Below are 72089 nucleotides of genomic sequence, written 5' to 3' on the forward strand. Positions count from 1 at the left end.
TGACATCACAGCACCAGTATACTACTCCCTACACTATGACATCACAGCACCAGTATACTACTCCCTACACTATTATATCACAGCACCAGTATACTACTCCCTACACTATGACACCACAGCACCAGTATACTACTCCCTACACTATGACATCACAACACCAGTATACTATTCCCTACACTATTATATCACAGCACCAGTATACTACTCCCTACACTATGACATCACAGCACCAGTATACTACTCCCTACACTATGACATCACAGCACCAGTATACTACTCCCTACACTATGACATCACAGCACCAGTATACTACTCCCTACACTATTATATCACAGCACCAGTATACTACTCCCTACACTATGACATCACAGCACCAGTATACTACTCCCAACACTATTATATCACAGCACCAGTATACTACTCCCTACACTATTATATCACAGCACCAGTATACTACTCCCTACACTATGACATCACAGCACCAGTATACTACTCCCTACACTATGACATCACAGCACCAGTATACTACTCCCTACACTATGACATCACAGCACCAGTATACTACTCCCAACACTATTATATCACAGCACCAGTATACTACTCCCTACACTATTATATCACAGCACCAGTATACTACTCCCTACACTATGACATCACAGCACCAGTATACTACTCCCTACACTATGACATCACAGCACCAGTATACTACTCCCTACACTATGACATCACAACACCAGTATACTATTCCCTACACTATTATATCACAGCACCAGTATACTACTCCCTACACTATGACATCACAGCACCAGTATACTACTCCCTACACTATGACATCACAGCACCAGTATACTACTCCCTACACTATTATATCACAGCACCAGTATACTACTCCCTACACTATTATATCACAGCACCAGTATACTACTCCCTACACTATGACACCACAGCACCAGTATACTACTCCCTACACTATGACATCACAGCACCAGTATACTACTCCCTGCACTATGACATCACAGCACCAGTATACTACTCCCTACACTATGACATCACAGCACCAGTATACTACTCCCTACACTATGACATCACAGCACCAGTATACTACTCCCTGCACTATGACATCACAGCACCAGTATACTACTCCCTACACTATGACATCACAGCACCAGTATACTACTTCCTACACTATGACATCACATCACCAGTATACTACTCCCTGCACTATGACATCACAGCACCAGTATACTACTCCCTGCACTATGACATCACAGCACCAGTATACTACTCCCTACACTATGACATCACAGCACCAGTATACTACTCCCTGCACTATGATATCACAGCACCAGTATACTACTCCCTACACTATGATATCACAGCACCAGTATACTACTCCCTACACTATGACATCACAGCACCAGTATACTACTCCCTACACTATGACATCACAGCACCAGTATACTACTCCCTGCACTATGATATCACAGCACCAGTATACTACTCCCTACACTATGACATCACAGCACCAGTATACTACTCCCTACACTATGACATCACAGCACCAGTATACTACTCCCTACACTATGACATCACAGCACCAGTATACTACTCCCTACACTATGACATCACAGCACCAGTTTACTATTTGCGCACATAAATGACAAGAGAAATGTTTTTAAGATGTGGAAGATATGGGAGGATTCCTGGCAGGGATATTTCTCTATCAGCATGCACCTATAAGGATTGTGATGAGATCAGGGAGTATGGAGGTGGCACCCGCATACAGCGCATACAGTGCGGGGGGTGGGTGGGTTATGTCAATATTGTCTCAGCACCTTTTCTAATCCGGAACATGAATAAGACATAAAGGCAGCACTCAGCAAGACACGGTATCAGGAGGAACAGTACAAACACGCAGCACTGCACATTCCATACACTAGGACTAGACAGGTAACCCTTACACCACAGCCATGCACCCTGTATCTGCTTATCTGGTTATCTGCACCCTATGAGATTCTTTGTCTGTGTTCACACATGCATGTTCTTTGCTATACTGCATCGCTCAATTGTCGTCTTTTATTGCATTACTGCAATGAAACTCCTGTGTGTGTGAACATACCCTTAATCCCAGCGGAAAGATTTAGCAAGTTCATTGATCCTTCCCGAAGCCTTGTTCACACTAAGCATTTATGTATCGTTAAAGGAGTTGTTTTTAAATCAGCTGGTGCCAGAAAGTGCCAGAGATTTGTAATTTACTTCTATTAAAAAATCTCAAGTATTCCAGTACTTATCAGCTGCCGTATGTCCTGCAGGAAGTGGTGTATTTGCTATGGGGATTTGCTGCTACTCCGGACAGTTCCTGACATGGACAGAGGTGGCAGCAGAGAGCGCTGTGTCAGACTGGAGAGAATACACCACTTCCTGAAGGACATACAGCAGCTGATAAGTACTGGAAGACTGGAGATTTTTTAAAAGAAGTAAATTACAAAACTCATTTTGGGACCAGTTGATTTGAATGAAAAGTTGGGGGGTGAACAACCCCTTTAATGATGCAGCAATTGTGATGGAATCGCCTAAAAATTGCTCTATTTTGGCAGTAATGGCGGCCTGCACAGCGGTTCAGGATAGCGAAACGCGGTTATTATGTGTTTCCACACAAGTGACCTATTTTTACACTGTGATGATTCTTTCCTCTCCCCACTGGATAGTCATCGTCCTCATCATCACATGTTTTTTAGTTCAGGCTGTTGGCAACTGGAACAAAAAAACATAAAAATATCGTTATTAGTATTCACAACTGACAGATATGGGAAAAAGTGATTTTCCTCACAGAGGTTCCTAGGTGGCTGTAAGAGCCAGTGATGGGGGCGCCCACGGACATCCCCTCTGCTACTTGCCTTATACTTGTATCTAGACAGCATTGAATATCAGCAAATAAAAAGTATACTGGGAGAAAGAGGCAGTCATCATTATGGTTATATGGATGATTCCTAAATGGTCGCCACTCTTTGAATATATCAATAGTACAAGCAAATATATCAGGCTTTGTACTATATCTTATCAGAGAAAAATGCCTCTTTCTCCACTCAAGCTCTTTTCCTCCCTTTTTCTTTTCTTAAAGGGGAAAAAAACAAACATTTATTTCAAATCAACTGGTATTAGAAAGTTAAACAGATTTGTAATTTACTTCTATTAAAAAAAAAATCTCTAGTCTTCCAGTACTTATCTGCTGCTGTATGTCCTGCAGGAAGTGGTGTACTCTCTCCAGTCTGACACAGAGCTCTCTGCTGCCACCTCTGTCCATGTCAGGAACTGTGCAGATCAGCAGCCTAAAAATCCTCCTAAAAAAACTCTCCTGCTCTGGACAGTTCCTGACATGGACAGAGGAGGCAGCAGATAGAACTGTGTCAGACTGGAGAAAATACACCACTTCCTGCAGGACATACAGCAGCTGTATGGAAGGCTAGAGATTTTTTAACAGAAGTAAATTTCAATTCTCTATAACTTTCTGACACCAGTAGATTTGAAAGAGAAAAAAAAAAATGTTGGAGTTTCCCTTTAAGGCCCTTTTACATAAATCGTGTTCCTAAAAATGCTTATTCACCTGATAGTCGGCCCATGTAAAAGTGACAGAGATTAGCCAACAAGCTACAATTTTTTGGGTGATGATAAAAATTTTTGTTATCAGCCGCACATCTCTTTGTGTAAGCAGTCGTGTCCGTTCACTGTGCAGTGGCCGCACCTGGTTACTGCAGATCAAGCTGCCATTCACTTGAACAGGAGCTGAGCTACAGTTATGTGTCACCACTGCTATACAGAGGACGGAGGCAACTGCTTCTACCCTCATTCATTGTGTGCTGTCCCACCACGAGTGTTGCTATTGGTTACACCCTTCATTAAAGCCTTAACTCTTAACATTAAGTGGTGATGAAGTAGTACCAGAGTTTTGCCACAAGATGTCATTACTACAATTATGTATACCTAGATATTGCACGGCTGTAGTACACAAAGGGCTATTGTTTGTTTGTGTACCACATGGATCTGTACACCAATGAGAGTTCTTTCTTCTCTTCCTTCACCTATCCTATCTCGCTTTACTTCTTCTTATGCACTCCTCACCCACTCACAGCACACCTTACAGGGGCTGTAGGAAGAAAGTCACATGGGTAGAGGAAGTGTAGGGTCTTTAGCCTTTGGATTCTGTGGAGGAAGGACGCAAGCTAGAACGCTCTCCACAGAAGTCCAGTTGGGCCCTCGCTCCTGCCAGGTCCCCAGTCTAAGTTGTGCAGTATAGACGTAGACCAGGGCCCATGCAGCTAGACACAGTTTCTTCTCAAGCAACCTTACTCAACACAATGCCGTGTTAAGCCTTCACTAGAGAAGACAAGTCAGGGATCATCTCAACCCACGCTGTGGGCAAGGAGAGACACAGTACAGAACAGTATCCATAAAGAAGTAAGGAACTGATCCGGGTAGAGCAAAGTTGCTAAAAGCCTATGAACTCGCAGCGTGGGCGTTAGTAGGGAACCCTCAGAATTCCACTCATCCCAGGTAACAAAGTCTGGGGCTTGTGTCACCCTCTAGGATGGGTCACTCGACACTGGTGGGCAATAGGTGGTACAAAGACCAAAGAGTCAAAACACAGGCACAAGTATTCTCTCTACTCTCAAGTATTCTTCTATTTCTACCTCCGAAGTTCCGGCAGAGCACCGTATTACTTTGGTTGGGACTCTCTCGACCGCCTCCTCTCTACTCTTCTGATCCTCCCTTCTATTTCTCATCACGTAACCCAGTCAGCACGACTGTACCCCTCTTTCTATTCTCAGTGCAGATCTGAACTCTAAAGTATCTTATCAAGTGTAAAGTATTATATCAAGGCAAAGCTGTATGATCTACCTAGCTCAAGTATCTTCAGAGTAAACAAGATTATATTTATGCTAAAGAGACTCTGTGATTCTTTGTCAAGCACCGACACAGCGCACACACCTTCCTTGGGTCATCTCCTTTTTATGTGGGTGGCAGTACCAATAGTCAGGGTGGGTCACTACTCGACTCCGGACCACCGTGATAACTACCCAAGGGACCCTGGAACAACCTGGCAGGTCACTGTTCACAGGGGAACAAGGTATAGCCTGCCCATTAAAATAAAAGCAGGTGTGCCAGCAACTGGTGTCACCACACAATACCCCTGGGTAAGGCTATATCTCGACCAACCACCACAGAGCTGGCGTCACACTTAACCATCTGGCAAGAGACTGGCCGTACCTCTACACCGGGGGTCACCACAATTGTGTAATGGGGGAGCTGAACAACTGATCATGCAGGTGGTGGGTATCGGTATTTAGGGGACAGCTCCTATGTTTTGCTTGTGAAACCCCTTAACTAAAGATAAGCGAACCTCAAGCACACTCAGGTTCATCCGAAGCTAAGGGAGCGGTATTTGATATCCGGCAGCTGAAGAAAGTGGATGCATGCCTAGGGAGTCCTGGAAAGCATGGTGTTATTTCCCAGGGTCACTTTATAGACCCTAGAAGTCAAGGCTTTTAGCAGTCAGCTGGAGTGACCAATGGAGACCCACAGAAAGGGGATATAAGGAAGAAGCCTATCCAGGGGCCCAGGGCAGGAGTATACAGTATACAGCGCCCTTTCATGTGCTCCATATCCCAAAATAGCAACATCTGCAAGTCCTGTCTGATGATCAAAAGGAAGAAAACGAAACCTTTCTTCTACACAGAGCTTTACGGGTCAATTAAAAGTTAGTGAAATGGGAGTAGGGACATCAGTATCACTCAGAATCACCGCTCACTCATCTCAGTACAGACCAATAAACACCCAGCATTAATCATGTGAGCAGAGCTGGAGCCGTCAGACCTGGAACTAGCGGAATCCATCTGCGCTATTATGACATCACAGCCCCAGGGTAAAATATACTGCATATACCGCACCATGACATTACAGGACTAGTATATAATAGCTAGAGATGAGTGAACCTCAAACATGATTGGATTCACGTGAGCAAGTGGGAGGTTAAATGTGTTATTTATTTATTGCTTTCATGGGGGTCATTTAATTAAGGGGGGGTGATCTGGGGAGCATACAATGATCTACAAAGGGGGCCATCTATTATACCATATAATATAATAAGGGGGCCATATACTATAGAGAGACTACACAAGGGGCCGTCTACTAAACAGGGACTACAGAGGGGGCCATCTACTAAAGGTGGACTACAGAAGGGGCCATCTACTGAATGGGAACTACAAAGGGGGCAATCTACTAAAGGAGGATTACAAAAGGGACCATCTACTAAAGGGTAACTACACCGTGGCCCATGTACTAAAGGAAGACTACACCAAGGGACATCTACTATAGGGGGACTACACAAGGGGCCAACTACTAAAGGGAGACTACATGGAGGGACATCTACTATAGGGGAGCTGCACACGGGGTGAGGACCAGAGCTGCCACCTCTGTCCATGTCAGCAACTGTGCAGAGCAGCAGCAAATTCCCAGCTGAGAGCACTGTGTCAGACTGGAGAGAATACACCACTTCCTGCAGAACATACAGCAGCTGATCAGTATGAAACAAAGAGATTTTTAAATAGAAGTAAATTACAAATCTATATAACTTTCTGAAACCGGTTGATTTGAAAGAAAAAGATTTTTGCTGGACAATCCCCTTTAATCCAAGATGCTAGATTGCGCCCTACACCCTTTCCTTGTCCCACATATCATTATAGACAGGGCCCCATATATCATCACTGCTTTCACTGCCATATCACCCTCACAGAATGCGGACCTCTAGGGGAAGGACTCCCCAGTCTGGGAATGCTGTGTACATGGGTCCCGGGGCCACATTAGCGAGATATTAGTGCGGGGTGAGTGAATTAATGAGGCCGCAAATTAAATAGAAAAACCGCACGCAGACCACCGAATCCCCGTCTAATCGCTGAATTACAGGAAAATTATCCAAAAATAAACAACACAACCATTTGTTCATTAGGTTCTGGCGCTCGGCCATGTTTGCTTATGTTCAGAGTAAATCAAACACCATTTGGAGGCAATTTAGAAAGTTTACGTGCAGCCTGGAAAAACATTAAAGGGGCCGTAATCCTAACGCCGCCCCACCCCCCCATCCCCCCCAACCCCTGCCCCTGGAACCCAAGGTGGTGCAGCCTGTATAAAGGACAGCCTTGTGCTTAATGATAGCTTTATTGATATATTTGTGTCTATTAGTCACCCATACGTCGCTGTATAAGTGCAAAGCTGATGGGACCAAACAGTTAGAAGAGTTAGAAGAGAGAAGAACCCAATGCTAAAGCTTAGGCTGTCCAGGCATGATGGGAGTTGTAGTATTGCAACAGCTGGAGAGCCAAGGTTCCCTACCCCTGTTCTATAAAATCAGCACGATACTCTCCTGAAATACTCTGTGCTGCTAAAGACCCTGTTCCTTCCACTATGTAAAGCTATGAACAGTGACTCACATTCGTCTAAACCAGATCATTCAGCATTTGATAACTTATCTGTAAGTAAAGCAAGTACTGGCATACCATATACTGGAGACATGCCCTGTTCTCTATTACCATATAGTCTAGTGTATGGACCCTAGTGATGTCTCACTTATGGGGTCAGGTCTCATAACAATCCATTGGTTACAATGCTGTTACATGTGTGCAGGCCCACCTGCAGGGCTACACCATATGTCTACATATATACACATCATTGCCTCATTATCTAAATAAAGAACAATTGTAAGTTTCCTATTTTTAAATTATTTATACACCAAAATATAAACACAGAAAAAAAAAAATGAACTCAAAAGTGAAAAGTGAGGAGACACCGCCACCTGCTGGGTATGCGATGTTATAACCACACATATCGTCACACGAACTATTGAATGAATTATTTGGGTACATTAACCATTTACATGAGGGACTGGCGTTCACCATGGTAGCTTCACGAACTGAGCTTCAGTTCTTGGACACCTTGGTGTACGTCAAGGATGGGAAATTACAGACTGACCTGTTTGTTAAGGATACGGACAGAAACAATCTGACTAGGTATGAGAGTAATCATCCTAGACCTATGTTGAGATCACTCCCATGGAGTCAATTACTGAGAGTGCGTCGCATTACAAGTGAACCTGAGAAATTGCAGAAAAATGTTGACATCATGTGTGACAAATTTTGTAAACGGGGATATCCTGAGGAACTGTTAATACAACACAAGGAGAGACTGGCCACTGTCGCAAGGGAGGATACCCTGGTCCCAAAGGTGAGAGGTGGGGGTCCAGGACGTATCCCCTTTGTTTCAGTGTACAGCCCCTATAGTGGAAGAATAGCGAACATTTTGAGAAGTGAATGGTCTGTGTTGAGAAAGGGTCTGGGTGAAAAAATACCTGAATTCCTGCAACCCCCCATGATGGCCTATAAGAAAGGTAAAAATATTAAGGACACACTTGTACATTCCGATGTGGGGAGTAATAAGAGGGGAGATACCCAGAAGGTCCTTAGACAGGTAAAAACAGGTAACTTCCCTTGCCTACACTGTAGTAACTGCAATTGTCTGGTGAGGGGGGATTCCTTTCAGCATCCACATACAGGAAAGAAATATAAGATCAAAGAAAGGTATACCTGTGAGTCAAAATTTGTAGTATACATGATACAATGCCCCTGTGGGCTAATATACATAGGGGAGACTACCACAGAAGTAAAGATGAGGATGAATAATCATAAAAGCACAATAAGATTGAAAAAGGTGGAACATCCAGTGGCTAAACACTTCGTGGAGTGTGGGCACGCTGTGAGTCAGTTTAAATTTAGGGTGATTGACGGTGTGCCACCTCTACGTAGGGGAGGAGATAGAGAAAAATTGTTAAAACAGAAGGAGATGCGATGGATACACACCCTTAATTGTGTTTGGCCGAGGGGCATGAACTTGGAATACAATTTGGGTGTATTTACGGAATAAATATTCTACTCACATTTTTAGTGCTCATATTGTTTTTAAATAAGTGTCACCATTTTTATATTTATGTGTCTATGTTTATGTTCTAGGGTCCCACCGGTAACCTGAGCGACAGGGCCGGAGTTCTTTTGAAGGGAGGATCGGTCGTTTGGATGAGTCTCTGTAGAATCCTGTGTATGGCTTTGTGACATTAGGGTAGATGAGCTGCGCACTGTTCAGATTGGAGGATGCGGTTCCTTTCGGGAGAAGACTGGAGGTATGAGCTACTTTTTGCTGACCGTGCCGTAACATCTCGCCAAGTGGAACGTTGAAAAGTTGCTGAGGAGTCAGCCCATTACATGTGACTCTGTGAGGCGATTGATATATGTGATCGGCTTGGATGGGATTTGTCCAGTATGACTCCTGAGACTGGTATGAGTGACATCTCTAGACTAAGTATCAGTGAAGCAATACTCTATGGATTTGGAGATGCTGAAATGATGTGATTATATAGATTTATTCTAGCTGGATGGACTAATTCTGGAATATCTCTGCGTTAGCGGTTGAGTCCGCGTTGAATATCAAGCAGAGAGAAAGACAAGCCGCTGAGGCGGTAATCCCTGCTGTTCTTATTGGACTATGTGGAAGCCTAAAGATTCGGCTGAAATGATGGACGGTGAATATACGAAGCAGTCAACTCTGGATACAAGCATCACAACCATGGTAACATCTACGTCTATGGTCGCTTTAAGCGTGTCGATCCTGAACCAATGGGAACATAAGCATCACAGCCATGGTAACGCTTACACCAATTGCCGTTCTGAGTGTGCGCAGCCGCTCTCTCTTTGTTTACAAGCCAGAGCAGGACGAGTGGAGTCGCTCATCGGATGACCGCTCACCCGGAGAGGATCCGTGATCGTGTGAGCTCATGTACGGAGGGTGTATCGGGTTAGTTCCCGGACGGGACATTGTATACTTTATATTTACTGTTATGGATATAACTGTGAAGATTTGGTTAACCGGTGAATGCCCCCGCCCCTAGTCTCCTATGATTGGCACTTTCTTAATTGTATGTTGGTGGTGATTGGTCACTTGATATATAAAACTTCTGTTTGCACTTTGTTGTAATATACTTGAGAAAGGCTCAGTATGTATTTTTGAAGGGCCGAAACGTTGTCTGATATTTTTGTACGCATATGGCTAAAATAAAATAAAAGAAGAAACTTTTTTGATATTCTAAAAGACGCTGTCTTCAATTGCGATTTTGTTGTCGTCACACGTTACAATATCATTTACATTTCAGCAGATATTAAATAAAACTTAGAACAAAATGATTGCTAAAAAGATTGAAGCGATTATTATGATCAATGAGATCACATATGTGGATGTTTACTATCAGAGCGTTATATTGTCTTTTCTATTGTGGTGACCCAGGGGTGCAAGGTGTTATATGCAGAGATAGTTGTTACGGTATTGTGCTACTGTTGCTTGTTATGGGGCTCAGAATGACAAAGAAACTCCTCAATTATGCAAAAAATCCCAACGCATAATTAACCATACTAAAAAAAAAAACAAAGAAAAAAACGTTAACTCCATTTCGCTACTTGAGCTTCTTCCAGCGTTAACCCCCGGAAGAAGCTTTAGCGGCAAAATGTATGTCGGGTTGTGGACCCAGGACCCTCCTGTACAGTGTACAGTTCTGTGGCAGGTGGAGTGTAATAGGTGTAGCGGGCCTTATGGTTAGCTCTCCTGCCCTTAGTTGTGTTCCATGTTCCTTTTCTTTCCCCTTTCCAGTATTGTTTATTGGTTTGTCATCTGCGTAATCTGTTGCAGCATAATTGTTATGTATTAAAAATAGATGTTTTCTTATTTTCCCTATAAACGCTTTTCTTTGTTTTGTTGAGTATGGGGCTCAGAATGGTAAGAGCTCTTCCTAGGTACCGGCACACACCTGGTAAAGGAGTTCCCAATATCCCCTCTGTAGTATGGTAGTGCAATGTATAAACACATAGGCTCCAGGGCAAGGGCGGTATTACACAGCCTTGATATTACACGGCAAGCGGGAGTTGATAAGCTAGATCGGCGCTCACTTACTGAGCTCATATATGACTCAATTATTGTGCAGCCCTTGCTTTAGTGTAAAATAATTAAGAGATGTACTTACCTGTCCAGGCTCCCCCATTGTCTTCCAGCCTTGTTACTGGGTTCCCTGCTCACTGCAGCCACCTTGAGGACTTCTGAACCCATATCTGAAGTGACAGAACACACAGCCAATCACTGAACAGGACAACACAGCAGCCAGTGATTGGCTGAGTGGCCTTTCACTTCCGAGACGGATTAACAAGCATCAGAGGCGGCTGCGGTGAGTGGGGAACACAGGAACAAGGCAGCAGGACACCGGAGGAGCCTGGACAGGTAGGTATAATCTTTATTTTTTCATTTCCTTTACCCTAGCATCAGCCATCATCCGCACAATGCTATTACATGTAGCGGTGCACGATCGCGATCAGCGGCCGATGATATTTAAACATGTTAAAAGACAACGATCGGCGGATGACGGTTTCTTTAGTTGATCATTGTCTTTATTACACGGAGTCAAAATCCACCAAATACGCCTGATCTGGCAGATTATCATGTAATAGTGCCCTAACTGTAAAACAAGGTCTTTTACTTTGCAGTCTCTTAAAGGCACAGTACAACAGTTTCCAATGTCTGTGTTCACAAGGTGCACTTCATGCTTAAAGAAGTCTGGACATTTTTACAAAATGGCAGCTGGCTGGGGGGGATGGAATAAGGAGTCCCAACTTACCTCTTCCCTTGCCTGCGGTGCGCGGCGGGACTGGCCCCGGGACCCCTGCCGGAAGTCATTTTCCAATCCACTTGAAATTCCACCAGAATTACTTAGTATGAATGGCCCCCTATAGTAGAAAACAATTGGAGACATCTAATGACCAAAATGCAGCAAAGTAACTTCATCCACAGATTACCCTGTAATACATATAACATCAGTGCCGACCTACATACATATACAGCAGTGGCACACGTGTTTTGGGGACACTGCACTATGATGTAACTGCTCCCCTTGCCAATGGGCGTTGTGCCTACATACTGACAGTCTCCAGTCCTTGCTGACAGTATCACACTGTGTACAGATACAGCCTAATGACAAAGGGCACAATAACAGTTGTATATTAGGTTAGTATGCCATGTAATTTTGTAAACTTTTTGTGACATACACAGATTTTCTATAAATTACGGGTCAGGAGAGATGACAGCTCCGATATAAATCCAATGAGTGACATGTGCCGTCTTCTCAGGTTGGAGATATTCTTTCCTTTTTCTTCTTCATTCATTACGACAAGACATCTTTGACCCCTCAGTTCTGATGCCTCCCTAGCTGCTAAGGCAACATGAATAAATTCAGACCCCAATTAATTCAGCCGGAGTTAAGTACATGAGCGTTACGACTTGATTATAATTCACTGTGCACCATAAATAGGATTGCTACATGCAGTACGTTCACTGCTTGAGAAAGGTTCTATACCGAAACGCTGTACATGGTGCGAATAAAGGTTATTTTTGGAGGATTTTTGAGTGAGTGATGCTGTGAATTTTTTAAAAGTTGAAGGAGAAATCAGGCGAAAATTTTTATTAAAGCATTGTATTGCCCCCCAAAAGTTATACACATCACCAATATACACTTATTACGGGAAATACACATAAATGCTTTTTTTCCTGCAGTTACTACTGCATCAAGGCTTCTCTTCCTGGATAACATGGTGATGTCACTTCCTGGATAACATGGTGATGTCACTTCCTGGATAACATGGTGATGTCACTTCCTGGATTAAATGGTGATGTAACAACCCAACTCCCCGAGCTGTGCGGGCTGTGGCTGCTGGAGAGGATGATGGCAGAGGGATGCTCAGTGTCCCTCCAGTGCCCTGTGTCCCTCAGTGTCCCCCTGCCATCATCCTCTCCAGCAGCCACAGCCCGCACAGCTCTGGGAGTCGGGTCGTGACATCACCATTTTATCCAGGAAGTGACGTCACTATTTTATCCAGGATGTGACATCACCATTTTATCCAGGAAGTGACATCACCATGTTATCCAGGAAGTGAAGCCTTGATGCAGTAGTAAGTGCAGGGAAAAAAGCACTTTATAAGCGTTTCCTAAAATAAGTGTATATTGGTGATTTATATAAATTTTGGGGGGCAATACAACACTTTAATAGACATTTTCGCCGGACTTCTCTTTTAAGTTCATGATCTTTAACATAAGACCCTAGGTATGACAGAAAAAATGTACTGACCTACCACACTCCCTCAGGGGCCCGCGCTGTGCTGACTTTTGGTTCTTTGCTGAATTCTCTGGCCACTACTTCTGAAATGGACTCTGAGATGTATTAACAGTGAGAGCCCACTTAGCCAATCGCCCGGGCCAGACCTCCTACAGCCAGCGACTGAGCGTGCCGTCACTGCTAAGATGAAGTAGTGGCCAGGACATTAAGCAGGGGACCAGACAAGTACACAGGGGAGAGTGGTAGGAATGACTTTTTTATTTTCTTTATCGCCCCAGCAAGATATAAATTTTTCTTGTGCCCTGCAAATGATCAGGCACTTCATTTAAACCTGTGGCATGTGCTAAAAAGTGCTAAAAAGACCAGATCGAAAGCAAATTTTTCTGCCACATGAAACCTAAAAAATTGGATCAAGTCAGTAGAGTGTGACAGCGTGATGCCTCTTGTTCGTCAACCTGCCAGCTGTCACAAACTGGAGGGACAGAATTCTTGAACTGAGGCACCTAGGTTTATCACTATGCACGAACATTGCATGTTCCAGTGGTTTGGTGACCAACTATGAGCTAGAATGACAGCTACAGGTGCACAGACGTGAACATCTGCATGGATGGACTGTCAGATCAGAAGAATGGCGCACTCCATTGTATACTCCAAGAGAAATTGGATGTCACATACCAGGCCTAGGGTGTTGAATGGTGTCTGCACAAACCATCAGGAGGCGCTTGCATGACAATGGGCTACAAGCCAGATGTCCAGCCACAGGTGTTCCATTAACCTTACGCCACTAACATCATGGTATGGAGCAAGAGAACAGGGAAGTTGGAATGGTGATCTATCCTCTTGATTATGTTTTGAATGTACTTATAGCCGGTGATTATTCTGGAGACCACGTGGACAGCGCCATAAAGAGGCCTTCAAGAGGGAATATCACAACAGTCCTACTCCAAGGATTATGGTGTAGTGGTGGCATAGTCTACAGTAGTGGGACAGTAGTCTAGTCTTAACTCGAGGTACGTTAACAGCTCAGTTTGCCACCATACTCAGTGGTATAATAATTTGCCCAAAGTGTCCAAGGAGTCATTTTTCAGCACCAAGTTACATGTTGCTCATTCTACTGTGAGCAGCCTTCATGGCCTAAACTTGCTACCATGGCTTACAGTGTCTCTGGACTTGTCTTCCATCAAGTACATCTGGCACGTCATTGGTCGGCAATCGCAAAGAGAGCTGCCTGTGGAAGATCTTGATGATTTGCCTGCCCAATTGCATTCTGCGCCCTCCACAGCCATTAATTTGCTCATTGATAGGCATGCAAGCTGTCTAAGTGAGTATATTTCTACCCGTGGTATTCCTATTCGATTGATCCTGCGATCTCTGTGATTTCACAACTTTTTCGCCTTAGTGTTGCGATTTCAATGTTGAAGAGGTATGTAAAACGTTGCCCAGTTTCCCACAAAGATTCAGTAACTATAGCCGAAGACACAGAGATCAGAGATCTTTACACTATGAAGACAGAATCCTTCTCAACATCCTTCAACATCCAACAACGATGACAGAGCAAAGACACAGGAATAAAACCCAGGAGACAGGAATAAAACATCTAACCTGGCGGAAATAGGATAAGAGTCTCCTCTGGAGTGTACTGTCCCAGCAGCGGCTCCAGGCTTATTTTATCACTCTATAAACTTATCTGAACTGCAGGAGCAGCCAATGGCAGAAAGGTCCAGAGGATCTACAGACTGGACATGGAGTGAATGCAGGGACACTCATTTTTCTCAAGTCCTATAAGTTCTTGCAGGTGTAAATCATAATTCTAAGCAGGTTTGGGCACCCGGCCAGCAGGATTCACTAAGAGGTGTGTGCCTCTTAGTGAATTCAGGGGGGGAGAGATGGGGGAGAAATGGGGCCTAATTTAAGACCGGCATATGAGTATGCCGTTTTTGATAAATCCCTCCCTGTGTCCAGGTCCTATATGTGATGACCATCAGGGCTGTATTAACAGCAGCTGCTGCCCTAGGCACTAAACCTGATGACGCCCCATCTTGGGCAGCATGAGGTACAGTGGTTTCATCCATTCAGCCATGTAGAAACATTGTCTGAATTGCATTTTTCATGGTTTTTAACAACGTAAAACATATTTCCACATTGAATCAATGTGTAGAGCGTTCTGCATATTGTCTGAGGGAATTCTCACCACAGGATTGGTAGATTGGTAGGTAATAGCTTCAGGCGTCAAATTTAACAATTTAACACCGCCACACCAGACCTGATCAATACCACCATACTGTGACTGTATAACACCGCCATACCAGACCTGACCAATACCACCATATTGTGACTGGATAACACCGCCATACCAGACCTGACCAATACCACCATACTGTGACTGGATAATACGGCCATACTAGACATGATACCACCATACTGTGACTGGATAATACCACCATACCAGACCTGATACCACCATACTGTGACTGTATAACAGCGCCATACCAGACCTGATACCATCATACTGTGACTGGATAACACCGCCACACCAGATCTGATCAATACTGCCATAATCATCCCCCCCCCCTTGATAAGACACCAGATTTACTGGCAAGTCTGAACTGGAGGTTGGAGACTAAAAAATTTTTTTAAAAAGTTGTTTCTTTCCCCTTTTTTCTGGTGCTGTCCCCATGCAAGGTGCTGCTTTAGGCACCGGACCATGGGTGCCTAATGGTAAATACGACCCTGATGTCGATGTACAGGGCGTGTGGGGGAGCTGTGGAGGTTACATAAATCTATTTACATAAATCTTTGCTGCCAGAGGTTAGCTATAGCAAGGAGCACCCCTAAAGGTAGGAAGTGTACCCCTTGTGGGTAGTTGCCCCCCTATGTGGGTATTATCCCCTATTTAGGCATACCCTTCTATGGTATACAAAGATAGCCACACTCACCTGGCACCGACACAGTTGCAGTGTCCCAATACTGGGATCACTAAGTTCTAACCACCTGTAAGAACGTAACTCTCTCAGGAGTCACACCAAGTGCTGGCAGCTGTTTTCCACTCCAGCCACTAGGTGTCTCACTCTCCCCAGTGCACAGCTGCAGTGTGTATAAAGGTTTTAGCTTTGTGTTATGTTGTCCAATCACAGATGCCTCCACTCTACCCTTCTTACACTCCCTCTACTCCTCTCTTTCAGTCACACAACCTTATATAGGGTAGGGGTTTCCTGTTTAGTACCAGTCAACAGTCTAGAGAGTCAAGAGTCGGAAGTAAGTTAGTCAGTTCAATGAGAGTCTACTAGCCAGTATGCAGTGCTGAACCTTACACGTGGGGTAACCAGGCACTAGGATTTGTCAGTCAAGACAGTCATCCCCAAAGGAAAGAAAAGACTGATCCCTAGTAAAGCAAAGGTGCACTAAGCCGAAGTACTATACTGACACTATGCTCATCTAGTTGGGGTAATCTTCACCAGTCAGCTCCACCAAGACGCAGAAACCTGGGGCTTGTTCTACCTCACTTGATGGTCCTAGAGCAGGGAGAAGGCAGTCAGATACAAAGATATCTAAATGTGAGTACAAGGATTCTTCTTTCAAGTATATTATTTCTTAGACATCCTGGCAGAGTACTGTTGCTAAGGAGACAAGGGCTTCTACAAGGCCCCTACAATACCCTCACATACAAGTCTTCACTTTTGCTACTTTCTCAAGCCTACCTCAAGTATCTAAAATATTATTGTATTATACGTATCCTTTCTCGCAGTGCAGGTAACTGGGACACCACTGGAAACTTAGCTTCACCCAGATAACCACGACTGATGCTTGTATCACCCTATGAGGACAGTTCATTGGACACTGTATTGCACAAGGTTGTCAGACATAGTCTAAATATGGGTACAAGTAAACGTCTCACTACAAAGTCTTCTCAAAAGTTCCGGCAGAGTACATTGCAACACTGGGCTAGGGCTCCTTTGACCAACTCTTCTCCTCTACTCTACTCAACTCTCCAAGCACTGCTACAACTAGCTCTCTGCTATTCTACCTCTATAAGCACCTCCTCAAGCACAAACAAGTTCCAGCACTAGAGTCTATGTGAAGTTTTTTTAAAAGTAAAGTAAATCTGTTCTATTTCACTGTGACTCCGTCATACTTTATACGCACCAGCACCCATACACACAAACCGCCCTTTCTGTGGGTGTCGGTATCGATAGTCCGGCTGGGTCAGTCTTCCGTGACAAGAGCCCAAGGGACCCACTACAACCCGGCAGGTCACCGACCATTTGGAGATTACAGCCAGCCACAACACCAAGCAGGTACCACTGTCACACCTGTATGCTGGACAAGCACTGGCGTCACGACAATACCATCTCTGGCTGAGCTGTCAGGCAAATACCATCTAGTGCCACAAGTGAAAAAGACCAACCTACCACCACAGGCACAAAGCTGCTTGTGGCCACAATAGGGGCGGTAATCAGCAGGGAGGGGGGCCAATGGGTCTTCCCCAAACCACCTCACATTTACCTGTAAGCAATTAGGAGCACTGACGATCAAAGGACTAGGCACGCCACCTGGCCTCGGTGCTGGCGCAATGGAAGCCAGCCCAAGATTTGGGCTGGCTAACAGGTGGCACAACTTCAACTGGCCTCATGACAGAAGTGCCCCTGGTCTCTAGTATGTTACAGGGCCTCCTCCCCTCATACACTAAGTTATGTAGTCTTCACCTCATATTTCTCACCTGATTGGCTGAACAGCACGCCATGCTCCCCGCCCATGTCTGACATGTACCAACCCGCCATGTCCAGATGGGCTCTTCCATATTGGTTGGGGGAAGAAAGTGAAACTGCACAATGCAAATGACATGATACCAATAATCTACCTCCCCAGTGGTAGTGTTGACCATCTCAGCCCCGTCCATATGATTATACAGTAGCCCCACCTCCCTAGGGGTTCAGCATTGCCTGTCTCAGCCCCGAGCACACGCATTATCCCCTGAATCGTTCACACGATTATAAATGTCCAGGACACGCTCAGAGATCTCAAGCTTAAGATGCCTAAGGCTACGCCTGGCACCACCACTGACCAGGCAGCTCCAGCATAACCAAGGACCTGGTCCTGATCACGTACCACACCACCTGGTATCCTGCTCATGTAGTTATAAGAAATTAATATAAAGCCTACACATATCAGAATAATATAAAGCTCCTTACCGACACAGGATTGTTGCACTCGCACAGTGGTAAGCTGCCTTGGGAAACTTATCTTGGTGTCAATCATCATGGCTTTAGTGCATATGTCATTTCTGGATACACAATTATGTTGAATGTGCAGTGTTCTGATGTCAGTTTTTCGAGTGCTGAATGTATAACGTTTTTCCGCTTTGCATTCTAGGATGTATGTTAGTATGGTGTTTTGTGTATTCGCTACTGATTCATTTCTACTGATTCATTTCTCACATACTACACTACTTATCCAGCGCTACAAAAACATGGCCACTTTCCCCCTACTGTTGTCTTCAGTTTGGATGGGGTTTTGAAACTTAGTTCCATTGAAGTAAATGCAGCTTAATTGCAAACCGCACCTGAACTGGAGACAAGAGTAGGGGGAAAAGTGGCCATGTTTTTGTAGCGCTGGATAACCCCTTTAATAATAAAGGTTTTGTCAGTGCTCTCCGCTCAAAGAAGTGACACTCTATTAAGTGGACAGCGGCGGCAGCGGAGGAGCGCGCTCCCTCTCATTCACTCACAGCGGGACACCTAGCATGACGGGATTCCACGGGAGAGAGGTCCGCCACGGAGTTCAGTGTGAACATACCCTTAGGCCTCCAGTAAGAAACAGTGCTTATTAACTTCCACATTGGTGGTGATTGTGCTCCTGCATACGTCCACCTGTTGCAGCCCCTCGTGCTCACCACAAATGCACATGTGTCATCTCTGGAGTCACAGATGTGTTTATTGTGTGTCTCATCTTTATTGTCATGGACAATGTGTGGTGTCTTGGGAGCGGCAAATGTTTTTGTGCATATATCATTTCTGGAGTCACAGACAATTTTGGCAAGTGTTTCTTCTCACGAGTCAAAAATGGGTTTAGTGTGTATCATTTCCACAGTCGTGAATGTGTTCAGTGTGTGGGAGTCTACAAAATACGTCTCTGTGGTCTGCAGTAATACTGGGGGTCTGTAATGTTCTTGTCTATGGCCCTCAGTAATACTAGGGATCTGTGTAGGGTTCATTTTGTCCTTCTCTGTGGTCTGCAATAATACTGGGGGTCTCCGTGGGGACCACAGTGTACTTGTCCTGTATTAATACTGGGGTCTGTTTCCGAATGTAGTTGTCTATGGGTTGCAGAAATAATAGGGGTCTATGTGGGGGTCATTATTTTGGTTCTCTATGGCCCGCAGTGATACAGGGGTTCTGTGTGGGCTCTATAATGTGTTTCTCTATGACAGTAATACAAGGGGTCTGTGTAGGCTTCACAGTGTACATCTCTTTGGCCTGCAGTAATACTGGGGATTTGAGTATGGTCCACAATGTACTTTTGTGTGGCCTGCAGTAGGGGTATACATCATGGGTGGTTCCTATATAATGTGTTCTGATGTGAGGAAATATGGCAGCATATACTGTCTATATGGGGGTTTTGGTCCTCTTGACATAAAGCTCAGTTATTGGGCATCAATCTAGACCACTGCTTCTTGTCAGTAAATGGGAACCAACATGATTTGTCTCATATTTTCGTTTTGGTGGGGAATGGTAATGCTATATGACCCTGTTATTTATTGTACTATCGTTCTCCAAGCCATAAGGCTTTATATATCACAATGCAAAGACTCCTCAGGAGTTGGGGGGGGGGGGGGTTCCAGATACTGTGCAGCATTTAGTTTCTTTCTCCAGATTCTTCTGCTGTACCCACTGTACAGAATGTACACAGGGTTAGGGTCGATTTTTAGAGCGAATAATGACTAACGATAAAAGATCCCAAATGAGATTGTTTATCGTTAACCTGAAATCGTTCACCATATTACACAGAACAATGGTCGTTAGATACGATCGTTACTAGGGTCATTATTGAGATCATTACTATGATTGTTTATTCCTTCTGATCCCAGCAAAACAATGAACTATGCTATTACGTAGAAGGATTAGTGAACAAATGCGGAACTTGAGCGAACGAATGTGGATGTACAGCGAACGATTAGCGAACGATTAACAAGCGATTAACGATAATTTTAGGTTCAGATCTAAATCAACGATCAACGACATACAAAAGATTTTTCGGTTGTTGCCTGCAATTACACAGAAAGATTATCGTTTAAATTCCAACAATATAACGATTTTTTTCGCATGATCGTACCGTGTAATAGCGCCCTTATACAATGCAACCAATGTTTGCTCTTGTAATAGAGGAAGAGGGCAATATGGTAGCATAGCACTTCATTCATCGATATGTGATGTTATATGTGGTTCCATTGTTCAGCCAGTTGGGGGCACTGTTGTTGTTTCCTCCAGTAGTCTCTGGTATCAGATGTAGAGCACTGTGGATGGGACGTGTCCTGTAATGACTTCAGAAACATGATTTATTCACATACAATAGTGGCGGGCATTCACCGAATGAGGCTCATTGTGTATTTCCTATCAGAGACAGTCATCAAGGTGTGGGGGTCGAATAACAGGTGAGGACTGACAGACCCCCTCCCCACCTGTCCAGCTCTGTACAACTACCCCCGTCATGGTCCAGCCCCCTCTCACCAGCTCCAGTTGCCATCATGTTCTCACTCCTTACAAGTGACCTTTGTGATTTCCCAGGGATAACATTTTCCATGTTTTTTTTGTTTTTTTTTTAGTTCAGCAAAAGTGAAAAGAAAACAAAATGTTGGTGGTCTGGACCCCCTGGTATAGTCCCATCCCCCGACTAAGGAACAAGGCATCATGTAAGGTGAGCCGCCACACCGACCTACAGATATACATGTATACAGCACTTCACACCACACATAATCTGTAAGGTCCGCCATGTGTGTCAGCTCTATCATCCTGTTAGATCATCAAATGTCAAAACAGGAGCCCCTGGCGTCTCTGTGGAAGACCCTCGGGGCCATACGATACACAGACAGCCATTGATGTGAACGGGCTCCATGTAAACAAATCATTTCCCTATAAATATCACCTACACGGCGGTGGCGCTGTTTGTTGTGTTTACGTATCACGTCATTACTGATAGGGAAACAGGTTCTCAGCCCCAAAACAGTCGTCACACAATCCGGATCTACACTGACGACGGGGATTAACACTTCACACGCCAAGTAAATGAACTATGTGTGATGCTACAAGAAGTCAGTTTCAGAGTCAGTCCATATTAGAGCTACGCAGACAACAGATTTTTTTTCTGTGAACATCTAAGTGACAGATTCTAACCCTGAATGCCATTGATTTTGCACAGTAAGGCTGATCCACATCCTGTACTCCTCTCCTGCATATGCTGGAACTCCACTTATCTCCGCTCTATCACCTGCCCTTGGTCACCCATCCACCTTTGCCAATGTATTTCTCACGCAACTCCCTCTTAGATTGTTTTGTTTCACTCACAATCACCTGAAATGATTACAATCACTTTTACTAGTACCTGGATTTCATATAATACATATTACATTCGTTTTTCTGCTTCTCTTGGTTACGACCCAGAACTGCTCTTCTTTGTACATTGGAATCTGTATCCGAATCTGTATCCAAACCAATAAACTACAGTACATAAATATTCACAGCCATGATAATAAACCTGGTAACACCAGACCACCTTCTATACAAACCCGTTCAATCCTTGTATATATAAATATTGGGGGAGATTTATCAAGACTGGAATACTCATACCAACACCGGTCTTAAATCAACAATTGACACTTGACAATACAGCAACTAGATCTGTTATAGGAATACAGTGAGGAGTACAGTCTCGCCGACTGAGTAGTGTGTTGAGAGATACAGAGAAGCAGAGTAGCAGAGAGGAGGATGTCGTGAGTCTCAACCCAAGTAGTACTGTGCTTTGCTGGGATGTTGGAGGATGAGGTAGAAAAATACTTAGAAGAAGAAGAGAATACTTGTGCCCGCGTATTGACCTTTGGGTCTTCACACCACCTAATGCCCACCAATGTCGGTGACCCGTCCTATGAGGTTGACACAAAGCCCCAGACCCTGTTACCTGGGATGAGTGGAATGCTGAGGGTTCCCTGCTGACAACCGCACTGCGAGATAGAGCAAAGTTGGTAAGAGCCTAGGAACTCTATCTGGATCAGTTCCTAGCTTACTGCTGTCTGTGGATACTGTCCTGCTCTGTGACTCTCCTAGTCCACGGCGTGGGTTGAGGTTGTCTCTGACTTGTCCTCGCTTGTTAAGGGTTTAACACTGCATAGTGTTGTGTATAGTAGAAGGAGGAGAAATTGTGAGCTGTGTCTTGTCTTGCTTCCTACCCATACGGGGACCTGACTAAGACTGAACGTCTTAAAAGTAGGGGGACCTGGCAGAGGGCCAGGGCCCAGAAAAGACCACTGTAGAGAGCTGTCTAGCTTGCGTCCTTCCTCTACAATGTCCAACAGAAAAGACTCATGCACCTGGTCTACCCATGTGACTTCCTTCCTCAGCGTATCTAACGTGCGCTGTGAGTGGGTGAAGAGTGCAAAAGAAGAAGTAAAGAGAGAAATGATAGGACAGAAGAAGAAAAGATTCCCATAGGTTCACAGATCCATGTGACACACAAATAAACAATAACCCTTTAAATACTTCAGCCCTGCAGCATCTAAGTACATATATCTATAACAGTGACATCTAGTGGTGATACTTTATCACTACCTACATCATCACTTAAGTGCAATAAGTACAGGCTTTTACTAAGGGTGTAACCAATAACAACAACCGTGGTGGGACACAACAAATGCAAAGCATGAAGAGCTCTTGAAAAATTCGATGCGCCACATTGACATGGTCAAAATGTTGATTGGTTGGGTCCCCATTGATCTAGACAGCGTTGCCCTTCACTCTATGGCTCGCCGCTCCATCCATCGCAGAACTGTAAGTGAATGGATGATACCCTGCAACTCTGTATGATGAAAGGGCGAGAGCCTGCAAGGTTTCCTTTCACAATGTCATCCTGACCTGGGGTTTGGTTCCTGGTTTGTTCTGTAGATTATTTCATGAGCGCTTTACAAACTATCCCAAATGTAAAAACTTTAGAAAATTGTGTTTTCATGAATAAGCAGCTCTCACGAGGCCAAGGATGATATGGGAAATAGAGGGGATCAGACACATTCTCTGGAGCTCTTTAGTTCATGGAGATGAGTTTACCTGAGTGTTTACTCACCTCTGAGCAGGCGTGACGTCCATCACCCACTGCCACACATGAAGAGTTCAGGCTGCCAGGAAATGTGATTACATAATGCAGGTACGTCACTCTCTTTATGGCTCTGACACGTGTATACAGTGTGACTGGCATGGGATCTGGTGGTCAGGACTGGTTATAAGAGGTTGGCTCCAGACACCGTAGGTCCAGGGTCAGAATAACACGGCGGGGCCCCGGCTGGGATTGTTGTGCACATTTACGAGCATGCTCATCTCTAATGGATAAATATCCATTTTTTAATTTCGGGCATGCTCAGTAATAGGATTTAAATGGAATTATTTAACTTTATTTACAAGAAAGACTTTACAGGAAAAACATATTTTACAAAAAAAAGTATGTAAATGTTTAGCTATACTATACATTTAAAGTATGCGTAATAATAAAGTTGCATATGTTTTTCATGCTGCCTGGCATAGTTACTGTATGTAAAAGAAAAAATGTTTTACCAGACAATCCCTTTAATAAAAAGGAATTGCACCATCATATCACAAGAATCACAAGAATCACAAGATAATTTCCATGCAGAAATTGTGTGTTTTTTTTCCATGGCATGTAGATGAGGCTTCTTCAAATCTCAGTCAACACCACTTGTACTGTAAATGTACACCACACCTCTATCTCTCCCTCTATCCCTATCTTCCATAAAGCCTTAAAGCGACTCTATACCCACATTCTGCCCTCCTAAAAAATCAACTTTTAAACTGACAGCCCTGTGCCCAATGGCCGGGGCTTAGATTGTGTATGCATTAGGCTGGCACAACCTCTCTGTCCCTCCTCCCTACCCTCCTCATCATTAGGAATGCTGCAGGCACATTGTCTCCTATTCCTCACCTGTGTCGGCACGGCACATGGGCTGGATCATTAAGGCACCTGTGCAATGTTCAGACAAGAAAAAATGCTCCAGTGACATTCCTAATGATGAAGAGGGTGGGGAGGAGGGACAGAGGGGTGGTGCAAAGTTAGGGTACAGATATTCTAAGCCGTTGTGCACGGGGCTGCAAGTCTAAAAGTTGTTTTTCAGGACAATAACTGCATCACCTGCCGAACAGACCCCAGGACAGATCTTGGATTAAAAGCAGCTATCCGAAGGTACAAATGGTTTAGGGGGGGTCAGATTGTAGGTACAGAGTCGCTTTAAGCCCCTATTACATGGGGCGATGCAGAGGAGCAAACGAGCGGCAACCTGTCACATCAGCGCTTGCTTGCTCCTTGTTCCCCGCTCACTGCCGCCACGAGGGCCTTTAGGTTTTATTCCCAGGTTTCATGCACAGTCCATATATATAGGGAAGGTGTGCAATGGAACAGATTATCGGAACTCATTGTATCATTATGATGTCAAGAGCTCCGAAACGAAAAAAATTTTGACGTGTCATAGAAACATCATAGAGACATGTCAAAAGTTTTGATCGGTCTGGGTCTGAGTGTACACTCCCGTACTGATCTGGAGAACAAGTGGGGAGAAGACCGCATTGCAGCACGTCCTTTCCCCACTGAGAGTTGGGCTCCATAGAGCTCCATTATAAGTCTGACTCTTTTTTCTAGCTCAGAGCGTAGAGTTGACGCACTGCAGCTCGGTCCTCTCCCTGCTCGTTCTCCCGATCGGTACGGGTCCGACCCGGAACAATCAAAACTTTTGACACGTCTTTATGACATGTCAAAAGTTTTTTGTAACAACAGTGACACTTTAGAACTTCCGGCTACTGTACCGACACAGCCGCATAGTGTCGGGAGTTCCGATAATCTATTTCGTTGCACATCTTCCAAATACACGGACTGTGCAAGGAAGGTGGGAATAAGGCCGAGCTGGTCGCCTGTGAGACCTGAGCTGGAAATGCGGGGGTTAAACAGGGAGTTGTAGTTGCCTCCTGCATATTGAGCTATCCAGGCCTAGCAGTTGATGGGTTAATGGTTCATATCAGTTAGGCGGAGTTAGAAATGTCTTAGCTTATCCTCGTATGGATGCAAGACCCCCAGCACAGCCGCTGATATGGACTGCAGAGCATTGAGCCCGAACCCTTGCTTGTGTTTGTGGTGTACACTTCTTACTATAGTCTAATACGCTATGACGTCCAGTGGCAGAAAATACATGCTCGATAAACCCAGTATAATGGAACTGCCATTTCTGGAGTCACCCAGAAGTAAGGGACCCCTACTTCCTCCTCAGCAGTCAATCTTCCCCCATTAGGCTGGAGACCAGTGATAAGAGTTGGAGTATAAGGAGTTAATGATTCCTCGTCATTCTTTCTTACGGAGGCGACTTTGGCCGACGCTACAGAGTTACATAAGTTATTATAGACAAATGTGCAACTCATTGATTCCTTGTTAATGAACTGCGGCTGTCATCCAGACATTAACCCTTCACACGTCACCTCCTCTTTGCAGGGAGCAGATGTGACAATCATCGGAGGATGAGTACTTTGGGTATACACCTAGTCTGAGCTCCATTAACCCTCTGCCTCTGGGAGGTACAGAACCTGAAAGGTAGGATCCCACACTGGCACCTGACCCACAGATAAACTCCGCTCATGCTGAGCTCATTGGGACCTGGCGGGGCAGAGAAGGAGTTAAGTGGCTGAGTGATCCTCTCTTTTTTGCCTTCATGTCTCCCCTCCTTCTTCTGTGTGACAAGGAGGAGAGGAGGGAGGGACAGAGGAGCTAAAGATCAAAAATAAACCTCTGGGGGGGTGGAGGGAGCTCAGCGGGTGTATATATACCGGGATTGCTCCCAAGCAGCTCTGGTGCTTCAACTATTTCTGGGAATAGAAGGAAAGGAGAGAAGGGGTGGGAATCCAGATACAGGACCAGGAGCTTTTCTCCGATCACACACCTCTACTCCTTGCTGCTGTCTGGGGGTGCTGGACACATGAGAGTCCCTCATATGGTCTGCCGTCCAGCTGGGGATGGAGGTCTCTGGATGATGACAATTGGAGCCACATGTCGCCTATTGTTATGTCACCTTCAGTTCTGATCTGAACGCTGCAGAAGGTCTTACATGTAAATGATTCACATATGCAGAAGTTTTAGGGCGACATTGGCAGATCCTCACCCCTCGGGCACAGCTTAGCTTACTAGCTCTGTCAATTCTTACACAATTTGTGAAGTTTCATGAACTTTTCTCCGCTGTGCCCACAGAGTCATTGACACCTGTCACAATGGCCATCTTCTGCCTACTGAGATCTGGGCTGATCTTAGTCCTTTGGTTTCTTGGCAGCCATTCATTGCCCCATGGGGAAGTTACAACCCCGGAGCTTCTTCCTGCTTCTGATGGGACGGTCACTTTACGGTTCTTTACTCTGGGTGATGAGATGTCCTTCCATCTTTCCCCTGATGATGGGTTCCTTATCCCAGGGCTTCATATCAGACACTTGGGAAGGGGCAGCGTTGAGGATGAAGGGACAACCAGACTGAGGAGCTGTTTCTACTCCAGCCAGGAGCCATTGGCCGCATTCAGTGTCTGTAAAGGGGTTCAGGGGGCTTTCCTAAAAGGCGGACAAAGGTTTATCATCCAGCCCATGGAGGAATGGACAAGCAAAGGAACACTTGGTCAACACCTTGTGATAAAAGTTCATGGACAGGGCAAGAAACATGATGACCACAAAGATCATATTACCTTCAAAAAGAGACATCAGGATGAGAGAAGAAACAAGGATGGGAGAGATGACAATGGGCAGCCTGGCATCCCACAGGGATCTGGCAACAGCTGGGCAGAGGACCTTTCCTTACAAGATGTCACAGCTCAGCACGGCCGGCACAGAAGGTTTGTGTCTGAAGAACGATTTGTGGAAATCTTGTTGGTGGCTGATGTCTCCATGTTCCGCTTCTACGGGGAGGATTTAAAGGTAGGGACACATTTTCTCTTCCGCTTTGCTGTTAAGCAACATTTAAAAAAGTTAAAACTTCTTAGAAAGTTTAGGAGTTTGACACTTTTTTTTTCCCCTCTCAAATCACTTCATATCATACTCCAGTCACATCCAGAACTGCAGAATGAGATGTAACATCAGATCAGTATGGGAAAAGTAAAATGTAGATAAATGTTGGAGCTGGCACTGCCTTCTGTTCTCCTCAAAAACAGATGAAGGTGCCGGCTCTGCTTCCCTCACGGTGCTCTCTGTTTTGGGGAAAATTTCCCTTCTGCAGAGATTACCACTAGATTGCGTAAGGTTACGTATGAACGTACCCTGAGGCTATGTTAACACACAGTATTTCGTTCAGTCTTTTGGTCAGTCTTTATTCAACCAAAACCAGGAATGGGTTAAAAAAAAAAAAAAAAAAGAAGCCGTGCAAATGTTTCCATGATAATTTTGCCCTGTCAGTTTCACTCCTGTTTTGGTAGGAAAAAGACTGACAGAAATACTATGTGTGAACATAGCCTAAAACTGCTCTGTCAGTAAAGGAATGGCAAACTATATGTTTACAGGAAGAGGAGAGGAGGAGATCCACTGATTCACTAGATTACATATTGCGATAAGGGTGGGTTCACACTGTGTTTTTGCAATCCGTTTAACGGATCCGTTACTTTATTGTGCTTTAAAAAAAAAAACGCATCCGTTTTGATCCCTTTTTTTTTTCATAATGGAAGTCAAGGGAAAAACGGATCAAAAACGGATGCACACAAATGCATCCGTTTTTTGCAAAAAACGGATCAGTTAAACGGATGCTAAAAACGCAGTGTGAGCCTAGCCTAAGCAGAATTTGCTCCTCTCTGTACTGTGAGGGTGGCAGGTGTAGTGTGAGGGAAGGGATAAGTGTTCACCATCCGGGGCCCTAATGATAAGGAGATAAGCGACCCCGGATAAGGGGCAGATATCTCATTATATAAGTAAGCGCATGGTATGGATCCCAGCGTTAACATTGTATATGACTGTCCTCACTGGAGCTATGAGACTCATAGTAACACCCTACAGCCCAAGAGCTTCAGGCAGCCCCACAGATGTGTGTAGAATTGTGTACACTATGGCGGAGATTTATCAAACATGGGGTAAAGTGAAACTGGCTCAGTCGCCCCTAGCAACCAGATCAGATTCCACCTTTCATTCCTCACAGACTCTTTGGAAAATGAAAGGTGGAATCTGATTGGTTGCTAGGGGCAACTAAGCCAGCTCTACTTTACACCATGTTTGATAAATCTCCCCCTATGTGAATATTATTTTCTTTTGCCATATTTAACAGCTTTTTTTAAATTAAAAATAAATGTATAAAAAGCTTTTTTTTCCATTAATGATAAAATGTGTAAATGTTATTTCTTTCACATGGGAAATATCTTGGGCCATTCACAGCTCAAAATACAAATGAAATGATGCGCCAAAATATGGCCATAAAGGCATGATTAAAAGGGACCGGCATTCATTTTATGGCTGTAATGGGACACTATGAAAATACAGCCACTTTAGGGGCCATAAAATGGTAATTTAAGGGATGAAAAAACAAACAGACAAAAATACTGTATGTGAACATGGTCTGAGTGTTCGGTTTTTATGAGCTGTATATTGTTTCATCATTCTCTACATACAACATCTGGTCACATAGAGTGCCTTGTGCGCACGGCTGTGCAGGTATATATGTAGCCCTCTGCTGTGCAGGTGTATATGTAGCCCTCCGCTGTGCAGGTGTATATGTAGCCCTCTGTTGTGCAGGTATATATAGCCCTCTGCTGTGCAGGTATATATGTAGCCCTCCGCTGTGCAGATGCATATGTAGCCCTCTGCTGTGCAGGTATATATGTAGCCCTCCGCTGTGCAGGTATATATAGCCCTCTGCTGTGCAGGTATATATGTAGCCCTCCGCTGTGCAGGTGCATATGTAGCCCTCCGCTGTGCAGGTATATATGTAACCCTCTGCTGTGCAGGTATATATGTAGCCCTCCACTGTGCAGGTATATATGTAGCCCTCCACTGTGCAGGTATATATGTAGCCCTCTGCTGTGCAGGTATATATGTAGCCCTCCACTGTGCAGGTATATATGTAGCCCTCCACTGTGCAGGTATATATGTAACCCTCTGCTGTGCAGGTATATATGTAGCCCTCCACTGTGCAGGTATATATGTAGCCCTCCACTGTGCAGGTATATATGTAGCCCTCTGCTGTGCAGGTATATATGTAGCCCTCCACTGTGCAGGTATATATGTAGCCCTCCGCTGTGCAGGTATATATGTAGCCCTCCACTGTGCAGGTATATATGTAGCCCTCCACTGTGCAGGTATATATGTAGCCCTCCACTGTGCAGGTATATATGTAGCCCTCCACTGTGCAGGTATATATGTAGCCCTCTGCTGTGCAGGTGTAAATGTCCACATGGAACCAAGAAGTATGAACAGGTGGAAAAGTATGTGAACATGTGAGCAAGTGATCCCCTTCATTGTGGATTGCAAAATCCAAAGAACAAAAAGGAGATATTGTCCTCGCGCAGACCATATGTGAAATATCTAGTTTATTGATACATAAATGTATTATGGTATAAATGTATTATGTATCAATAAACTAGATATTTCACATATGGTCTACGCAAGGACAATATCTCCTTTTTGTTCTTTTGGATTTTGCAATTGACCACGCACACCTTAGAGTCTGCGGTTGAGAGTCCCCAGCAGCGAGCATTTTACCATTATCACAACTACATCAGGTGAGCCTAAACCTATGTGTTCTCGTCCTGCATGATTGCTACCTATCTACACAGTGTCATGCTATGAGGCGCTCTGCCTTGCGTTTTTTCTGTTTCTTTATCTCCTTCATTGTGGAGTCATTGTAACAAACCCACAGCTGTGAAAAGCACTAGGTCTGTAGGCCCCCCCCCCCCATTAAGAACAAACTGATAATCCTGTAGGGACAGGCACCGTGGGAGATGAGCGGATTCCTGTAGCACCTGCAGCATCTCTGACATCGCTGCCTGTAATTCCCTGTGGGCGGACGAAGCTCGTGCTGCTTCCTTCATGTGGTCAGAGCTCATACTCTGCGGTCACTGATGCATCTCCTGGCAGTTAGGAAGGAAAGAACACTTCCCTCTGAGCCGGAGCTTCACTCCATCCATGAGGGCTTGGGCTGAGGGTGTAATAGTGCATACTCTGGATATATGAGGGCTTGGACTGAGGGTGTAATAGTGCATAATCTGGATCCACGAGGGCTTGGACTGAGGTTGTTAGGGTGGGTTCATACTACAGAATCCGCGCACATAAGTTCCAGCTGATTCCGCCGATAGTACCCACTCACAGCCGCGTGCCTCTCTGCCGGCTCCATAGACACCATTCTATGATCGGGCCGATTCCACATTCCGCCAAAAGAAGTGACATGTCAATTCCGTCGGTAGTACACGCGCCTTTCAGCCAGCTCCATAGACACCATTCTATTACTGGGCCGATTCTGCTATCCGCCGAAAATTCCGTCGGTAGTTCACGCTCCAGCGGCGCACCTTTCCGTCGGCTCCATACACACCATTCTATGGGCGGGCTGATTCCGCTATCCGACGAAAGAAGTGACATGTCAATTCCATCGGTAGTATGCACAAAACAAAGAAAGATAGGCGGCACTACTGGTGCGCAAAACTGTGTGTGTAACCACTAGTGGGGGCTGCCAATGTCCATTTGCTGAAATAAACTAAAGGTTTTTAGAAGACTTTGTGGGTGAGTGCAACTACTTTACTCATTGTTCTTTGGCTGTCGGTAGTATGCCCTTACGACTGCGCCTTTCCGACGGCTCCATAGACACCATTCTATGAGCGGGCCGATTCCACTATCCGACGAAAGAATTGACATGTCAATTCTTTCGGCAGAATGCGGAATCCGCCTGTGCATAGAATAGTGTCTATGTCATGGACTTAAAGGCGCACGGCCGCGAACATTTACAAGCTATGGAATTCGCCAGAATTTATTCCTGCGGATTCCGTAGTCTGAGCTTGAACTGAGTGTGTAATAGTGCATAGTCTGGATCCATGAGGGCTTGGACTGAGGGTGTAATAGTGCATAGTCTGGATTCACACACTCAGAACTGTGCTGCTCCATCCACATGAGCTCAGACTGAGTGGACTGGTAGATTTGCTTACGGGGGTCCCCCTAGGCCTGTCTGATGTCACCGGTTGGCTGTATTAACATTACAGCGCTGTGTAGCCATTTAATGAAAGAAAAAAAAGATTTGTCATTGCCAATCACTCTAGAAAATTGGCTTCCATGAGTGTCCTTTAATCCCATAACAAAGCCTCCTGTGAAGAGCTTGGCCTCCCTTTATGGCGGCACACCCCCTACCTGTGCGGCTATAGTTTCAGAGTCAGGCAGTTCCCAGACACAGCGCTCCGACCGCCCCAGAAGGCTTCTTTATTCCTAAGTCGTCCTCCCTCCCTCTTTCTATTGCAGCTCTGTGGGAAATGGTATAGCGAGGCCGGTGGGTGGCAAGGTGGGTCAAAGCTCCATTCTGGCTTCTGCCCTGGCATTTAACTCTGTCACTGCCAGAAATCAGAGCTCAGCAGCACAGAGGACACAGCACAGGGAGTGGGGTGCAGACTGGGACTCTGGCAAGTGACGTAACACCACGCTGTCCTGCAGATAAGTTGCTTGCTGCTATATAGCTACAGGAATCCCGTACTCCTATGTATATGAAAACTCATATATTAGTGTACAGTTATACTAATATATAAGAGATTCCATAATTATTTCATCCTCATCGTCCTAGGGCCTGTGCCTCTGTGTGCCAGAGTGTATAGGTGAATGCAGGCATCACATATTGCACTAATAGTCCATGGTCTGTAGGACAAACTGAGCTGTGGGACCATCCAGTGACATTACTCATAGTATAAAGCTTGGTTCACACTATGTATGTTTTTACATATGTTAAACCGATTTTGCTGTATGCCGTACAAGAGAATCTATATCCCTTTGATTTGCATTATTTAAAAAAAAAAAGTATTACGGGGGAGATTTATCCAACATGGTGTAAAGTGAAACTGGCTCAGTTGCCCCTAGCAACCAATCAGATTTCACCTTTCATTCTCCATAGTCCGTTACGGGCATTCTACGTCGGAACACGGAACGCTTGAATGTGGCCTTAGGGCCCTATTATGTTCCCAATCAGGGCGATTCGGGCAGATATCGACCCACGTAATAAAGACAATAGAGCTGAGAAAAAGATTATGAGCCAATCATTGTCTTTCAGCAAAGAAAATCAGTGGCCACCGACCACGCATCGCTCCGCGTGATCAGCAGCCGATAAAACTGCAGAGAAAGAAATAGAGCTATATACTTTACCTCACCGCACTCCCGTGTCCTACCGGCTTTTACCGTTTCACCGCAGCCACTGCGGAAGCATCATATTGATACATGATATCGGGAGATGCCGAGTCCACTGCACAGCATCACCGCCTGCATGTTCTGTGATTCACTGGGCACAAGGCCTATCGAGGAGAAAGCAAAAAATCAGAAATTTTTTTTACATTCTTCTCTGTAACATGTCAAAAGTTTTTTTTTTTAGTTTTTTTTTTAAGGGGTTATCCAAGCTCTGCTGCCCTCAGTTTGGGTGTGGTTTTGATGCTCAGTTCACTGCATACATTATCAGGCCATGTTCACACAACCTAAATTTCGTACTAATCACGGCCGTTGTTGCAACGGCCCTGATTGGTACGGAACTTATGTTGTGCCGCAGGCCGAGAGAATCCTGGTCAGAGTGTATACACATGGTATACACTCCAGCCTGGATCCCTAGCGGCGCCGGAGAAAACTGACATGTCAGAAAACCCTGTCAGTGCACATTATGGAATGTGCGGCTCCGGCCGCTCACTCCATAGAGTACAGTGGGGACTTCTGATTCAGGCGCGCACGAATGCGCCCGCATCAGAACTCTGCGGCGCTAAAGATCTGCGGTGCTCAAGATAATCTTTTCTGAGAATGGCCGTTCCATGACCCAGCCGGTCTATTACAGCGTATAAACTTAGCCTCACAGTGCATACTGATCCTGTACTATAGCATCACTGGGTAAAAATAATCAATAAACCTTCTATATTCTATACCTACAGCTTAAAGGGGTGGTTCAGCAAAAAAAATAAATAAATAAAATCTTTCAAATCAACTGATGCCAGAAAGTGCCAGAGATTTTTTATTTACTTCTATTAAAAAAAAAAAAATCTGAAGTCTTTCTGTACTTATTAGCTGATGTATGTCCTACAAGAAGCGGTATTCTTTCCAGTCTGGAGAACAGGAGAGGTTTTCTATGGGGATTTGAAACTTCTCTGGACAGTTCCTGGCATGGACAGAAGTGGCAGCAGAGAGCACTTTGTCAGACTGGAAAGAATACATCACTTACTGCAGGACATACAGCAGCTGATAAGTACTGGAAGACATGAGATTTTTTTTTTATAGAAGTTAACTGTGGCACAAGTTGATGATTTTTTTTTTTTTTTTTTTGCTGAACTACCTTTTTAAGGGGGTCATATTGGATCCCTATTCCAAGATTCACTGTGGTGCCCTATGTTTCCTTGTTACACCTGTGATATATACAAAATGTGTAGTACCCGAGCCTGCACCTTCCTCCTACCCGCATGCATATACTGCTGTGTCCTTGTGATGGATTATTTCATTTTACTAACTAGCAATGTCCTGTTTTGTCCCAGCTTCACCTCCTGACATTGATGTCCGTGGCCTCACGGATCTACAGACATCCGAGCCTGAAGAACTCTGTGAAGCTGGTGGTAGTGAAGGTGCTGATGATTGAAGATGAAGACTCCGGTCCGGAGGTGTCAGACAATGGAGGTCTCATCCTACGCAACTTCTGCAAGTGGCAGCAAAGTTACAACCCAGCAAGTGACCGTCACCCGGAGCACTATGACACAGCGATCCTCCTTACCCGACAGGTCTGTGACCCCTTAAATGACACTTCCTAATGTCTGAGCTTCGGATGTGTGACACCTCGGCCCATAAATATCTTTCCCAGCTATTCCTGGCTTGGCTGCTGCTGTAGTCTGGTCACAACCTCCATACAGACCCAAGTACTGATCCTTAAAAGAGAAAGTCTTTGCACCTTCTATTAAAGTTGGGCCTATCCCATCCAGATGAAATGTCTTTACCCCCAGGAAATGGATCACGTGTCCCTGAGGTTCTTCAGCTGTGGCACAAGGAGGGTGCGCGCTATGGCCCACATGTGTTAAGCAGTTTACTCCAGGTCTTGGTGTAAACTAACCGGCTAAAATAGGAAGTGATGACATTTTAGCAGTAAATATGTGACTGATGTTATCGCTTGTCTTTGTGTGGTCTGCCAGGGAGATACTGGGCACATTGACTATTGCAAATAATTTCATATATAATTTGTGGCCCAAAAAAGTTGCGTATGAGAAGGAGCATGGCTTAGCAGAAACAGAGGCGCAGCAGGAAAGTTTGCCAAAAATTGCAAAAATGTTGGCATTGTGCGAGGCAACCAATAATTGCTCTAAACTTAGACGGCCGTATCTAAACAAGCGACAAATATATCGAACAGGCTGAGTGACTGGGATAAATGTGGCGCATTCTTAGACTGTCTGGTGTGAGATTAAGCTGTCTAAATGGTCACAAAATTTTCAGGATAAGCAGTTGTGTCTGGGTGTACGTGAGGATTAGCTCTATATCTTCCCATTATATCACTTGTAGATGGCATTTTCCCCTTTTTAATTTCCAGTTGTCCCTTGGCTAGTAGGTGTAGACTAGACGCTATGATGTCTCCAACACTGCACATACGCAAAAAAGGAGATCCTTCTTATCTATATTACAACATCAGAAGCAGCAGCAGCATGGAGGGCATTATAGAGCAGCACTGAGCAGTGAAAGCTGCGAGTCCAGCACTGAGGAGAGATATAATATGTACCAGAGCTTTCAGCAGTGTATCTATGTGTCTCTTTTCCTCTGTCTCTCTGCTTCCTCTTCTGCCCCATCCCCTCTCCATAGACTTCAATAGAGAGCTGTAACTTGACCCCTTAGTCATTTTAACTGTCTAGAGATGGATTTTAGTTTTTCATAGTTAATAATACTTTTAGAAGGGGAAGGAGTCTGATACATAGAGAAAAATACATTTTCTCTGTTAAGATATATTATATTACAAAGTTTCTTATACTTGATTTAAATTTATTTGATTTGTGTATGTAGAAAAGTTAGAGACCCGTTAAATATACGAGAGCATTAGTAAATCTTCTCCATAATACACCCCCAATTTATGATGGAATAGTAGACAATATTAATACAAATCAGTGACTGCTCATTGCAGAGCATTTATAACTTATGGCAGGTGTAGATTTCATTTTCTTACAGTCACATGAGAAAATGCTTCCTGTTTGTCCACTGTCCGTCCTTAGAGAGCAAAGATGTAGGTGTGTACACAAGGCCTGGTGTAGAAACACACCACATCTTCCACAGTGCCTAATAGTGTCTCATGGAACTTGTTTCTGTTTGTATAGTGATGATGTAGCAGCATTGTGAATGCAGCTCTAGATGTGACTTCGGTATAAAATATGATGTTAGTAGAGCAGAGGGTTTATGATCTTTTTAAAGTTTTTTTTTCAGATTCATGTTTGTTTGTTTGTTTTTTTCAATATTGCTGGAGTCAATATGGGAAAAAAAGAGTCACCCACTTTGGTCCCCCAGGTTTCCCCATGTGTCATCTTCCTGCTCCTGCTGGTCCCTCTGCCAGAACCTGGTCCCTCTGTCGCTGCCCATGATGAGACTAATAATTCCTTCCACACTTGTTATTATCTATTCAATCTCCTTCCCCCAGTCCTGAGCTGCTTCTTTCTGCTGAAGACACAAAAAAAAACTCTGTGTGAGCTTTTCTCTTCGTCTCCCCCTGCAGCGACCCAGGTGTTATGTGGCTGGACTGGTTGCTGTAGTACCAAAAGAGGCACCTGTCACAGTGACCAGGAGTGGTATGTTCAGCCACTTCTAGTACACTGACACACGGCTTTGATTAGTTAGGACAAGTGTGTATAGCAAGGTTCCGTACGCTACTGAGCAGGCACTTAAACAGTTAAAGTCTCTACTGAAGAAAACTTTGTCGTGCAGTACAAGTTTTGCAACTCCTATGCAACAATACAGGTGTAAACAATACAGTAAATAACACACTTGCTGTCTGAGATCCCTTAAACGGGGGTTGACCTTAGGTATACTTGAATAGGTTTGTAGGATAAGTCGCAGCTAGACACGGTTAAGTATATATAGGACTTGGCTTTAGCTTGGTGCAGTGTAGTGACTCGAGGGCAGGAGGCTTATCCAGACCCGAAGGTTCTCAACTAGAGAGAGGCTCTGACCACCTTGGGATAAGCAATTAGAAAAACATCTGCTTCCACGCCTTGGCTATCCTGTGGGCACTGAGTGACACACGATCAGGGATGCAGGTATCAAACCCGGGTGAGCTAGCCTCAGGGTGACAAAGTAGCTACAATGTTGTAGATAGGGAGCCGTCTCAGAAAAGAGGGGGGAAGAGGGGGAGACGGAGAGAAAAGCTCACATACAGTTTTTTGTGTCTTCAGCAAAAAGCAGCAGCTCAGAACTGGGGGAAGGAGACTGACTAGATAATACGTATGGAAGGGATTGTTAGTCTCACCTTGGGCAGCAACATGTGAAAAGGTATGTTTGAGTGGAATACCCCTTTAAGGCTCATTCACATAGGCTGATTATCAGCAAGGTATGTTGCTTGAAATGCTCCTTTGGCTGATATTCGCCCCATGTAAAAGTGTCAGTGATCAGATGAGAAGCAGGAAAAAGCCCACTCTTTGGCTGACTGCATCTTTAGTACGGGTGGTAAAATTTAAACAGGGATAGCAATTCGTTTAAATGGCCAAGCGATTTATTGTGCCTTTTGAAGGCACTGCAGACAAGCGCCTATCTTGCTGTTTGCCGCTCCCTTGCGTCCATGCGTGGCCCCATATTGGGCTGTGTAAAAGGACCCTTAGAGTGCGTTCACATGTTCAGGTCTTTTGATCCATTCCTGGGTTTGTATTAAATAATTGCAATAAAAATTCAACCAAAAATTGTTTTAGTCCTCTGATGACGGTAATAGTCCCTGCAGAAAACGCTATGTTTAAAACTTTTCGGCAATGGTTCCCTGGAAGATGGTTATTTCCCCCTCCCAGGATCATTGATTGGCCAGGATGAAAAACTGTTATGGACAATATGGAGGACAGTGTTAATCCAACAACCTACTCTTGTCTTTGTTTATGGCCATCTTTATTCTGTCATGGGAAGACAGCTGTCATCTTCAAGGCAGGAAGACAAAGTGTCTCAAAAGTAAGGAGAATCCCATACAGCAGGCAAATCTAAGATGGTGGCATTGTTTTCCTCCACAGCTTGTATTTAAAGGGGTTGTTAACCCCCGAAAATTTTGCTTCCAGATAATCTTATTCCAGAAAGTGGAAAGAGATTTGTAATTTACTGCTATTAAAAAAATCTCGTCTTCCAGACGTATGTCTTGCAGGAAGTAGTGTAATCTCTCAGGTCTGACACAGTGCTCTCTGCTGCCACCTCTGTCAATGTCAGGAACTGTGACTCCACTCAGGTGGTGGCTGGCCGAGATACAGCCAGGCCTTAAGAAGTTATGTTGTGACGCCAGTGCCGGTTGGGCACACAGGTGTGATGGCACGCCTGCTTTTAGATGAAGTAAAGAGAGAGATGATAGGAAACAATAACCCTTTACACACTTCAGCCGTGCTGCATCTGAATACACTACCTAATACCTAATACAGTGACATCTAGTGGTGAAACTTTATCACTACTCATCACCACTTGTGTACAATAAGTACAGGCTTTTACGAAGGGTGTAACCAATAGCAACACTCGTGGTGGGACACCACAAAAATACAAAAGGTCTTACAGCAGCTGAGATTTTTTTAATAGAAGTAAATGACAAATCTTTGGCACTGACACCAGTTGATTTGAATATTTTTTCCCTTACATCTCAGACACCTTTTATTATGGATGTTATGTAACCTTGTGCCTTGATAGTGATGTTCCCATTGGGTCTCCTGTAATGGTCTCACTAGGGAGTTGGCACTGACTGTTGTATTCTTACGTGGCAGGATTTTTGTGGACATGATAGCTGCGATACACTGGGGGTGGCTGATATCGGGACGGTGTGTGAGCCGAGCAAGAGCTGCTCCGTGATAGAAGATGATGGACTGCAGGCCGCGTACACCCTGGCCCATGAACTTGGTATGTCCAATAAATATGACCGTACTGGGCGGATTTAGAAAGTGTCTTATTCCGTTAACTCAGTGTCTCTTGTATTTCGTCAGCTCACGTCCTCAGCATCCCTCACGACAACTCCAATAACTGCAGGAAGGTGTTCGGGGTGCTGGATAAGCACCACCTGATGGCCCCCCTGTTCCTGCAGCTGAATAAGTCCGTGCCATGGTCCCCCTGCAGTGCCATGCACCTTACGGAATTCTTTGAGAGTGGTCACGGTAAGAAGCCCCTGCAGACCATCTCAGTGCGACGTATTATATGTATGGCCACCAGAGGAAATCCCATAGACCAAGATTGCCAGGCAAATCTCCATGGTTTACAATCAATCCTAATCTATTACACAATTTATATCATTCAGGTCATGTGACAAGAAAGATGGCTGACAACTTCTGTTGGCGGTCAAGACTTTAGGGCCAGCTTTTGTCAAACACGATCAGACAATGGTTTCGATGTCATATAGGATGCCAGTCAATTCCTTGGGTCACAGGGATTTGGCCATAGTCTAGTATTTTAAGCAATAGCCTACAGGGAATGTGTCATCAAAAAATGTTTTTATGTTTTTTTTTTTTGTAGTTTTTTTCATTTTAGTAAGTGATCTGTACAGAATTACAGTGAAAGGTGACATCAGCAGGTAGAGGGGACAATAGGTGGTCCACCTCAGCCTCCCTAAGAAATGACCTCTACAAAGGTGCCAAAGCATGCCTAGACACCTTTACCATTCATGTCAATGGGACAGCTCCTGTCCATTGTTGCCTATGTCCTTGCTAGTGTTGAGTGAACTGTTCGGGTTCAGAATCTTTCTCTGATTCCAGGCGCTCAGCATTTGACTCCTGGAGCCCAGAGACGTTGGATGCCGCCCTACTAAGCCCTAGAAAACATGGATATAGCCATAGACAGGGAGTCAAATGCTAAGAGTCTCAGGCAAGATGGCAGCCCCATAATAATATGCACAAAAAAGGAAATAAAAAAATATATATTCAGAAAATAAAAACGAATAAAAAAGAGCAGTATTGGTAACTTGATCTAATCTGTAAAAAATTCCAGATGATACATTCCCTTTAATAGTAAGAAGTCCTGAGTCTATTTCTTGGCAAGGGGAAGGCTCTTGTCTGGACTTGTACTTATGGCAACTACTGAATACTCCTCCATTTGTCAGGAATAAGATTCTCGTGTAATTTATGAGGCCATGTTGGTGACAGAGCGGCTTCTTTTATGGATTCTAAGTCAAATGTGTCCCTCTAAGTGACATAGAAAAAGCTTCAGGATAAGAACTCTGTGTTCCATCCAGCTCCCCCCAGGTGAATGGCTTCGAGCCTGAGCCTGATCCATCTACAGTGCAGACAACTGGCACTTGTGAAAATGATTTGCATGGAGCTGAGCTGCAGGGAAGCCATGATGTTGCACTACAGATCACCCAACGTTACAGACCACCAGCCGCGCAGTCATAGGAAGGATGCAGGTGATGGCTGCAGGCGATGGCCGCTGTTTGGGATGATCGCTGGTGGCTGTTTTTTTTTTTACTGTGTACACTGAATTCCAGTAACAATTACGTCTGTGTTCTCACCTGTTCTCATCCATAACCCTTATTTACATAGTGCATAGTTTATTACAATATATACATTATACTAATACAGGTGGCATATATCAGTCTGGAGTCCCAGCTCACAAAAGGACTGTTTAAACACAACTGTAGCAAACCATCAGCTTTAAGATCAGGACTGATTTTCCGTTCATCTGGGAGAGTGATCATCTCACTGAGTGATCAGTTTACAGGTGTCCATAGAAGTCTATGGAAAGGGGAGATGGGTGGGGACAAAGGCAGAGAGACATGGAGAAGCTGTGGACAGCTCTAGCAAGTGTTATATCCCCCTAGTGCTGGGTTCACAGCTTCCACTGCTCAATACTGCTTTATAATGTCCACCACAGTGCCGCTTCTGAGAGTGTGTTATAGAGATATAGTGGAGCAGGATCCCTAGTGTGCATGCAGTGTGTGTAAAGACATCATATCAGCAAGTCTAAACGCAATAGCTCAGTGACAACTTAAAAAAAACAGATGGAGCCTGCAGAAAATGGTGAAAATACCAAGTTATATAATGGCCAGCTTATCCCAAAAAGTCACCTGGAAGGTTAGTGACCACCCCGTAAAGTCATGTATGCCTAGTCAGTGACTAAAATCTACTCCAGTGTGTGAGTGTAGCCTTGCCCTGACCATCGCCCACATTGGTAAGGGTCACAATGGTCTTGCTATAAAGCAAGATTTACATGTTTCACCTTTTCTGGATCTAATAACAATTTTGGCTTGTAAAACATGGAAATCCCTCTAAATTTGGGCCCCTAATATTGACAATATAGTGGAATAATGGATCGGGGTTATTAATAAGGCTTTGTGTCTGTATTGAGTCTTGTGTTGAGATGTTTGTCACTAGAGATGAGCGAACCGGGTTCGGGTATTTGATTAGCTAGGGCTGCTAAACTTGGATAAAGCTCTAAGGTTGTCTGGAAAACATGGATACAGCCAATGACTATATCCATGTTTTCCACATAGCCTTAGTGCTTTATCCAACTTCAGCAGACACCGCTAATCAAATGCTGAACGTTCGGGTTCGGATGGACTCCAGCATGCTCCAGGTTCGCTCATCTCTATTTGCCACCATTTGTCTCGTCCTAAGCTGCTATATGTGTATGCTAGTATGGGGAGGGAGCAGATGGAGAAGAGAGAGAGAGCAGAGTCTGGAGGGCATAGAGCTGTTCATGTCTCGCAGCACCACATAAGTCTGTCAGGGCTGCAGATATGTGACCGCGGAGCAGGTGGTTTCTCTTTTTTTCAACATTTGATATAAATTGTGAAACCTGATAAAGCTGCAGGAAAGTGGAATAAAACCTGCCCCATGAGGTTGTGTGTATGTCAGCCATATCCCCAGATTTAAAGCTGCCCTCTCGCCAACACCAGGCGGTGTTCCCCACATACATTGCTGCATTAGAAAGCTGTACTCGCAGCTTTACCGTTTATATACATTTGGTTAGAGGATTCTAGAGGGGTTTTTAGAGGGGCTTCTCTCTTTCTAGGGATTCCTAAACAACCCAACATAACACCGACAGCACATTGATTTAAATGGTTCGTCTGCAGTTAAAAAAAAACATGGCTGCGTTATTCCTAAAAACAATACCATACCTGTATCGGCCTGATTCGCTCCGTGTAATAGAGTAGTGTAGTTGCAGGACACCCAATGATAGGTTACCCAAAAGCAAACTTAAAGCTGTTGCTGTCATGTTGTCAGTATTTTTTTATGTATATGAGGTGATGCTGACCACATTCCCTCAGGAACCTTAAGACAAGCAGACACCTGTAGTATCCAGTCCAAATCTCTTTCTTTGCTCCTTTAGGGAACTGCCTGTTGGACGCTCCAGGACCCTCCCTGGACCTCCCCGCAGAGCCCCCTGGGACATCAGCTCGCTATAGCCTGGACAACCAGTGCCGTCAGGTGTTCGGGGAAGAGTATTCCCACTGTCCCAGACAGGAGGACATCTGCGCTCAGCTGTGGTGTAAAGAGCAGGATGAATCACTGTGTCACACCAGCAATGGAAGCTTGCCTTGGGCCGATGGGACCACATGTGGGGAGCAGCATGTGTGCTGGGACGGGATCTGCCAGGCACAAGATGACGTCCTTAAACCTCAGGTAATGTCCAAACTACAGCTAATGCCTGATAATACAGTGTAAAAGAATAGTCAGGTCTATTTATTGTATTCTCACTTATTGACTGGGGCATCTCCCGGGTCAAGGTTTCATAGACCCATAGAGGGAATAGGTTTAAGTCTATAAAGCATGCTAATGCACCAAGCAGAGCTTATCCTATGGTAGTCACCAACCATTCAGAATTGGTACAGTAAGATGGCTGGCATTATGGCTCCGGCCTAGCTTTCATGGTTTCAGAACAGGTGTGTAGTAGTATGAGAGTGTGAAGGTATCTTATGCTATTGGAAATATCATTAAAGATGGTTGAAAGCACATAATAATCTATTACCACATTGCACAGTGCAATGTCTGGATCCTGTAGATGTCTATAAATCAGAGACGTGTAACTTGTCACTCCATGTCTTGTATGAAATAGGTAACTGTGGATGGGAACTGGGGAAGCTGGAGCCCATGGGGGTCATGTTCCCGGAGCTGTGGGGGAGGTGTCCGGTTCTCATATAGAGAGTGCAATGACCCCCAGCCCCATAATGGAGGGAAATACTGTCAAGGCCTGAGAGCCAAGTACGAGTCATGCAGCACACAGGAGTGTCCCCCGGAAGGTAAGAGCCACAAAACCACAGAAGTCTCCTCGAGCTTTGTACCTACATAGACAAAAGTCTTCACAGATTCTCTCCCATGCAGCTCTATTTTCTTAAAAAAAAATCTTTGTCTTCTTATCTCTAGAGAAGAGTTTCCGGGATCTTCAGTGTGAAAAGTACAACTCCAAGGATAGGCATGGCAACCTCATAGAGTGGATTCCTAAATACTCGGGCGTATCCCCGCGGGATCGATGCAAGCTCATGTGCCAAGCACGTGGAGCAAGTGAATTTAAAGTTTTTCAGTCTAAGGTCAGATTGCACTTTTTCTTACAAGGACAAAAGTTTTACATTATGTCAGGGATTGAATATGGCCAAAATGTTGAATTAACGTATTGATGCCTAGAGGGTGAATGTGACCTCTATCATCAATACATGCAGCCTAGCTATAGTAGTAATGTTGGGGACAAGTAGACATCAAGGATGAAGCGATATAGAAGAGCAGGCCATTGTGTACAAGATGCGGGGGAGGTATAGGGGAGCAGAGTATTATGGACAGGATGAAGGTGTATAGAGGAGTAGAGTATTGTGTAAAGGATAGAAGGGGATAAAGGAGAGATGGAGGAGAGATATAGTACAGAAGTCTCACATTGGGCTCCATTGTATGATGAGTGTAGATACCTTGACGCTCTGATATCCTGGTCTTTTCACTTCCAGGTGGTGGATGGCACCCTGTGTGGGCCGGACAGCCTCTCCGTGTGTGTACAAGGTCAATGTTTTAAAGCCGGATGTGATCATATACTAAACTCCACCAAAAAACTAGACAAATGTGGAGTCTGCGGAGGGGATGGATCAAGCTGCAGGAAAATAACCGGATCTCTCAGCAAGTTTAGGTACGAAGCTCAGTAACTTCTGTGTGTGAACTGTCTAAACTAAGGGCCCTATTCCACGGGCCGAGAAACGATGTAAACAAGCGCCGATCTGCTAGATCGGCGCTCGTTTACTGGGCCTATTTCACGGCCCCGATGATCGTTAAGCGAGGGCTGCAGGGACATCGTTACCGATGTCCTTGCAGCAATACATTACCTGTCCGGGCTTCTCCTGCACTCAGTCTTCCTCCCTGGAAGGAAGACTGAGCGCAGGAGAAGCCCGGACAGGTAAAGTACGGTGCTATTCCACCGTAACGATGCGTGGTGGGGGACCGATGATTTTAGGTCTGGCCCTAAATGAACGGTCAGCCGATGACACAATCATCGGCAGATCATTTTCTCTATTCCACCGAGCGATTATCGCTCCTGTGGAATAGGGCCCTAAGTTACATCCGTACATGTGACTGTTCCTTATTCCTGTTCAATTTTATTACTTAAAGAATACCCACCTAATATTTTGTATATCAGATATTTTATACTGTATTGCTCCTTTATATGTAGCATTTATAAATCAAGATGTCACAGTGTGTTAGAATATAGTTGAAGGAGCTTGTGATGGAGTCACTTATCGTATCGTGGTTTTTACGTACGCAGGTATGGATACACTGATATTGTCACCATCCCAGCTGGAGCCACCAGTATAGATGTGAAGCAGCGCAGCCATCGCAGTGTCATCTACGATGGCATCTACTTGGCGATCAGGAGAGCCGATGGAAGCTATCTTCTCAATGGGGATTTCGTGGTGTCTTCCATTGAACAAGATGTGCATTTAAAGGGTACTGTGTTATTATACAGTGGTTCTAATACTACACTGGAAAGAATACAAAGCTTCCACCCTCTCCCTGAACCTCTGACTATACAACTTCTACGAGTACAGGGAGAGTCCGCCCCACCGAAAATCAAGTACACATTCTATATCCCTAAGAGTATCCCATACGGCCAAAAGAAAACTAAGGATAAGTTATCCCATCATTTCCTCCGACCACTCTTAACATCTCAGTGGGTCCTAGGAGACTGGTCTCAGTGCTCCAAAAGTTGTGGCTCTGGGTGGAAAAGAAGAACAGTGGAGTGTCGAGATATGGACGGGGGCTCTTCAGACCAGTGTCCGCAAGAACTGAAACCAGAGGACATTCGGGCTTGTGGGGATCTGCCGTGTCCAATGTGGAGAGTGGGCAGCTGGTCCCATTGTTCTCAGACCTGTGGGGAAGGAATAAGGACACAGCGAGTATACTGTGTGGACTACATGGGGAAAGAGACTGAGGAGGGCACATGTGACTCCCGAAAACGTCCATCAGGGGCCGTGGTGTCTTGTAAGCTGGAAGAATGCTGAAGTCAATGAGAGATTCATGGCATACAGGCAGCTACAAATATGGGCCCCATCACTGCTGAGGACATGGCACCTGACCCTTAGATCTATGAATTTATGTTCACTTTGCCTTTGTTCATAAATCTAAGATATTGGGATAACCTGAGGATGACTCTAGAAGGAGGACTGGACTGAACTTGTCAGGATCTTGTAGAGCCGGTCCTCCTGGTAGCGGTGGTGGGAGCCGGTGTGCACTGGAGCGGGATATCACCCTGCTCCATAGATCCTTACCTGCAAGACGGAGACACACATTGTGTCCCACATACAGACTCATACCTACCTCAGCAGACAGATGCGCAGCCTTCTCTGTTAACTCATTGTCCAGGTCTTCATGTACGTTATAAGCCATGAGGAGGGTTGGGCTCGGTGTTACAGTATGTTGAAAGCGCATTGCATAATGATTTCAATGTTCCCTTCTTCAGGCCAGCACAGATCTGACAGGAATGTGTTTGTAAACTGCGTTTCATCACTCTCTCAACTTTTACATAATCACTTGTTTATCTCCGACTCGATAGGACACATCTGAAATATGGAATTTTCCCATTCCAGGCCAGAGATGAACATTTTTGAGGACTGACAACAAGAGGAGAAAATGATATCCAGCATATTTATTACTTAAGTGTAGATAGGGCTCCTCCTGATGATTGAGGATCTGGCACCAGTAAGTGGCCTGGAAAAGGGTGTGGTTAGTGCCCCCCCCCCCCCAGGGGTGAGAAAGACATTTAAATTTTTTCTTCCTTTGCACTATACATATCTGTGTCCACCATGTGTAATATATAATCAACAGGTCAGGAATGGAAATCCCCTCTAATATTATAAGGACAGTAGGAGGGGATGTCAAGGACAAATGTCAGAAACTGAAGGAACCTGCAGCCATTTGTGTAGGCTCAGGAAGTGATCTTTTTTGGCTTTATAGGATTTTCTTCTAGAATTAAATGTTTCCCCCACAAAACTATTCTATCACTAAATGTGGTTGTCACCCAGTTTTCCCAGGCTCCAGGATGGGCACTCTGCCTGGTTATGTATAATCTTGGGATAACATGGGACCAATGTCAATGATCACAATGAAGAGGCCACAGTGTTCCTGTTTATTTATCAGGTGAACTTTAACAACAACCGATTGTTTTAGCTGATCGATGAAAGACTGCCATTGTCTGAAATAATGTCAGTCATGAGAAAAGATCTTTCATCCACAAATAATCTTTCGCGAAAGAATCCTTCTAAAAAGTTACCGAGGACATAGTTCGTCCCCACGACAGGGGTAATGGTCAATGTGGGGTAAAAGTGTATGGTTGCATGTCCAATTGGTCATCAGATGATTATACGTTTATCATCTTTCCAAACATCAACCTACTTCAGTGTAAAATGTATGGCATTGCCTTGCACAGAGGACTGCAGTAAACCAGTAAACCATCCCTGATTTGCGGCAGCTGGCCATTGTCTCTTCCCCCCGTGGTACCTCACTTCCAGGCGCTGCTGTTGCAGATTTACTGGGAACACTAAAATAGATTTGTTGTGCAAGAATCTTGATTTCTGGCTGCCAAGTATGTGTTACAGTAACAGTGACTCTTGCAGCGCTGTGCTCCACAACCACAACCCACCATGTACGTTGAGCTGTATTTAGTAACAGTGGATGCTCGGTCCAGGCCTCCGTCACAAAGGACAGATTTGGTGCAGAAGCAAAGAGGTGTGAGACCCCACCCAAGTTTGTTTGAAAAAAAAAAACTAATAATGCAAATAAAATGTGTTCAGATCACAATAACCTAGGTTATGCTCAGTACCAAGGGGGCAGTTCCAGGAGCACAGGCTTTGTGGATCATAATAGGTTAATTTGGAAAAACTCATTCTCTGATTGAAAGGAAGTGGGGAGGTTCTGATTCTGAGCAGCTGCTAAACATGTGGGGATCTGTGTGCAAATTTCCACAAGAAGCTGCCAAGCATGGAAATAATGGCAAGGAGATGTTATCACTTATCCAGGTCAAGGTGAAGCAGGTGGCCCCCAAGGTCATTTACACTAGTCTGGACCCCTTTGTTGTTTTCCTGGGCAGCCTTCCACTCTTACCTCGGGACCCCTCTATGGATCATCTTCTTTTCCTGGTTGTTGTCAGTGATTGTTCTACAGGCTGTGTTACAACATACATGCCTATGGTTCGCTGTCATAGAGCTGGGATTCTGGGCCCTCCTGCACAGAGTGGTAACCATCCACAGACTCCCTGAAGTTCAGTAGTTTAGTTTCAGCTCTCTGTTCAATGGACCTTACAGGGCATTGGATGATCTGAACCTACTAATAGGTACCTATCCTGGCAGCGCTGGTGGTTCCGGCAACAGTCTTCTTTTTTCCTGAATGGCACAGTTTTCTGGTAGTTTTATCCAAAGCTAATATGTAAATTACTGTGGTGCCCTGGGGGCTTTTCTCGGCCGCTCTGTCCCACCAGCCCTTACATCCCCCTCCTACTCTCTCTAAGGAGACCGTAGGTGCACTGAGGGGTTGAGGAACACCAGTGCACAAAAGAGTAATTTACATATTAGCTTAGGATAAAACTACTGGAAAATAGTGCCAGGGAAAAAAACTGGCACCGGAATTACCAGCTCTGCCACTACGATAGTTTCCCTTTTAAAATGTGCCGGTAAACGATGTGACAGATTTCCTAGAAGGCAGATGCCTCTTAATAGATGTGAACCATCTTTTACATCCCGTGAGCCAGGCCGCATTAGACCTTGTTTTCACATAATGGTTCTCCATAAACCATAGAACACCCAAAGTAATCTATCCACCTCTTTTAATATGAAATCTACTGTCACGCATCATACAGGCATTGAAACAACAGGAATGACACAAAGCTCTTGTCCAACTATTTGTGTATTTTTCCGTAATTTTTTTGCCCGCCAGAAGTAGTACTAAAAAAGATTTTAGAATTCAAGTGGTGGTAAGTGCCATACTGTATCTTTTATATTTTGACTGGTCGTGGCCACTTGTGGGTGTTAACACGACTCCATTTTACTTTGCGTAGCCATGATGCAGCATGATCTATGCAGAGCAACACTACAATCTTTAGTCATGTGACCCCAAACTGCAATGTAGCCATAACCTAAATTGTCCAGGCCGTGGTTCACAACACCCCCTTTCCTAAGGCCGATCAATAAAAACATTGAAACGTTGTACAAACCACAGCTTGCACAAAATATTGCCTCTTTTTAATGGGGAGATTACATCAGTTTCTTGGGAGTCGCATCACTTTTGCTCCAAAGGTAGCCAACTATCATAGGTTTCTTGTAAACTAAACTTGTTCCAAACGACATAGTACTTCTTCATGGAACTCGGTTTCTGCATTACATGTCTGGTTGCCATCTTTCCATATCAGTTTGCAGAGCATAATACAGTCAATGCTGTCACTTATTGTCTGGGCCCCTGGTGATTAGGAGATGCCCTATAATCTGTTATCTGTACAGTCCCTGCTGTTTTCCAGAAGGCCTGTGCCCAGTTCACGGCCCCGATTTCCTCTCCAGACTATGAATGTATATGTGATAATGACGCCATTTTTTAAAGTCAAGTTCTGTAAATAATAAAAATCCACAAAAGGTAAAATATAAATAAAACTTTCTAATTTTGTAGAATGATGCATTTGTTGTGGATTACTCTGAAGTCACTTGTTGATTTAAAGTGTTGCTGTCGTTAAATTTTTTTGCAGAAATCAATAGTACAGGCAATTTTAAGAAACTTTGTAATTGGGTTTATTAGCTGAAAAATGCATTTTTATCATGAAAAAACAGTTTGAAGCTCTCCCCCCTGTCTTCATGGTTTTCTATAGAGAGGGGAGGGGTGAAGGAAGATGAGGCACCAAAACAGGATAACAAAGAGTTAATTTACAGCTACATCACTGGGCTATCTCCTCTAAAGTCAGCACTGACCTCCCTGACCTCTGAATACCGGCTTTCACAGAGGTCCCGCTGTGTAATCCTTTGTTCTATGCTCTCTGCTGGCAACTAATCTCCGCCCTCCCCTCTCCATAAGTTAGACAGGGCTCAACTGATGTAAAAGAGTTGAGATTTCCTGATAATGAGCAGTGGATGACAGAAAGGAGAGGAGGGGAGGACCTGGGGAAAGGCTTTTTACATGCAGATAATGGCATATTTGCCTAATAAACCCAATTACAAAGTTTCTTAAATTCACCTGTACTATTGATTTCTGCAAAAAAAAAAAAAAAATGACAGTGACACTAAGAATATGAGAATAATGCCAGTAGCAGAGCTGGATCATGTCTCATAGTCGTGTTGGGGATTGTAGTGCTGGCAGGTGACATAATACAGTCACTTTACATGTCGTAGTGTGTGTGATGCTGCACAGCCATACATCAGTGATGCAGTTTTATAACCTACAGATGACAATAAAATTTACCTTTCTGACTCCTGTTATACAGTATATGAGTATATGGGACTGCTGCTTCAACAATCCCTTGTAAGGAAGGACAGAGAAAGTAAGTGACGTCCAATTCTGACCAGGACCACATAAACCTGCTCCTCCACCACTTGCTTCATGTTGATTATCCAAAGCCAAGGAGGCCACAAGTATATGCTGTATGTTTAGAAGCGTTCCTGGAGAGGTGTGTTGGTTTACATTGACCGCTGATGACGTTTATCAGGATACTGATGTGCGTCAGGGCCCATCATAACAGCTGGTTTGAGAAGAACCTGAAGCCTAAAAAGGAACTGAGATCATTTGTGAAATTCTCCAGGGATTTCGGCTTGATTCATGACTATCATGAACATAAAGTCATGTATGAATCCTGACTGATGAAAAGGTTGTGTCTGGTTTTACCCACAGACAGCGCCTTGGGTTGATCAGTAGAAATCACAGCATTGAAAAAAAAAAAAAAAACGTCATATAGCATCACAAAGGGCCTGTATATTCCTATATGGTGGATGCTAAAGTCTAGACAGAGTGGAATGGTGCCTTTACACACACAGATTATCTGACAGATTATTAAAGCTAAAGCCAGGAATGGATTTGAAAAGAGGAAAAATGTCAGTATTTCATTTATGACCTGTTGTCTGATTATAGTCTGTTCCTGGCTTTGGCTTCAATAATCTGTCTGTGTAAAAACACACCCTAAGGCAACCTCAAAAAAGGCAATTCTCAAAAAGCAAGGGGGACAGTCCACCTATCTCCTCTGGGTGTTTCAAATAGAGATTAGTTGGGTCCTACATACCCAGTTTGTAGGCTTTGTATTAGCTCAAGAGAGGCGACTAGTCTAAGACTATCTCTCTGAGGTCACCTTAACATGGTGAGATGGTACACTCAATTTGATCAAATGGTTTTCTAAGAACCAACAAGAATTTTTTTTTTCAGTTTTTAATAACTGTACTGTGTATATGACGGGAGGAGTGTATGCGGTAAGTCCTAGCACTTGTAGGTTGCCGTTGCATCTTTCTATTTTTATTTCTAACATTGTGTGTGTGAGCTCAGCATAGTGCGAGAGCTCACCATGGTGCGTATGAGCTAACTGTTTGTGTGAGATAATATTCATGTGACTGTGCACTCATATGTGTGTATGTGAGACAGCTTATCATGTGGCTAAGCACAGTGTCTTATAGATAGTTCATCACCTTGTGGATGACCTAAATCCCCTATTATACGGGGCTCCTCGTTCCCCGCTCGCTGCCGCCACTATTACACATGGCTGCAGCGAGCGGGTAAGTGCAGGGGGGCCGCGGAGAGGTGTGGGGGGGACTGCTCGGGTGATCGCTAGATCGTCCGAGCAGTCCATGGCCCATAGCAATGTGAGAAGACAAATGACTGCAAAGATCAGCCAACATGAACAATCGTTGCCTTCTGTTATATGGAATGATTATTGGCTTAATACGGCTGATAATTGTTCCGTGTAATAGGGCCTTAAGTGTGTGTGAGCTCGGGATCGTGTGTGCGTGAGTTTAGAATGGTGGATCATCATTGTGGCAGTGAATTCATCATCCTGTGTGATGTCATGATCGTGTAAATACTCATCAAGAGTGTGAGCTTGTCATGGCATGTGTAAGCTCATCACTGTGTCAGTAAGTGCATCATGATATGTGAGCTCACTCTGATCATTGTGTATGTGAACTCCTGATAGTGTGTGAGCTCATCATACGTATAGGTTCATTGTGTGTGCATGAATCTATCATAGTATATGCCCATCATATGTGAGCTCATTATTTCTGTGTGTGTCAACGCATAAGCATGTGTGTGAGCTCATCATCACGTGAGTTTGTGTGAATGTGAACTTTAATAGGCAAGTTCATTTTGTGTGAACTTTTTGTGTTTGTGATCCCGATCATCATGTGTGAGCTTTATCCAGTTTCAAAATGGAAAATAAAGTTTGAGGGAAGAAGAAACAAAAAAAAAAAAAATCGTTTTCTGAGATGTTTGTTGCTGGAATATGGGGAGGCAGAGGTCAATCAAAAACAGTCTGAAGATCGCACTCACCTGTGTTTTATCAGCTTATTGTACACAGCAGAGCCCGGCCACTGGAGAGAATTAGAGCCGCGTTTCTCAATCCATCCCTCAGGGAGCTCCTGCGGAAAGGGTTAATGATGGGTCACATATACAGCTTTCACACAAAGTGTGCCATAATTCACATATACTGTGTAAATCCTGCATTACCATCATTATTCCTTTAGTTATTTGATTATCTACACTTAATGAAAAACTGACAAGTGATTAAAGCACAGTAAATGTTGAGAAATAATAACATTGGGAAATGTGGATGAGCGGGGGGTGGGGTGGTGAGCTGGTTTGTCCTTCAAAACGGCAGCAAAACTGCACTATTACAATCAATTATTATCAGCCAACAAAATATGAAGTGAATAAAAATTTTATTTGGGTTCGCAAAATCCTAAACGCTGAACATTTGGCTCCCGGTGACTGGAGAAGATGGGGTTTCGTGAACCTGAACTTACTGTAAATTAGCTCCATCTCTGCTAACTTCATTTTGCCTTCAAAACAGCAAAATGTTCCAAAAAACCATTGGATATGCAAAAGAGGAGCCTGTGGAGCCTTATCAAAGAGTCTCGGAACACAGGACTAGCCAGATATCCCTCCGGGAAGGACCCGGCCAAGGGGTGGCTCCTGTAAGGAAACGACCAAAAACACCATATTAGGTGGCCCTATATGTCAATGTAATGACAAGAGAAAAACCAAGGCCAGGTAACCATCCACATACAGCTGTTTCGGGGTGTTGCCCCTCATCAGTGTGGAGCAGGATTCTGGCTAGGCGGGACCACAAAACCATTGGAGGTACACTTTCAGATCAATTGGTCCTTATCCCTTATCATGCCCCTTTATTCCCTTCCCCAGACAACTGACAAAGCAGAGATGCCACTGCAGTGGTGCAGTTTCTTCAAATCTGACGCTATTGAAGTCAGCAGGCCTATCCCACATTACTTCTCACGCACTATATTACCTCCACCACAGTATATCCGTGACAAAACGTGGTCCTGTGCCCTGCTGCCAATGTCAGTTGTCAACCTCATTAAGGCTAAGTTCACACAGTAAATTTTTCATTAAACAGCGGCCGATTACATTACAGCCTATGGAACCACGGCTGTAGTGTATACACTCTGTATACACTACGGTCGGGATTCCATGTGACCGCACAGAAAACTGACAGGTCTATTTTCAGTGAACAGCAGCCACACAAAATAGACTGTGCAGGCAATGTAAAGTACAGCTCTCGGTCGTACTTTACATTGTGTGCTATGGCTAATTGGAGTGTGGGCACATAAGGGTCCAATTCAAATTGAGTGATGTTCACCAGGCCAGGGTGAACATCACAGGCAGTGGCCATTCTGCTTGAACGTGGCTTAAAAGTGTATCACTCACTGCTCAGTGATAGAATTCAGCTCCTGGAGTTGGTCATTTGCAGTTATATCCCATCTATGCTGAAAAGAGGCAAATTGTGGGTTCAGAGACATTAGTCAGACTCAAGCCTTGTATTCGGCAGCAGTGTCCTGACTGTGCCCCACATGTTTATCAGAATGATCCCTGACATCATCCTCGCCAGCTGACCAGCTGTTTCCATCCAGAGGAGCCTCTTTCAGTAGATGCTTTTCCTCAATCGCATCATTCATCGTATAGATTCTACACTGTTACACAAGAAAACTCCGCCAGGTTGGCAGTGAAATCCTGTCCTGTATAGCCCTGATGACCAGCGCTCACTCCATCCCTGGGGAGGTCTGTCAGCTCGGCACTGTGTTTTCGAGCCAATAGTGAAGAATGCATTTAAAGCAAATGTACCAGCGGTATATAGCACCAGCGGTGCTTGTCGGCCTGTCCACAGTGGGAGGAAACCCCTCCCCTCTATGATTCTATGGAGGGAAGAGACCTATTACATGGAACGATTATCAGCCGTATTAGGCCGATATCAGCCGTTACCGCTGATAATCGTCCAGTGTAATAGAAGGCAATGATCAGCCGACATGAACGATGTTGGCTCATCATTGTGTGGTGAGCCCCCGGATGATGTTATAGGGGTGGGACGGCCGGTCACTTGCTAGATGGAAGTGTGACGCCACTCCTGTGGTGGATGGCCAAGATACATCCGGATCTTAAGGGTTTGCCACGTGATGCCAGAGCCAGGTGGGCACATAGGTGTGATGGCACACCTGCTTTTAAGTTGTAAGGCCGGTTGTACCATTTTCCCCTGTGGTCGTTGCCCTGTTGGGCTGCTACTGGGCCCTTGGGATAGTGTCACAGGTGATGTAGTCATAGATGGCCAGAGCGGTGTAATGACCCTCCCGAATAGTAGGACCCGCCACCCACATAAAGGGGAGATGTCCCAAGGTTGCTGTGTATAGACTGTGTAGGTGGTAGTGAATAATCACAGACTCTGTGGATAACGTTGACTTGCTTTACTATTGGCAAATGTGCAACAGGTGCCAAGAGGGTGCCGTGAGAGTCTCAACCCAAGTAGTAATGTGCTCTGCCGGGATGTTGGAGTAAAGAGAATACTTTTAGAAGAAGACGAAAAATGAGAAACCTGTGCTTGTGTATTGAGCTTTCTAGAGTCTTCACACCACCTTATGCCCACTAGCATTGGCTGAACCGTACTAATAGGTGACACAGGCCCCAGACCTTGTTACCTGGGATGAGCAGAGTGCTGAGGGTTCCATGGCTGACACTCACGCTGTGAGATGGAGTTCAAAGACTTTTACGGTAACTTTGCTCCACCTGGATCAGTTTCTAGCTCTTTAGTGGATACTGTCCTGCACTGTTGTTTCTCCTAGTCCCTGGCATGGGTTAAGGTGATCTAGCTAGTCCTCTCCTGAGGGGTTTAACACTGCATCATGCAGGGTATAGGCACTGTAAATGAAGTTTGTAACAGAGCGCTGTCCTGCGTCATACCCATGCGGGATACTGACTAAGACTACTACTCTTCTTTACGGGGGGACCTGGCAGAGGGCCAGGGCCCAGGTAGGACTACTGTGGAGAGCTATCTCGTCTGTGTTCTTCCTCCACAGAATCTCAACTAAGACTCCTCCTTCACCCAAGGGACTAACTTCCTATCCAGCGTGTTAGGCACGCTGTGGTTGGGTGGAAAGAGTGTAACAGAAGAGCAGAGAGAGAAGAGGTGATAGGACAGAAGAAAGTAAAGATCCTACTGGTTCACAGATTCTGGTACACACAAACACAATAACCCTTTGAGATACTTCAGCTCTGCAGCTTCCACACTTCAACACACAATACAGCGACATCTAGTGGTCATCTCTTAATACTACCTTGGCTACAATGAGACCACAAAAAGTACAGACTTTTGCAAAGGGTGTAAACAACAGCAACACCCCTAGTGGGATACCACAATTGCTGTTATTTGTCTTTCAACATGTTGAAAGACAAATGACTGATAGCAGCAATCTGCTGCTGTCCCCCCGCGGAATATGGGCTGCAAGGATGATCTAGCGATCACCGAGACAGCCCCCCTGCCGCTCCCCGCGGCCTGCCCTGCACTTACCCGCGACTTAAAGGAGAAAACGATCGATTGCTCCTCGTTCCCCGCTTGCTTCCGCCGCTTATACATATGAGGAACGAGGAGCAATCGATTGTTTGCTCCTTTATGTTGCCCCCAGTAATAGGGGCTTTAGTGGCCTACTGGAAATCTGCCCAGCCCAGAGATAGTCAGTCTGTGCCTGATCTCCAGACACAGAAGATTCAATTGAGGACAGCAGGCTCTAATAAAGGGGAAAGTCAGTGTGTAGATCACTCATATGTAACCACAGCTATTATACAACCCATCGAATGGCAGCCCTAGCGTGGATCTGGATCCACAGTCTATACAATACAAATAAAGAGCAAACCACTGCCCTCAAATCTAGGTAAGTGATGAAATGACATATTCACCACTGCAGGAAACAAGTTTGTTATTGTCACACAGCTGAAATGTTGCGGCTATGTGGGTGAATACTTCATTGCTTATCTAAAATAGAGTGCTGTGGTTTTCTCATTCTTTAGATAGATCAGTTTATATAGCATATATCGCCTAGTATAGTGACTTGTAAACATGTCAGTGACCTCTCAGGGTCTTGCAGTACGAGTCAGAGAATGAAAGAAAAGATCATCATAAATTTATCCCCAGTTCTATTTTAAATCGTCACATGTCACATTCTAGATCCAGCTTACAGGAAATCTATGCTAAGATCCCATTGCGCTACTTTAGTACAAGACACTATGTGAAGTGGCTGCTATGGTGCCCGATGCCAACTCTGAAGTGACATAGAATGAGAGCCTGGCATTCCACGTCGCTGGAGTTTATGGACTTTGCGCAGTTTAGAGGCTCTGAAGTCATCACATCCATTTCCACCTCTTGGCGCAGAGTCCTGTTAATATTTATACAGTGAGAAGGTACAAGTGCCCTGTGCCCTGCTACCCCCAAGTAGATACAATGTGTGCCAGGCTATTAATACACCCCCACACTCAGCCGGACTATATGTGGAAAATAAACTCCCTGTTAATAAAACACGTAGTTGAGTGTGATAAGCCGCTGCGGCTGACACGTTGTAACAACACCTCTGTATTAACCACATGATACTCACAAGTGATGGGCCTGTTACTGTCCGTGATGACAAGTGCTGTAAGATTGCCCAGTGCCCAAGATACTGATACAATATCAATTGCCCCCGAACTGTACAGAGCATTTCCTCTATAATAAGAGAAGCTCAGTCCTGAAGTCTCCATTATCAGGATTTTATCACAGCTACTTCTGGGAGAGCTAATCCCACTCGGCTAAAGGCGTACGGGAGAAGGAGCACTGCATATATATGATTACAGAATTAAAGAAATCACAGAATGAACAGGAATGTTAATAATATGCAAATGTGAAAAATGGAAACAAAAGCCTCTAAACGTCTTGATTTATTCAGTATTAAGTATAAGTGTTGCATGCAGAAATACACGCACTTACACGCCTTGGCATGCTATCAATGAGTTTAAGGCTGGGTTCACACAGAGTATGACACCGGCCGTTCTGTGACCCGGCACAGGACGACTGGTGTCAGCGAAGTTTATCCCAGCCGGTACTGCAGTAATGCATAGAATTGGGATGTGGGTGCACCTGTGTGCACCCGCATCCTAATTTACATTGAACACAATGGAGAGTGCGGCCGGAGCACACAAAGGAGAACTGTTTCTCATATTTGGAAGTCAGTGAGGATACTGAAACAGCTGCTCCCTTATTACCTACACTTGATTGGATTTCGAGGCACACATATTTCCCATAAACGACTATTAGATATCATAGTGTTCTTTCCCCGAGACCCTGTAAATCACAGAAAGTCCGAGTGACATTTACTAAAAACATTACAAAATGTGATTTTTTTCAACTCCTGGTTTGGCTCTGCTCACCAATTTTGAAAAATATCTGAAGAATATTGATTATTATAAAAATAAAATAAAAAAAAAAATAAAGAAAGAAAATTGCACTTGAGAGGAAGAAAAGATTTCAGCATTCATGACCTGCAACAGATGGGTCAAACTTTTAATCTGATATTCGTAGTAAGCACAGAGAGGATGGCGTTCATTAAGAGGTTAAACTTGCTGCACCTGTTCCTCATTCATTCTTCTTGCCTGAGCATTGTTGGTTTCCAGTATTCCAAACAAAGATGTCTTTCTGCATATTTCCTGTGTATCCTGACCTATGCCTGTTCATCAGTTTATACTTTCTGGCTGATCCCCATCTGTACCCCTTTCCTCTCCTGTTATCAACCCGGTTTGCCTGACCTGCCTCTGAAGCCCCATGCCCCGATCCTTCACCTGTCTTTCGCTAACAAAACAACTTGCAGACCATGCTTACCGGCCCTGTTTCCTGGTGCATCGCACTAACTGTCTTGTCATTGGGGACCACGCATGAGGAGCCTCCTGGTGCCCTCTAGCCACAAAAGTCTAACTTCCATATTCTGGAGAGGAATAAAGGGTGAAGACCTAGAGGGCACTTAGACTCTGTGTAGGACAGTGGGTTCACTCACTGTCTGTTACATCAATTGTCTATGCCCATGAGGACTACCATAAAGCATGTCACTAAATGCTGTTAAAAACTAAAAATCCTGAAAAATTCTGAAAAAAAAGGAAATATGTTTTAGTATCTGGCTCTAATCAATATAATGAAAAAATCTAGGTCAAACATTTTACTGTGAAATACCTACCATACCATGTGAGGGGCATCTCTAGGATTTCTGCAACCTGTTTTACATTTCGCACCAGAAAACAATAAGGAAGAATTACAGTTTTAGCTAGGGAGAGAAATTTTCCAGTATACTGAAACATAAACCTAAAGGTTTATATTTAACCCCTATAGTGACTCAACTCTCCAGCTAAGAGATAGGTATAAACAGTACTTTATTATTGAAATTTGTAAAAAATATATAAAGATGGTTGGGTCCAACACGAGTGAGTAAAACTCCACCGTACTATCCAGCAATCTACACTAATGCTGTCTATACACTTGTGTATAACCCTATAGGAAGTCATTTCCTACTGTCTGGTTAATAAACTCTCACTATTGTACTTTTGTTGCATTTCCCCTTTTTTTATATGGGGGGGGGGGCTGCCACTCATACAGTACTGCTTATCGTATAGTACCATAACACATACTGTAAGTAAATGCTTCAACAGAGTAATATAGGTCAAGCCAACAAAAGTTAGTGAATATTATCAGGTTCCTGTTATCTGTAATTGACAGGACCTGATATGTATACCTGGAATATTAGGTTTTAAAAACTGTCTGTTCTGTTGTCGTAGAAGAGTTCACATGCTCTAAAGGCCCTATTACACGGGACGATTATCGTGCGAAATATCGTTATATTGTTCAAATTTGAACAATAATCGTTCTGTGTAATTGCACGAAAAATTGTTCGCATGTCGTTGATTTAGATCTGAACCTAAAATTATCGTTAATCATTCGCTAATCGTTCGCTGTAATTCCACATTCGTTCGCACAAGTTCCGCATTTGTTCACTAATCGTTCAGTGTAATTGCACATTGTCCATTGTTTTGCTGGGATCAGAAGGAATAAACGATCATAGTAACGATCGTAACTAACTAACAAAGGCTTAAGCCACAAAGCTTGTCTGCTGTGGAAAATACCCATACTTCTTGCTCCCAACCTGTCACAGTATTTTAAAGATAATTGCCAGAGATGTGTACTTAACTAGTTTTACAATGTCATCTCTGGGTACTCCAGAACTAACATTCTCTTTTAGTCCTAGCCAGGATTTACAGAGTACCTGTCGTTTCAATTTCCAAAATCAAAATCTACAGTAGACGTGATATAAAGCCTGTTTGCAATTTCCATTAATTTTTTTTTTTTTTTTTTTTGTTATTATGCTTTGTAAGAAATGTATACTTACTTGTATCCAGGTTCAGTCTCCTGCAGGCAGATTTTTAGTCTAGTGCTGGTTGAAAAAAAGAGACTAAACGCAGTCTGATCAATACAGAGTCACGTGTCATTGTGTCCATCAATCACATGGCTGCCTTCTCTGTGAGCGTGCAAATGACCGGGACTTCCTGGCCTGGATTTCAAGTAAGTATTACTTTGTTTTACAGCATGAAAATTAAAGAAAAATAATATACGTAAATTGCAAACGTGCTTTATAATACCTCCCGTTGATTTATATATTGAATGTTATAGCAACAGGTTCACTTTGAGTTTTAGTGACTTCTGTGAAATAGTCCCCACCTTATTTTGTTTGGCAACAGCAGGCCCACTCTATCCATGGTGTAGTCCATGGGTCTCCAAACTGAGGTCCTCCAGCTGTTGCAAAACCACAATTCCCATCACGCCCAGACAGCTAAAGCTTTTAATTTGGCTGTCCAGACATGATGGGAAATGTAGTATTTCAAGAGCTGGAGGGCAACAGTTTATAGACCCCTGGTGTAGTTGGTAAGTCTGTCCATTAGGCTGCTGTCAGACACGCCAGTTTAAAAAAATAAAAACTACCACAGCAGTTCTTGAGCCAAAACTAAAGTCCTCATTACACCAAACGATTACTGTCCATACTTGGCCAATTGATAATCGTTTGGTATAATATCGCCTGTTGAAAGACAATGATCAGCCAACATGCATGATCTTGGCTGATCGTGGTCTTTCAGCAGATTGAAAAATCCCAATCAGGATGGCAACGGTCTGCTCCTTTTAAGCCCCTATTACACGAGACGATGGAGAGGAGCAAAGGAGCGCTGTCAGCGATGACTTTCTCCTCTTTCCCCGCTCACTGCTGGCGCTATTACAATACGGCTGATAATTGTTTTGTGTAATAGGGCCTTTACACACATAATAGCAAAGGCAGCGATCAGGGAACGAGGAAGCAAGGACTTGTACTCCGTGCTGGACTCATTTCTACTTTTGGATCAAAAATGCAGTGGCAGTTTACAAAAAAAAACTGCTGTGTGTGAAAGCAGTCAAAGGATTATTTTAAAAGCTTGGTGGTCTTATCAGCATCAAAGAATATTTTTGGTTTATTAGTTCTCTTCTAAATTCATATAGCCATCACCTGTTGACAAGACATGTATTTTTCCTAACCTGATTTCTCAGGCACCTCATTCTTGGGGCCTTCCAAATTCCTATAATTTTCCTTTTTTGAGCACTGGAGAAAATCTTTCACCTAGGACGTCATCAGTAAAGACGCTGGAGATTTTGTACTATGCCCTTCTGCACAATCCATGCATATTCCTTGCTCTGCATCATCTAACAGAGGGGTTTCACGGTGCTTACAGACCAGATGCTTTCTTTTATATGTACCCTTTCTGTCAGTTCTCGTACTGGGATCAATAGAATCAAGGCAAGTCATGTATCAATAGATAAATTTCAGGTACTCGTGGCATTACTGCATATTAAGGGGGAAAAAGCTTGCTTAAATAGCACTGTAAATAAGCACCAATTTTTTAGATTTATGGAGCCTAATACACAATAATTGGATTGTTTGTGCTACCCTTTGCTGCAATCGTCAGCTGCACAGAGATGTGTTTCCTATGACCAATTATTGCTTAGCAGGTCAAAATGACCAGATAAGCCATTTTCTAGTTTAGGCTGTGTTCACACGTGACCACATGTGACTGATCACTAGCCCCACTACACAAGGCGATATCACTCCTCAGCAGGAAGAAGCGGCAGTGGGTGTGAAATGGCTGTCCTGAGGGTGTATGCGTCCGCGAGTCCACCTGTCCTCCCTCTCTGATGTGCATGGCTGAATACAAAAGCCTCAAGCCTGCAGATTCAGTGAGTGCCCTGTGGTCTTTGTCTCACATCACTAGAATTATTATAATACTGCCCCTATATACAAGAATATAACTACTATAATGTACAAGGTAAAAGGTAAAAGAAACGTGCACTCACCGATGCAGTGTGCCGCTGGGAAACTTTAATGGAGGTTACTTCCACATATGCGGTTCAGGGAAGAAACAGAGTGCTGCACCTCACACCTATGGCTGATACTAGTGCCGCTTGGCTAAATAAAAAACACATCAGAATTTTGTGTATGAATTGATCAAGCCATACTGCCCCATGTACCTCGTGCCGGTATCTGATACACATGGGTCCCTACACTAAGTCCACACCGTGCCAGTCAGTGGCCACCAACCCCGCAGGCGTGCACAGCCAGGGAACGGGGGCCATGGGACGGCCCTGCGACCCCCATGCCACAGGACCAGACCCAAAAACACCACACCAGAACCCGGCCAGCACCGCCGGCGGAGAAGGTCGCCCCCAAGCAGCACAAGTCTGGATAAGGTATTGCGCTCACCATAGCTGCAGCAAACAGAATGGGAAAAAAACAGGAGGGATTAAAACCATGTGCACTCAGGTGTCTCCTGCTAATTGCGGTCATGTGGGTCTCACCAGGAGGAGTGCAAAACACGGAGAAAAGAGAGAAACAAAATGCGGTTCAGGGAAGAAACAGAGTGCTGCACCTCACACCTATGGCTGATACTAGTGCCGCTTGGCTAAATAAAAAACACATCAGAATTTCCACATATGCAGAGAGGGGGGAATGCGGGCAGGTGTGTTCTCAAGAGTAGACAACAATTGTTTCACGTGTTCCCACGCTTCTTCCGGTCTACCACGGTCGCGTCAGTCGCCGCCGCGATCGGGCCGCTACCAAGGGGGGGCCTGCGAGGCTCCCCCTTTGCCACTGCACTGCCGTCCTCCCACTCCCTCTTGTGACCGCAAGCAGTGTTTTGCTTGCGGTCACAAGAGGGAGTGGGAGGACGGCAGTGCAGTGGCAAAGGGGGGGCCTCGCGGGCCCCCCCTTGGTAGCGGCCCGGTCGCGGCGGTCTGATAGTGTAGGGACCCATGTGTAAGTCCACACTGTGTCGGTCAGTGACCACCACCCGCGCCAGGCGTGCACAGGCAGGGAAGGGAGGCCATGGAACGGCCCTGCAACCCCCAGCCATTTCTGTCTTTTTGGCTTGTGCATAACTACTATAATACTGCTCCTATGTACAAGATCACATTTAATATACTACTGCCCCCTATGTACAAAAAATATAATTACCGTAATACTGCTCCTTTTATGGACAAGAACGTGAAACCCTCTGTATTTTATTATACTGAAAGTACAGTCTCAGACATTAACTTAAAATCTCTTAAAGTAGATGTCGTAGATAAACCACAGACACCAAATGATGCTTAGAACTTTCCATGATGTTGTGATAAGCGAGTAGTTGTTCGCTCTCTCCTGACATCCCCAGCGCTGTGGCCTCCTGAACATGTAAATGATTACATGGAGAAGAGCCGAGAACAAGCGATGAGATCATAGGGGGTGAAGTCCAGAATAGATGAAGAATCTCCCTGCTGCGCCAACTCCGATCACCGAACATGCTGGAAGACAAAGTGTATGCTATGTGTCCATAAAGTGGCTGTGAGGGAGGCAGCAGCGGAATGACACTTGGCTAAAACTAGCCCGATTATAGCCCTGTCCTGGGGTGACTGTCTGCTAAATACCGATGGCTTGCTTCTCGCAACTGACCCCGCGCATCCTGGCACTCCAGCAAATGTTAAGGCGATGACTTCATTCCACTATTACGTTATTTGCCAGAAGTTGTTAACCCTTTCCGAGCGGTTGCGTCAGTGCAAGAAGCACGACAGAATTCAAGACTGGTTGAGGTTTAATTCCTTCATCATTCCAAAATAGATTTTTGGAACTTTCTTGAAGTAGTTTCCAGTTGCTTGATGTTGATTAGTCTCCCCGTTTTCCAAGTCTGGATTTAGCTTTTCCAGGCACCTGGAGCAGAGCGGCATGGCGTTCAAAGGCAGCTGGCTAACAAGCCGATGGCCGAGCTAATGAAGCGCTTCGGTTCTTTTATACTGTAAATTCGCTCATTTCTAATTATCACTTGTCTGACATAGGCTACAAAGTCTCCAGAAATACATGATGTTAATTATTTTCCATTGATCTGTATTTTACTTTAGAGCTGCTATCATAATTCTGCTACTTACTGAAAACAGTCATCAAATGTATTTAATTTTATCTACACTAGATGACTGTATGGGGCCTAATGTATTGAAGACACCAAGGAAGTTTTCTGTAGACATTACGCGGGCTATGCTTAATGGAGGAGATTTCAGCTCTGGACTACAATACAAATGTATTTCAGGATCAGTACAGAATAAGCAATTTAACATTTGTACACATTGACTCGCCCAGCAGAATAGGGAGAGCAGCTCTGGAGTATAATAAAGGATGTTACTCAGGATAAGTACAGGATAAATAATGTAACGTTTGTACACATTGACTCGCCCAGCAGAATAGGGAGTGCAACTCTGGAGTATAATAAAGGATCAGTAACTTCGCGGTTTATAGAGGTTAATCCTAGATTCTAGATCTTAGGTTATTTGGACACAATAAAAAAAATTATCTGTGTATTTTATGATATTGATATATGATAGTGTAGGACCCACTGATTTTTATGGCCCCATGGTCTGTGCTGGGGGCCAGAACCTTGTTGCAAAAATGTCTGGACAAGTATTTAAGAGTACATCACAATGTTTGCCTTTGGTCCTCTTTCATCTGTTTCTCAAGCTATTTAAAAAGATCCAGAATTAAGTGTTCTCTCATTGTACATACCTCAGACAAGTGATAATGAAGAATGTTCAGTATACAAAGTACTGTCTGTACCAAGTTATAGCACTCAGTGATGTGACGATGGTGTGGGGAGAGGGACGTGCATCCTACTAGCACAAAGCATAAAGCATAAAGAACATAAACAGTACAGAGAAGTATGAGGTTTCTAGCTGGGATAGCAGAGACATTGGTACTTCGGTGGTGTGGGCGCATACCAAAAAAAAAAGAATAATTTGGCTTTGGCATGGTCATCAGTGGGCATTTACTTGTTTCTGCTCTGTTTTCCGTCATTTCTCATAATGTTATTATCATATTTAATCTCTAAGAGATATAAGGAACATTTCCGGTGCTATTTATTGCAGCTTGTATAAGACAAAAAAGAGAGCTGTTGCTTCACTGGCACAAACAATAATGTCCCACTTCCCCAGTGTGAGATCTACTCACGTAGGGGTATTGTGAAAAGCTGAGGTGCAACACTAAGTAGTGCTTGATAAATAGCCTACACTAGGACTGCTGGCTTCTTCAACCTCTTCCAGTCGCCAGATTATCAGCATTAGAACAGGCAACAACTATATAGGCTGCTGTGAGAAATTACGGTAGTCTGTATTTTGTATGAGTACTTAGATGTTGTCCACATACTGTGGTGTGCTTCCCACCTAATTGTGTTGTAGTTTCACACTCGTGATAACCTTGAGGCTGAGTTCATAAGATGCTTATATGGTATTAAGAATGCGTTTCTGGCACAATAGTGGTAAAATAGTGTTAAAATTTCTGCAAAAATGCATCATTAAAGGAGAAGTCCATCCATTTTTAAAATCTGGCAGACGGCAGGGGCAGGGGGGAGTTTGATCAGGAGTGGCGGGACCAGCCACGGGACCCCCGCTGGGCTCCAGGATCTCTGGCACTGACACGTCACAACCTGGCTGATGGACTGGTTGCTAAGCCAGTCTGTGGCTGGGGTGGGACTCCGCTCCAGTCACTGATTTGCTGAGCGGCCAGTCAATCAGCCCAGGACAGGCCTTTTCCACCCTGACTCGTGACGTCATCACAATTTGAGGGAAAGTGCCTTCTGGCAGGGGTCCCGAGGCCAGTCCATGGGGAGAGGTAAGTTCATGCTACTGATCAAATTCCTCCTTTCCCTTTGCCGGCTGCCAAATTTTAAAAACAGACAGACTTCTCCTTAGACAAGATAAAAGTCATGTATGAACACAGCCTGAATTGTGCTCTTATGCAGGTTAGAAGTATGCAAACAATAAAGAAGCTATCCTCATCTCTCCATGTTTCTCTCCAGTGTCCTCCAGTCTCCAGGTCTATGGTATCCCCTGAGACAGGCTCTTCTCGGGAATGAAAGCCTGCTCAGCCTCTTGTTGGCTTCTTTATTGTTTTTATTTTTTACATACTTGCAACCATCGAGCTATTGTTTTGCATAGCTGGATCCTCCCTTTAACTGGCTATAAATGTAAGCAGGTGTAAACGTCACATTACACTCTTCATGCAATCTGATTGGAAGTTTCAGCTGTGTCAAAACGCATTCGCGTCTATCCTTAGGCATTGTTTTCCACATATACAAAACATATTGAAACCATGCCCCCAATTTCACCCCAATAGCCATATCATCTTGCCGGGATTATCTGTAATATCACACGACTATTGGTTAAGAAACGTGGGTGTGGTGTGAACACCTTCTAAATGCGAATGTGGAAACAAAGCCTAAAAATATTTTATTTCTAAATCAGAACCAAGATTTCCTTAACAGGTCATGAACTAGAACATCCGCAACCCTGTTCGGACCTAAGAATCTTGGACATGCTCAGATAGGCAAGTGTTGGTGTGATGTGCGGGGAATGCAGGATTTTGACCTCTTTAGTCATCATGACATAAATCAGACTCTTACCACATTGTTCCACAACAGGTCAACACACACTTGCCCCAAAATCCATGAGTCAGTCAGTAAACATTGGCAGACGGCAGAACACGGTTCTGATGTCGGCCCTGAAATATTTTCCATCATAAATAAGTCCTGAAGACTTGAACAGCAGATGTTGTACACCAAGATGTGAGATGTAAACTGGGATCACAAGAACATATTTGTTTCAATGTTTAGCCAATGGGACATGAGCAGTAGATGTCAGTGCAGTCCTGTGAGGGGTAAACAGTGGCCCCTGTGTAAATAAATGATGCCTTGTTTCCTTGGGCGGCATCCATCAGGTGACCAGTAACTACTCCAGTGTGCGGATTTCATCTTGGCTACTATAGCGTATGATGTGCTATTAAGTCAGACAACGCATTGCAACTGCTCCAATATTGTAGTCAAATAATAAAATAAATAGACTTGAGCATGCTTGAACTGGATTGTTCGGCATTTGAATACAGGTGGCTGATGATCTCGGATGCAGCCCTAGGGAGTCCTGGAAAACATGGATACAGCCATAGGCGCTCATCTCTATAAATGAATTACATACAACTGAGATTCAGTGTTGGTTACAACTCTTGGCGGCATCAATAATATAGGATCAAAGCTTTCTGTTACTGCTGCCGATTCATGTAACAATGAAAAGTTGTCCCATTAAAAGGGTTATCCGGGGTTGTAAAACTTTTGATATACTGCTGATGTATAAAAAGTAATAAAGCTATCCTTACCTCTCCACGCTCTCTGTGTCCTCCTGCCGCATCTCCAAGCATGCTGACCACAGCCAATTCCCGGGACATGTCTCAGCAGTGACAGCCTACTCAGCCAATCACTGACTGAGGAAGGACAGAGCAGCCGCCAGTGATTGGCTGAGCAGGCACTATATTAAATGTATTACAATGCTGGATAACACCTTCAAAGAAGATGTCTCCTAAAATAGTGCCAGCCACAGGCTCATAGCTATGACATCAATTTCTACAAATATAAGGAATCTCCCTGCTATTCTGTCTTCAGTTGCTATTCACTTGTCCCACAGTCGATCTGTAGCTCTGGATCAGCTAATCTTGACTGCCAGCCTTGGATTATTCAGATTGGAGTTTGACTGATCATCCTCTCATTAAAAACTTCTGCCTTGTGCATTTCCATGTGGATTACTATAGGCCTGGTATTTCTTTCACATCTCTAGTACACTGTTTTTGGTTTTTCATTGTATATTCCTGTTTCCTTTAGATTTTAGAGAGGCTATAGTTTTACTCAGTTTATGTGGCTGAATTCTCTGCCTTACTTCTCTGGGTCCTGGAGCGCTCTTGTCGTCTCTGCTCGGGAACGTTATTCCAGGGTTTCAATAGGGACATAGCAAGGACAATGAGGTTACTTTGGTGTAAGGTTAGTATTCCAGGTAGGAAACCTTATAGTCACCTTATTAGGGTCAGTCCCTGTATTTGTCAACTGCTTTATTTCTGATTGCCAGCATTATACATTCTACAATTGACTTTCCATTATCTCCAGTTTGTCGGATTCAAATTGTGTTGTGATAAAGAACTACAAGGGCCAGCATACGTCATAAATAACAATGTTTGAAAAAAGATAAAGGTTTTTTTTTATATGTAAGCTTACTACAAATTCATTTGCATTTGATGTTACGCTTAGCATTATTTTATGCATGACCTTACCCTAACCCTAATCTCCACAAAATTTGGCCCATGAAAAACATGGTCGCTCGCATAAAGAATCACAAATTACTCAAAAACGAAGCCAACGGCGCCAGGCTGCGGTCAGCGTGACATGGACAGAGCGTCCAGATAGTGACAAGATGATCAGAATAGCTCATGCTATCTGTAAGATCCCGAGTTTTCCAGGAACATTTTCATGCTGACCCCCAACTTGAGACGATGCAGCTCTGGCTTCTTTTACTCCACTATAAATATTTACAGATGGCTTGTGTAAGAAACATAGTGGTGTGAGAATACAGCAGCAACAAAAGGCACCCTCCTCTGTTCACTCCCTGACTATACACCAGGCAACCTTTACTAGCCATGGATAAACGCGTTGTCTTAAGTGTTGTTTGCCCAGAGGGCTGTTGCCTGTATTTCTATAACATCAAGAATATACCAGCACTGCATGAACAATAGACAGATCAGTAAAAAGATGCAACAGCAGCAGGTAACGTGTGGTTGATGTGAAGATAGAGAATCAGGTGATGATGTTGATATCACAGTGGATCAACTTAATCTGCAGTACCACAGCCTGCAAATAAGAGACATTTCCACCACAACCATGGGGTGTACCATGCATTCACTGGGGTTCAACAGCCAAAGACCAACAATGGTGTGACTGACAACCCTGCATTGTTAAAGACAATACAATGCAAGGAAACAAATGGACCATGGACATGAAGCCATATGCGATTTTTGCACCATTGGAGATCAGCAGACCAGGGGTAGTAGTCTCTAGTGTTATGTCCTCCCTATTCCTAAAACTCAATCTTGCTAAGACTGAGCTTCTTGTCTTCCCTCCCTCTGCTCACCACCCACCACCTGACATCTCAATCTTTGTATGTGGTGCAACCATAACTCCTAGACAACAAGCCCGCTGCCTTGGGGTTATGTTTGACTCTCTCCTTCACACGTTCCTGTCACCTGCGATTAAAAAACATCTCTAAAACATGTCCCTTCCTAACTATCGAATCTGCTAAAACTCTCATTGTCTCACTGATTCATTCCCATCTAGACTATTGCAATTCACTTCTAACCAGCCTTCCCTTCTCTAATCTCTCCCCTCTCCAGTCTATTCTTAATGCAGCAGCCAGGCTCTTCTCCCTGTCCAACCGCTGTACTGATACCTCCCCCCTGTGCCAGTCATTACATTGGCTCCCTATTAAACACAGGATACAATATACACTCCTCCTGCTCACTCAAAAAGCTCTCCACAGTGCTGCACCTCTCTACATCTTCTCCCTCATCTCTGTCTACCGCCCTACCAGTGCCTTATGCTCCAGTAACGATTTAAGACTAAAGACCCACCTTAATCCGCACCTCTCACTCCCATCTCCAGGACTTCACCCGAGCTGCACCAGTTCTATGGAATGCATTACCAAAGACTGTCAGACTTAGGGCCCTATTCCACGGGACGATTATCGTTAAATTGTTCGAATCTAAACGATAATCGTTCGGTTGAATAGCAGTTAACGACTAAACGAGAAATCGTTGATCCTTTAATAAGACCTGGACCTATTTTTATCGTTGCTTGTTCGCAAATCGTTCGCATTGAATAAGACGTAGTTCGGTCATTCGCAGTAGTGACAAATGCAATAGCGACGACAAGACGACCACAAGAACGATAAGTAGAGACGAGTTAACCTCGAGCATGCTCGAGTCCATCCAAACCCGATTGTTCGGTATTTGATTAGCGGGGGCTGCTGAAGTTGGATAAAGCGCTAAGGTTGTCTGGAAAACATGGATATAGCCAATGACTATATCCATGATTTCCACATAGCCTTAGGGCTTTATCCAACTTCAGCAGCCACCGCTAATGAAATGCTGAACGTTCGGGTTCGGATGGACTCGAGCATGCTCCAGGTTCGCTCATCTCTACTCAAGACCAATAACGGAAAATCACAGTCACCTGAATTAATCTTGCAGTGTTACTTTAGTGAAAAAAAAAAACTTCTTACATCCAACATAGCACATGCAAACATATGACCATGTACTCTGCATTAAATCCCGTCTTCACAACCTTAAAGAATACCGGTCACCCCCACTTCCTGATGCGGTCGGGTCACGGAGAGTCCGATGCCCATAGAGAATGACAGAGCATCGGACTCCCCATTCATTCTCTATGAGCGTCGGACTCTGCTGTGTGCACGCGCGCGCCGGGCTTCGGGAGCTGAAATCTCCGTGACCCGACTGCATCAGAAAGCGGGACCCGGCGCGATAAGGTGAGTATAGGGGGATCCAACGGGGGGTTGGGAGGGGGGGGGTCAGGTCCTCTTTAATGCTGCAAGAGCTCTGGAGTCTTTCCATGTCTTTGGAGGGCTCACTTCTCCACTGACCACCAGTCTGTGACCTCAGACGCATGCAACGTTTCAGGACGAGGGGAACGCCTCGAAATGTTGTTGCGACAGTTATAAACTGTGAGACTACTCACACTATTTATTTATTTACTATTTATTTTGTACACATTGCGACTTACAATATGTAGGTTGCACAATAAGCTGGAAAAAAAAAACACATAGCTGAGCACCTTTCGGAAAGATCTGCAGCAACCAGATTACACTTTTGCACTTCTTTGTCTGACTCGTCTAGACACATCGTAGATTGTCATGAAGGGGACATTGCTTCACTTCAAGTAGGTGGCATAGAGAGGGTCCACAGACCAAGTCGGGTGGTGACTGGATGTATCAGGTACAACTTAGGGTGGTATTACATGGGCCGAGCAGGGCCCGATAATACCTTTAAACGAGCAGCGATCTGCTAGATAGTTGCTCGTTTACTGGGGCTATTACACGGTCCGATAATCGTTTGACAAGAGCTGCAAGGACATCGTTACCGATGTCCTTGCTAAACTGGCATACATTACCCATCCACGTTCCAGGGCTGCTCCTGCCGTCCGCTTCTCCGGGGTCCCGTGCGCGCTCTAGCTTCACAGCGGCCTGTCAGCTGGTAGGCCGCTCAGCCAATCACAGGCCGGGACCACCGCGGCCTGTGATTGGCTGAGCGGCCTATCAGCTGACAGGCCTCTGTGAAGCTAGAGCGCGTGCGGGACCCCGGAAGAAGCGGACGGCAGGAGCAGCCCTGGAACGTGGATGGGTAATGTATATCGTTAGTCGCCGGCCACGCACCGCTATTACACGCAGCGGTGCGCGGTCGGCGCCCGACAAAAATAGGGTCTAACCTATATCAACGATCAGCCGATGATCGTTGTCATCGGCTGATCGTTGCATTTATTACACGGAGCGATAATCGGCCGAATCGGGCCAATTCGGCCGATTATCGTTCTGTGTAATAGTACCCTACGGGAGGCATACAGGATTCTCAATTTACTTAATGCATGTACTCCTTCCCATATGTAGGAAAAATTATATTGTTCCGCCTATCAGGTGTATACAGGGAGTGGAAACTTCTAGGTGTCCACATTTATCTATAATTGATATATATTTGTATTAATGTATTGTAATTCATGCCATGATTAAGGAGCAACACTCAGAAATGTGTCAGAATTTGCACACTGATGTACATACTTTGTTTTTAATAGATATGGGAAAAAAACTGTTTGGAGCTACATTTGGAGCTAGAGGTTCTTCCTCCCACTACTGACACTTTGCTTGTCGGGAGAGGAACAAGGGTGAGCTGATATAGGTCTTTGTTTATCTTAAACATTGTTGGTTGCCACATTCTTCCAAACTTGTCTCCAGTTTGGGTGGGGTTTGTCAACTAATTTCTATTGAAGTGAATGGTGCTTAATTGCAAACCACGCCTGAACTGGAGACCAGAGTCAAGCTGTCACTGGACGAAAGTGGCCATGTTTTTCTAATGCTGGATAACAGCTATAAATATAAGCTCTACTTTAATAAGAAAAAACTACTCTGTAGAGTACAGTAAAAGGAATCAAGCCTAATGGGTGTTCAAGGAAAAATACAACACTTATCCTGAAAATATTCGGAGAATAAAAAAAAACTCTTATTTTTTGAAGAAACACAGTATAACACAGTTAGGCTATAATCCCACATTGCATTTATGTTAAAAAAAAAAAAGCCTTTCAAAATTTTGTGGCTGCTATTGCCAGCTGCCACAGCTAGGGTGTGCACTTATAGACTCCAGGTTGGACTTGCAGGTCTAACTCATGTCTGCACTTGACAACTGCATGCACTAGCCACTAGTGCAGCAGGGAAGAACACCCTCCATATACTAACTTTTTCCCCCCTCTTTTTTTGTAATGGACTTGACAATTTTTCAGATCCAGGACAGTATTCTGGATAATTTATTTTTTAGTTTTCCCAGATCCACTTAAAGCTTTTCCAAGATCTCAATTCCTTATCATTTAGAGTTCCTTCAAACACATTCGCTCTCATAAGCTCTCTGATCTGAGGAACAAATATCCCTTCCTTCAGTTTTGCTGGGGAAATGCCAGAGAATTTATGTGAAATGTACTGGAAACCAGGGCTATGGAGTTGTTAAATAGTAAATGCCAAATAGTGACCGATAACTTTTCCTCGACCACCCTTATCTAATAGGGCCAGTGTCCTATTAGAATGTT

General features: G+C 44.4%; 1 protein-coding gene and 1 long non-coding RNA gene across 2 annotated transcripts; one reads left to right on the forward strand and one right to left on the reverse strand.

Moving 5' to 3' along the window:
* The first annotated feature begins 26358 nt into the window (after positions 1 to 26358).
* Positions 26359 to 47051, forward strand: ADAMTS8 (ADAM metallopeptidase with thrombospondin type 1 motif 8). The gene is made up of 9 exons (XM_069948548.1): positions 26359 to 27447; positions 34194 to 34433; positions 38616 to 38748; positions 38832 to 38999; positions 42166 to 42458; positions 42892 to 43075; positions 43200 to 43363; positions 43769 to 43944; positions 44575 to 47051. The coding sequence occupies exons 1-9, from the start codon at positions 26761 to 26763 to the stop codon at positions 45308 to 45310; spliced, it is 2781 nt and encodes a 926-aa protein (XP_069804649.1). The 5' UTR covers positions 26359 to 26760; the 3' UTR covers positions 45311 to 47051.
* Positions 47052 to 48519: 1468 nt separating this feature from the next.
* Positions 48520 to 51894, reverse strand: LOC138769848 (uncharacterized). Its single transcript, XR_011359326.1, has 3 exons — positions 51807 to 51894; positions 49743 to 50042; positions 48520 to 48900 (listed from the first exon to the last, which is right to left on the reverse strand). It is a non-coding gene; the product is annotated as an uncharacterized lncRNA (long non-coding RNA).
* Between the last annotated feature and the right edge of the window lie 20195 nt (positions 51895 to 72089).

The sequence above is a fragment of the Dendropsophus ebraccatus genome, chromosome 12 (genome assembly GCF_027789765.1).
Source record: "Dendropsophus ebraccatus isolate aDenEbr1 chromosome 12, aDenEbr1.pat, whole genome shotgun sequence".
NCBI classification, from domain to species: domain Eukaryota; kingdom Metazoa; phylum Chordata; class Amphibia; order Anura; family Hylidae; genus Dendropsophus; species Dendropsophus ebraccatus.

Bases quoted from the DNA above. Each gene is read 5' to 3' on its own strand.
- ADAMTS8 (XM_069948548.1), top strand. From the start codon at position 26,761: ATGGCCATCTTCTGCCTACTGAGATCTGGGCTGATCTTAGTCCTTTGG. The intron at 34,434-38,615 runs GTCTGTGACCCC...CTTACGTGGCAG, and splicing joins CGATCCTCCTTACCCGACAG to GATTTTTGTGGACATGATAG. The intron at 38,749-38,831 runs GTATGTCCAATA...GTATTTCGTCAG, and splicing joins CACCCTGGCCCATGAACTTG to CTCACGTCCTCAGCATCCCT.